Source organism: Neophocaena asiaeorientalis, unplaced genomic scaffold (genome assembly GCF_003031525.2).
Source record: "Neophocaena asiaeorientalis asiaeorientalis breed wild unplaced genomic scaffold, Neophocaena_asiaeorientalis_V1.1 scaffold327, whole genome shotgun sequence".
NCBI classification, from domain to species: domain Eukaryota; kingdom Metazoa; phylum Chordata; class Mammalia; order Artiodactyla; family Phocoenidae; genus Neophocaena; species Neophocaena asiaeorientalis.
Genome location: NW_020174560.1, coordinates 5,252,893 through 5,324,981, shown reverse-complemented (window position 1 = coordinate 5,324,981; position 72,089 = coordinate 5,252,893). Strand labels below are relative to the sequence as shown.

Genomic DNA, 72,089 nt, shown 5'->3' with positions numbered 1-72,089 from the left:
GCTCAATATGCCTATGTAGCTAGTATAAATTTTCATCATGGAAGAAATTTCTATTGGATAGTAACTCTCAAAAAGCAAAAGCCACGCAGTAACAAAGACAGAAAAACATCCTGTTAAATATAATTCAAATATCATTAAGTTAAGGTTCCTGAAATCATGTATTTCACTGCACACCAAAATGAAAATGATTGTGATTCTACACACAGCTTCATGCCTTAAATTATTTCCTAAACAGAGTGAAAGTACATTCACTAGAATTAGCCACACCCCTTTGAGTAAATTGACCATTAGGAAAATTCTGAAAACCTTGATACATCTTAAACTCGGAAGCTATTCCTAAAGTAGACTGCAACATAATTCCAAGCAGTATGCCTCTTCCAGGAAGTACGGTTAAGCATATAACATATCCCAGTAATAGCATTGCTTTCTCTTTGCAAATTAAAATAATCATAGCAAGAAACCCTACCATTGAATGCACAACACATTTATGGATCAAAGGGAAAAGAGCAGCGTTGGGAGATTTTTAATTTCAGACCCAAAGAACCCGGGAATACAGCAGAAGATGTCAATTGGCATAAAGATACTTAATAAGCCAAGAAATCAGAGTTGCAGGCAACACTATAGGTAGCCTAGGATTTTTTTCAGAACCTGCAATCCTAGCAAAATCTTGCTCAAATAGGCACTCATCTGTTCACTGCTATCAGCCTCAACATCCTAAAAAAGAAATAAAAACTCCTTTATAACTTAAAATATTAAGCTTCATTTGATGTAGTTCTGAGTCCTTGATGACAGACCCTTCAGTTGGCCAAAGTAGTTCCATGGTATAAAAATAAATTTATTTACAGTTCACGCTTTGAAGATTTCACAGGTTAACTCTACACGCAAGTTCCTCAATTCTTGTTCCCAATTTTTATCCTAAGTGTTTCAGAAAGTTTTCTGCTACTTAGCAAACTGGCAGGGGCTGAGAGGTCAAAGACCTAAGTTGCCAATTAAAATAATCCTTATTAATTTTTATACAGCAAGGGATAAAAATGAAAAGTCAGGAATTATATTATCCTGGAAGAGGCTGGTGACTGGGCTCTGCACAATAATTAATCATTATCAGCTTGAGTACACAGTCACCAAAGCAAGCTTAAATTAAACTTAGTCATGGCATATATACTACTCCAAAAACCGAATTCTTCCAAGTTTATTTGCAAAGCAACTTTATACGCAACTCTTCAAGCATTTGAGAAGGAAATGGCTTCACTCAAGTGTCTGCAAAAACTCTGAACCACTTAGAAATCAGACCCATATTAAATCTGTCTTCAATCAGTGACATGGTTGGAGTCCAGTCTTTGGGATTATTCAACAACCTTGTCTCCTCATTAATAGAAATGCAAAACTATTGCTCAAACCACCACCAGTCAAGAAACAAGATTTACTAGTGGGCTATATCTGTTTTGTAAAGTAAACAGCAACTATAACTGCTTTTCTTGTGTATGATTTTACACACTTTTATCTGCAGGAAGATTATATTCCAGAAGCACTTTAGTGTCAGGACAAGGTTGTGTTTTCCCCTCACACTCAAAAACATTATTTTCCTAACACTCCACATTCAACAGAAGTAACCACAGCAATACAAATTTGGATGGAGCGTAAACAAAAACTTCTGTGTCCATTCTGTCACAATGTTTTTTAACCTTTTGTAAAATAGTGTTCTATTACATCAGATATCTGAAAACCAAAAATGACTGAATAAAGTACATTACTTAACTCATTTTTTGAGTAAAGATTTATAATTCATTACATTTCAAGACAAAGAAGCCTTGCTGATGCAAGCAAAGGTGATACCTGTAAAAAAAATGAAATCATGTTGATAACCAGAATATTAAACCTTTTAATTAACATTTACTTATTGTTATAACAATGGCAGAAAGTAAACAGCCTTCAATGGTAAAGTGTCCAAGAGGCCACTAGTATTAGTGTCATGTCAAACCACTGGCATCTCTTATCATTACGAATTAGTCCTTCAAATGACTGAGCTGAGACAGACCTCTTTAAGGAGGTAATTAGAAAGAAAGCATACTTTATTAATAAATTATTTCAGCCAAAGTAACACCAGGATTGGTGAACCAGGAAAATCAGAAGCTTAGAAGAGACTTAATTCAGTCAAGTCCTCCAATGATCACCTGCCTGGGCCCGCTACGGGCAAGCTGCCAGATAAGACAGTCTGTTGCCTACAGGATAATGCACCATGGGGAAGAACTCTAGAACCTACTAAAGGAAACCAATTACAGACCAAATAACCTTGCATATCTCAGGGCAGGTGTGCTCTATCCCCAGGGGTCGTTCAATATCATGCAATCCTGAGGAAAGTGCTCACGCCAAGCCAACTAGCTGCTCCAAAGACAACCTCTGAACAACTCTTTCCTCCCTTCTAGAGCCGAAGAGGGGATAAAAGCCGCACCATTCCCAGAGACATCAAGAAAGTGAAAAAAGGCGAGTCCCCTTAGGAACCTTGACCCCACGCACTCTGAAATTGACACCGCCCTGAGAAATACGTTCCCCCATTCTATCCTCTTTTTTTTCCTTCAGTGAGCTTCCCAGTTCCTACTGCCTCGGGGAAGGCAAGAGAGGAGCCACTGCCGTTCTCCGCATGCCCGGGGAAGGTGCCTTTCCCGTTGAGAGCCGCAGAGGGAGGAAGAAAAAAGGTTGCCTCTCCCCAACCCACCCGCGCCACAACTCCCGGGTGCAGACACGATGGGGGAAAGGGAAGAGGGCAATGGGAGGTGACAGCCTGCGCTGTCCTAGGGGAAGAGAATTCTTGCTCCGGAAGAAACGGGGGAGAACCCCCCCCCCCCCCACGCCCCGCAACGTACCCAAATGAATGAACTGAATAAAACCGGGGTGGAAGGGTTATTATACGCAGTTCTTGCCATCCAGGAAGCGAAGATAGAGAGGCCTTCAAACCCAGGTATGGCCTCACTGCCCTATGCACCCCGACTCGCTTCCTTTCCACCCAAGCCCCACATCATTTAACCCTTCAAGCTTTCCAAGATAGTGCCCCATCCTCCATCTACCCCAGGAACCGATACCACCTCCACCACCATCCCCCCTCCCCCCCCGGTTCTCCTCTTTTTGCTTGGGCTCAGACTCCAGCTTCTTCCTTCCTACCTCCCTCTCTCCACAGCCCTCACTAGCTCGGACCCACCGCACCTGAAGATGCTCCTGAAAACGAATTGGCAGAATCTGGGCCATGGCGCTGTCGGGGGTGTATGGTCTCCTCCTGTCACTGGGGCTGTGGGGCAGTGGCTGCCCGGGCTCTCCAAGGGAGAGGAGGAGAAGGGGGAGGGGGAGGCTGGGCTCAGCAGGAGAGTCTCCGGGGACGCAGGAAACTGGCAGGCAGACGAAAGAGCTCAGGTCGGGGGCGGAGGCTCCAGGGTCCGCGAGAGCCGCAATGGCGGAACCGGGCGCAGCGCAGACTCCGGAAACGGTTTAGCCCTGCGGAAGGATCCTGGCGACAGAACTCCGCCCAGGTCACCTCACCCCCTCCGCCTTATGTACTCCTCCACGGAGCGCCGCGATGCACCGCAGCGCAGGAATTCGGAGCGTGGGGCGCAGGGCGCTGAGTACCTTGCTTACTGCTGCGACAAGGAGATAAATAGAGGAATCGGAGGGACTATTTTTTGTCTCATCACTTTCCCCAGCCGCCTGCTTTTCCCTCCCCCCCTTTTTTTTTTCGCATTTTGCCACATCATGCGACTAGGGGCGACCAACGTCATTTCCGTGGGCGCTTTGGGTCTCACCCACGTACTTCCGGGTGCACGTGATGCTGGTCAAGAAAGGTCTGCTGATTGCTGCCGGAATGCAGAGCGAGTTCTAGGGAAGCGCGGCGTCTCCTGGGAATGAAGTGGCTGTAGGGCCGCCTTGAGGAATGGCGGTGCTGCTCCCTTTCCCAGTGGGCCCTGCGTATTTAAATGTAGTCCCTTACGAAGGGGACGTGGCGTGGGCAGATGGGCCCAGCCTCCCGCCCTCTCCGTGACTCAGGGAAACGGCCCCCCTGCAGAGCGCTCTTGGCAGCCGGCTGCAGCGCTCCTCCCCCGCCTAGTCTCATGTGGTGGGTGGTTTGTTATATCCCGGGGAGGGGGGCACTGAAACACTGAAATGGGGTTTAAAAATCCTATCTGTCCTTACGCACGCCCTTCTGAGGGTTGGAGAAGCTGACGCTTAGGTTCTAACAGAACTAGTAGTCTCTTGGGACGTTAAACAATTGACTCAGGGCAGTGAAGGCCATTTATGAGGGATCTCAAACTGGCCTTGTGATAGCCTTTCTTAACGTTTCGGACATTTTGGCGGATGTATATATATATATATGGGTCTAGCTGAGTAATAAATTTGGTGAAGAATTTGAGTGTCACAAATACGCTGAAGAATTGGACTAAAATTATAGCAGGATTTTTTTCCCAGCCATATCAATTAATGAGCCTCAAAGATTTAGATAATTAGGTTAAAGGTGGTTTGTAAAACCTTAATGTTTTTCCTCGGTGTGGCAAGTACACTCTTGGAGAAAGGGATTAACTATTAGCGCTGTATTTCAGTGGGACCTCCTCAACAGTGTAAACTAGCAGTGTTTGGGAATGCAAACGCTTCAAAGCTGGGGGCATCGTGTCTTCTAACAGCATTAAGGTATCTACGGTATTCATTATCGATTAATAATCTTACCAGTACTTTATTGCTAAAGTATAAGCTGTAATAATATTTCATAATAGCACAAATACAATAAAGCATAAAAGAATTTCGTTCCGTGTTTTTCATCTTAAAGAGATGTGACTGCTGTTCCAGAAAGATCCTGAGGAAGAATTCAAGTACACATTATTTTTAGTAACCTTTTCAGTTAAACAGAAAACTATTAGGTATACAATAATTTTGTGTGTTAAGCAGTTTTGCTGAGAATTTGCTTAATCATTTAAATTGCTTTTAATGTTTTTCCCAAAGTATACCTCACATACTGAGGGTGAGAAAATCTTTGGCAGTTAAGAGAGCAGACAGAGACTGTTGGGCAAAGAAAAGCCTTGCCACCATGTCATCAGAGTGAATATTTATGCTTGGCAAAATTTCATTATGTTTTGTTAAGCCAAATACTTAAAGATGTTCTGTATTCTGCAGCATTCGAAATGACCTTTCTAATACCACTTTAATAGTATAGCTACTTTGAATTTTTTGGAAGTATACAAATTCTAAATTAAAAATATAAAGGAGTTACTGTTTTATTACAGTTAAAGCAGTAGCTTAATCAAGTTACATTTCAATCTCAGAATCTGGGTTACAAGAGCTATATTATGAACTGGCCACCAAAATTTTCTTTCTTAATAACTGTCTTGCATTTTCAGACAGACCTGTAATTTTAAAGACGTTGAGAATCCCCAAAGCAATTGATTTTAGCTTGGATATTTGGTGTGGAATATCTAACCAAAACTGCACTGAGAGTGACTGCTGTGTCATCACACAGAAATCTAATGAATGCGTTGTTTTCAGAATCATTTAGAGAGAAGAAAAATAGATTACAGTATACCAGCTCATTTTGAACACTTTCCTTCAAATCAATAAATCCAAAAATTTTCAAGAGAAAAAAATGTACTAGATGATAAACGTTAAAAAAAAAAACAACCAACCCCAAACCCAAACCGATGCCTTTTAAAGATTAATGATTTTGGCTGAGGTAATGAGAGAGCTTTTTATGGTAGCACACTGTTTTTGCTAAAGGTGTAGAGGCAGGACAAAAGGTTGTCAATACTTGGTTTAGAAGCCCAGAAGGCTGAATCAGTGTTAACGGTTACCTGAACAGTAACTGAATGCCTTTGTTTTCAGGCACTACCTTAAGTTAGAGAAGGTAGAAAAAAAAAAAAGTCTTCTGGTTTATTAGGTTATCCAACTATGACAGTCTTTTAATAAGGCGATAAATGTATTATCATCATGGCTTTTGGTTTCAGAAAATGTTTTAGTAAAGTAGCCATGTTAATAAAATAAATCGTCAAATTCTTTGAATTTGAAGGTATTTTTAGCAGAATATTCAATAGTAGGTCCTTGCTCTGAGTCACAGCAAGTGCCATTAGCAAAAACTGCATTGCTCATCTGCTATTTTGAGGAATGCCAGTTTCTCAAAACCTATACAAGAAAACTTTATTGTGTCCCTAATTTTATATTTTATGCCAGGACCTGTTTTACATATATGTACATATATATATATCCTCCAATGGGAATGACACATCAGAAAAACTTTTCATTGTAGGATTCCTCTGTAGTTTTTCATCTTCAAGCAACCCTGGATTTAAGGCCCCTCCCTTTTAACTTGACCTTCTAAAAACAGCGTGAACTAGCTGCATTGCAAAAGCCACAAAGTAAAGGCGTTTCTCAAACATTAAGAGATTAATTTTAAAGCGGAAGTTTAAACCCAACCCACTGTACCAAATATTTAAAGTTCAGATTTTAATGAAACCAAGAGGGATATACTTTAGCATTACCTAAATAAGATGAGTGGTTTTGCCATTTAAACGGCAGCTTTGAGAAACATCTCAGCCCCCTAGGGCCACTGATATGAATCCCAGCAGGATTAGATAAAGACCCTATCAAAGGCCAATAAGTGGCTCAGGTATCAGTCAACATAAATAACCACTTTATTTTGGTCCTGTACAAGGCACTGATTATAGGCAAAGCTCACCCAAAAAGAACATTTACAAAGCAAGAAGAAAATTTTCACGGTCTTATTATTAGTATGAAATGGACCTTAACTTAAACTCAATTATCACTCACTGCTCAGGCTTGTGCTAAACCTAATTTATATACACAAGTTTTATAATGTGTCATGGACAGCAATAAGATCTGTAGTGAATCTATTCTGTGTCAGGATCAAGCATGTTCCAAGTGAACAGTCAAGACTAGCCCTGTGGAAATACAATCTGGAATCTAGCATATTATATAGGCCCCTCCCATGTTTTCTAAAGGTTAAATCAGATCCCAGCAGAGGAATGAAATAGCTCATAACATTACCTTAAAAAGTCATTTCAGAAAAGTTGGTTCAAATATAGTGATACACAGAGCTTTGGGGAAAGAAAAACCAGAAGAGTTATAACACTACTGATCAACAGATGCTAGTCACAACATCCCTTTCAAATGGAAAAACAAAAGGTAAAAGAAGCTTGAAAGGATCGACAGAATGAAAGGGCCATGAGGGCCAGGATGTGGGAATGATTGTTTTGGGCTATTTCCCCCCTCCTTTCTAAATATGTAGAACTGTCTCTTTTTACCTCCTGGAGTTATTACTGTCTCCAAAGCAGGGTAGAACCCACAAACATGTTCTGTCAGCAATCTTAAAATTCTGTCACACTCCAAGGACAGACAGTTCTACAAGTAGCAGTGCACCTATGCAGCCTTGTAATGCAGAAGAGAATATTAAGGACCGAGATTTGGTAAACAAAGTTTTCGTTAACTCAATAATAGCAAAGTCAAGGAAATATAATTTACTCGGTCAACAAACACTTCAGTACATAACAATGAAAAGTTAAATACTTAAATGTTAAAATCTTTTGAAAGGCTTTAAAAAATATTTTTATATGGGGAAATAAATTCTGAATCTTAAAGGCCTCAGGTTGATCACTGTGAAGTTTTGGTATACTACTCTTGCTAGTGTATATTTAGCCTGATCTCAATATGTACCAAATATAGGACACACGAGAAATTACTGTTTTTTAAATGCCTTATACCTCAGTGTGTCATGGCTGATAAAAGTGCATTATGTAAAACAAACCCAAAGCCTGTTTACTTCCTTTTCCTTGTTGCTCATATTCCAAATAACTGTTTTTTTTTTTTTAATTAATTAATTAATTAATTTATGGCTGTGTTGGGTCTTCGTTTCCGTGCAAGGGCTTTCTCTAGTTGTGGCAAGCGGGGGGTCACTCTTCATCGCGGTGCGCGGGCCTCTCACTACCGCGGCCTCTCTTGTTGCGGAGCACACGCTCCAGACGCGCAGGCTCAGTAATTGTGGCTCACGGGCCCAGTTGCTCCGTGGCATGTGGGATCTTCCCAGACCAGGGCGCGAACCCGTGTCCCCTGCATTTGGCAGGCAGATTCTCAACCACTGTGCCACCAGGGAAGCCCCAACTGTGAGTTTAATGTTGTACAGTATACAACCATATAATTACTGTTCATTCCATGACACTCCAGTGATGAAAAATACACCGACCTTATTTTTTTCCTACATATTTACTGATTTAAATTTTATTTTTCTTTTCTAAGCCAGCCCTATTAGCACCAAAAGGCATGAAAAGGTCTCTAGGTTATGCCACTTTATAAAGTTGGTCACTCAAATATAAAGCTTTCCACAGGGTGAGAACTAACCTGATAAAGACAGTCCTTTATTGTCTCCATATTTTGGGTCTATCAAGCTAAGCCATCAGATCAGATATAGAGATAAGATTATACTCTTCATTACTGCAGAGGCCTTAAAAACACCATTTCTTGAATGGGAACTAGATGGAGTAGCAAACTAGCACACAATGGCAGTCTATAAGTGCTGCACACTGTAAAAAGAAACCCCCAGTCCAAGCTGACTTTCAAATTTTTCTATCTGCAAGAATGAGTGGCACTCAAATTATGCTTCATATGACCTATTTAGTGTTAACCCTAGTTACAGAATTGGAAACCTCAAAACCCTTCATTTTTTAAAAGCCCTTCTCAAGGTGACACTGATCATCTTTCCACTGTTTATCTCTTATTCCTCTCTCCAACCACACAAATTCTGTCTCCTTTTTCATTCTAGTCCAAGTCCTACCCTTACTTAAAAACTCACCTTAAAATCTATTTACCCTACTTCTTAAGCTATTATAGCATTTATCAACTATACTACCTATTTAATTTGAAGCCCAGGCCAACTTATGTTGTTAGTAATCACACCTGGAGTTAGCACAACAATCATTTATAAATACCAACCATATACAAAAAGCACCAAATTGTGCTAGGCTGTATTTTGGGTTATCCCATCTTATTTCTTATGATTTAGCTGAGAACCAAGTAATATTACGTTGAGAAACACATGTTAGATTTTATCTGGACAAATAATATGATTCTTCTCTTTGAAAAATCTTCAATAGCTTCACAAGTTATTTTTTTATATAAATTTATTTATTTATTTTTTGGCTGAGTTGGGTCTTCGTTGCTGTGCACGGGCTTTCTCTAGTTGCGGCGAGCAGGGGCCACTCTTTGTTGAGGTGCGCGGGCTTTTCATTGCGGTGGCTTCTCTTTGTTGAGGAGCATAGGCTCTAGGCACACGGGCTGCAGTAGTTGTGGCACACGGGCTTAGTTGATCCGCGGCGTGTGGGATCTTCCCGGACCAGGGCTCAAACCCATGTCCCCTGCATTGGCAGGCAGATTCTTAACCACTGTGCCACCAGGGAAGTCCCCACAAGAGTTTTATATTATTCATATTTTCAGGTTAAAGGAGCAGCGAACAAGTAATACAGGTTACTTTGAAAATCTTTGCGAGAATACAGATTACAAATTAAACTTTTTGATTCCTGACATGTTCAATCCTGTCAGCTCTGCTATAAAGAAAAGAAAAAGTTGGGAATTCCCTGGCGGTCCAGTGGTTAGGACTCGGTGCTTTCGCTCCTGTGCCCCGGGTTCGATCCCTGGTCAGGAAACTAAGATCCCACAAGCTTCGTGGCGTGGCATGCATAAATAAATAAATAAATAAATAAAAATAAATAAATGAAAAAGTAAAAACCAAAAAAATTCAGTATTTCATGAAGTTAAGATCTTTTCTTTCAATTGAAATAATTTGAATTAGAATGGGTTCGTGAAAAGTAGCTTTTCTGGAATAAAGTGCAAGTGGTGAAAAATAAAATCAAAAAAATATTTCCTGGGGCTCCCCTGGTGGCGCAGTGGTTGAGAGTCCGCCTGCCGATGCAGGGGACACGGGTTCGTGCCCCGGTCCGGGAAGATCCCACATGCCGCGGAGTGGCTGGGCCCGTGAGCCATGGCCGCTGAGCCTGCGCGTCTGGAGCCTGTGCTCCGCAATGGTAGAGGCCACAGCAGTGAGAGAGGCCCGCGTACCACACAAAAAAGAAAAAAGAATATTTCCTGACATGTGAAAATTATATGAAATTCAAATTTCATTGTCCATAAAGTTTTATTGGAACACAGCCATATCCATTTGTTTATGTACTGTCTATGGCTACTTTTATACTACAACAGCACAGTAGCAGCAACAGAGACTGTATGCCTCGAAAGTCTAAAATACTTACTATCTGGACCTATCAAATTCAAATCAGTTAATTTCATTAATTTCATTTCTTGTAGACAATTTAAGGAAAAAGAGCTGAATATCTAAATATATAAATTAACATAATAATGAGGCACTTTTTTGTCTATAATTACGAAAACATTTTTGAGGGACCACAAGACAGGTAAGACAGTACAGTACAGTAAGACAGGTACTTTACAACATTGCTGTTAGGAATGTAAAGTAGTTCATCTGTTCTGCAGAGTAGGCAACAGGAGTCTCAAAAATCGCTTTCACTGATGTAAAGAATTCGACCATAAGAACATATCACAGTTTCATTTCCCTATTGATAGCTACGTATATAATTTTCAATTTTTTACTGCTAGAAACAATGAAGTATATAACATTTTAATAAATGCTGTATGTAACATAAATCGTCAAACTGATTCTAAATCTATAGGAGTCAAATTTTACTAGAAACAGAGTATTTTATATACTCTCAGAGTTCCTAGGATATAAATTTAAAGTTGGGCTTGGGCTTCCCTGGTGGCACAGTGGTTGAGAGTCCGCCTGCCGATGCAGGGGACACGGGTTCGTGTCCCGGTCCGGGAAGATCCCCCATGCGGTGGAGCGGCTGGGCCCGTGAGCCATGGCCGCTAGGCCTGCGTGTCCGGAGCCTGTGCTCCTCAACGGGAGAGGTCACATCAGTGAGAGGCTCACGTACCGCAAAAAAAAAAAAATAAAGTTGGGCTTGCTGGGTCACAGGTTGTGCACATCTTCACTTTTACTAGATATTGCCAAAATGTTCTCTAAAATAAAAGCAATTTATCCTATGACAACACGTTTTAGGCATATATTAATTGTTGCTAATCTGATGGAAAAGAATGGCATCTCACTTATTTTCAACTGCATTACCCGAATTACTAGTAAGATTCAGTATTTTATTTATTGACCATTCAATGTTTCCTTTTATAAAATGACTGACCATGTCTTTTGACCATTTTTCTGTGATAACATTCATCTTCATTTGTTTCTTTTTGTTTCATTTAGTAATTTAAAGGTGAATCATTCTTTTAAGAACAGACTTTTCCATAATCACTACCTTTTCCTCCAAGACTCCTTCTCCTTCTTAACTGGATCCAGTATTCCTCCCATACTACTTTTCTCACAGCCCTCTCAGTAGAAATCAATTCTTCTTATCAACACCATTGTCACAGGGCTTCCCTGGTAGCGCAGTGGTTGAGAATCCACCTGCCAATGCAGGGGACACAGGTTCGACCCCTGGTCCGGGAAGATCCCACATGCCGTGGAGCAACTAAGCTCATGCGCCACAACTACTGAGCCTGTGCTCTAGAGCCCATGAGCCACAACTACTGAGCTCGCATGCTGCAACTACTGAAGCCCGTGTGCCTAGAGCCCGTGCTCCGCAATGAGAAGCCACCGCAATGAGAAGCCCGCACACTGCAACGAAGAGTAGCCCCCGCTCGCCGCAACTAGAGAAAGCCCGCGCACAGCAGCGAAGACCCACCACAGCCAAAAATAAGTAAATAAAATAAATTTATTAAAAAAACAAAAAAATACCATTGTCACAATTACCTTAAAGATGTAATGATGGCATTCCCCTCCAACAAATTCATATATAGTACAAAGTAAGTCCAAATTCCATAGTTTGGCTTTCAAAGCCTTCCATAATCTGTCCTCAACCAATATTTTCAACCTATTATTCTATTTATGCTCAATGCACCAAATAAACTAGACTGTTTGCCACCCCTCTCAAATACCCCCTGGGCTTTCTAATTCTCTGTCTTGATTTACGCTGTTCCTAGCAACCAAGTGTTTATTGGAAATTCTTCTTCGAGGAAAGCTCTTCCTTACAATATGATGTCAACAAATAAATACAGTTGACCCTTCAACAACTCGGTGTTTAGGGGTGCTCACCCTCCCAGTATTCGAAAATCCTCATATAACTTTACAGTCAGACCTCCATATCAATGGTTTTGCATCCTCAGATTCAATCAACCACAGATCATGTAGTACAATACTATACTACATATTCATTGAAAAAAAAAAAACGTATAACTGGACCCACGCAGTTCAAACCCATGTTGTTCAAGGATCACCTGTATAGGAAAAAAAAAAAAAGCACCATTTTGCAACCATAAGAATAAACTCATTCAGACAAGAATCATCAGTTGATGATAAAAACAGAGGGTAATAATTTATAAGGAACAGGCTATTTCACATAATCTCAAAGTATCCCTCCCACAAATTACTTATTAATTATAAGAGTAACTAGACTTGGGACTTCCCTGGTGGCACAGTGGTTAAGAATCCGCTCGCCAATGCAGGGGACACAGGTTCGAGGCCTGGTCCAGGAAGATCCCACATGCCATGGAGCAACTAAGCCTGTGTGCCACAACTACTGAAGCCCATGCACCTAGAGCCCGTGCTCCACAACAAGAGAAGCCACCACAATGAGAGGCCTGTGCACTGCAACGACGAGTGCCCCCCCCCCACTCACCATAACTAGAGAGGGCCTGAGTGCAGCAACAAAGACCCAACGCAGCCAAAAATAAATAAATTAATAATAATAAAAAAGAGAGTAACTAGACTAAAGAAATCAAAAACATCCTAACCAATTAATCAAAATTAATATCAGCAATAAGGGGCAAATACCATGTACCTCCAGATTTGATGCCTTGGGAAAGACACTGTATCACTTAACGCAGTATTCCAGTCACAAATGCAAAACCATGAGGAAACATTAGAGAAATCCAAATTGAGGATATACTATAAAATAACTAACCTGTATTATTAAAAAATGTCAAAACTGTTATTCAAATGTTAAATGTGAAAGACAAAAAATACATGTAGGCAAGGACATGGAGAAAAGGGAACCCTTGTACACTGCTGGTGGGAATGTAAGTTGGTACAGCCACTATGGAAAACAGTATGGAGGTTCCTCAATAAATTAAAAATAGAACAGCCATACACCTAGCAATTCCACTTCTGGGTATTTTTCTGAAGAAAACACTAATTTGAAAAACTATATGCAACCCTATGTTCATTGCAGCATTGTTTATAATAGCCAAGATATGGAAGCAACCTAAGTATCTATTGATGGATGAATGGATTAAGAAGATGTGGTATATATATTTACAATGGAGTATTAGCCATAAAAAAAAAAAAGAAAGAAACCTTTCCACTTGCAACGACATGAATGGACCTAGAGGGTATTATGCTAAGTGAAATAAGTCAGAGAACGACAAATACCGTATGATTTTACTTATATGTGGAATCTGAAAAATAAAACAAATGAACAAACATAAAACAGAAAGAGTCATAGATACAGAGAACAAACAGGTGGCTGCCAGAGGAGAAGGAGGAGTAGGGGGATGAGTGAAATAGGTGAGGGAGACCAAGAGGTACACTCTTCAGGTCTGTACCTTCAGAGGTACAAAATAAATGAGTCATCGGGATGAAATGTACACCATGGGGAATACAGTCAATAATATTGTAATATCTATGTATGGTGACAGATGGTAACTAGACTTATTGTGATGATCATTTGGCAATGTATAGAAATATCAAATCACTGTGTTGTGCACCTGGAAATAACACAGCGTTGTAGGTCAATTTACTCCAGTTTACTTTTTAAATTATTTTTTAATTGAAGTATAGTTGATTTACAATGTTTCAGGTGTACAGCAAAGTAATTCAACTATATATACATACATATATATTCTTTTTCACATTCTTTTCCATTATAGGTTATTATAAGATACTGAATATAGTTCCCTGTGCTATACAGCAGGTCCTTATTGTTTACCTACTTTATATATAGTAGTGTGTGTCTGTTAATCCCAAATTCCCTACACTTCAATTTTAAAAAATGTTAAATGTGAAAGACAAAGACAGAAGACCTTTTCTAGATTAAAGGAGATTAAATACAATACACAATTCTTGACTGGATCCTGAACTGGGGGAAAATGCTATAAAGGACATGATTGGGAAAACTGATGAAATTATAGATATAGACTATAGATTTAGAATGTGTGCTTAATAAAAACTTACTGAAATAAAAGAGCTGTAATTCCAAGAATCCACATACACCCCTACCACGTCTAAGGAAATGCACTGATACATACCTGGGAAGAGAAACTGATAGGACTAATGTGCTGAAACAGTGTCTTGAGCACTGAAGGTTAGAAGAACAAATTAACAATGCTAGGAATGTTCCAAGAAACCATCACCATTCACCTTACTTCAAGAACAAACATGGATTTGGGTCCTCATGTGATTTTTCAATAAAGACTTCAAGTTTCTAACATTGAACAGAAAATTGTTTAGACGCCAAAGGAAGTAACTGCGAAAGAGTGAGTTATTAAAATTTTAAATTCTTAAATTTTACAGAAAATATCTAAAAACACACATTATACTGCCTTTTGAATTTGAACGACACTAATAGCTTTATTTAACAAACATTGACTACTATGTGCAAAGCACTGTGCTAGGTGCCATGAAAGATACAAAGATGAAAAAGACATAGTCCCTGCCCACAAGGAGCGTATAATCTAGTGGGGGAGACAGACAAATACACAAATAACTAGAATACAAGGCAGTAAACAACAGAGTGGACAAGTGCTGAGTGTGGCCTGAGTGTGATACTAACTAGCCTCAAGGTTCCAATTTGAAACACTGGTGATGCAGTGTTGGCTGCTTTGAAAATCCCATTTCAAGATCGGCGTAATAGATGTTTAAATGGTCCTACCCAAGCTGCTGGAGGCAAGAGAGTAGGCCAGGTGGAAGGGCTGTTTGAAACACTGTCACACCTACATACATGGTGCTGATACAAGTATGTAGGGACAGCTAAAAAAAAGAACATATATATATCATCTGTCCTTTGGTTAATGGCTATAGCTACTGTTTTAAACAATATACTTTTATATAAAAAGGAATTTGTATAATCCCAGAAAAATCAACTTAAGGATTAATATTAATTCAACAAAGAATCTTGCCATAGGCAATTTTCTTATTTACTAATTGATTAAGTCTTTTCTCTAAGTATCTATAAAGCTCTGTAGCAATTAAACGGTTAGACATCTAAGTATTGCTCAGTAAAAACCTCTTTTATGTTCAGCCTTCAGAAGGAAATGGTCACATACCTGATAACCTGATATAATACTATTCTAATAGCAACAAGAAGGCCTTAAAGAGATTTAAGGAAAATAATTTTTAATGCTTCAATGCAAATGGAATACACGCTGATTAAATACAATTCAATGTTCTTTGAAAATATCTCACTGACTGCATTTGATACCAGTTAAGGCCAGCAAAATTGAAGTGAGGAAAATATCACATATATTGTCTTTCATTGGTTTCATATATTATTTCCTATGACTATGGCAGCTCAATCTTTTCTTTGAAAATTCCATTTATTGGTACTGATGAGCTTTGATTTGCTTTTAACTCGTATGCTAAAAACAGCTGCTGACCAATTCCTCTTGGTAGTGCTGTCTGACATAAATGGCAAAGCAGAAGCACATTTTCTGGCTGCTTTTCCTACTTCCTGAATTGGAGGGTTCACTGCTTAGCCTGTTTCCTTCAGGGTGTCACTGTGATCCTGGGACCTCTGCTGCTTTCTCTCAAGGAAACGAGCACGTGCGTCTGATATGGATTTATCATCATTTCTTCTTTGCATTTTCTTTAGGACTTCTTTTGGTATTCCATCTGAAAACATTACAAATTAATCCAATAAAATTTTAGTTTTGAGTTTCAGTATTAGAAATGTTAAGAGAAAGAGATGCTCTGATTTTTTAATGTTAAGGGGAAAAGAAGGAAATTAAATTTTGCCCTTTCAAAAGAAATGATATAATTGATGGATAAAAATAAGAGCATAAAAGGACTTCCCAAGTGGTCCAGTGGCTAAAACTCTGCACACCCAGTGCAGGCGGCCAGGGTTCGATCCCTGGTCAGGGAACTAGATCCCACATGCTGCAACTAAAAAGATCCTGCGTGCCACAACTAAGACCTGGCGCAGCCAAATGAATGAATGAATGAATAAATAAATAAATAAATAAAATAAGAGCATAGAGGTCTGAGGAGTCAGAAAAATTGACCCTAAGTCAAACATGTAGTGTGGTTATACACTACAAAAAAACAGAGTAGTTAACATTTCCAATGACCTTGGGCAAAATTCCCCACCATTCTATTTCTCGGTGATGTTAAATAAGGATAATACAATTTGCTCCATCAATCAGCCTCAAAAAGCTTTACTGAAAAGCTCTTTTTATATGTGAGCTGAGAATTAAGCTTTCTGTCCTAGTTCAGTACCACAACAGTTTATGCCTCACTAGGGACCTAACATTTCAAGGAAAAATCTCCTGGAAAAAAAAAAGGATGTTCTGCAGTAATAATTCACAAAATTTTATAAACAAAATAAAAATAGTAAAGCACCACTGGGAAGCAATATGGCATAATAGTTAAGAGTAGAGGCCACAGAGTCAAATTCCTTGGACTCAAAATCCAGATTCACCAAATATTAGCTTTGGGATTGTCAGCAAATTATTGTATACTGCTAAGTATTTCCTCATCTATAAAGTAGGGATATGCAGTTACTTCACAGAGTTATTTTAACTATTTAATAGGGTAATGCAAGTTGTTAGCATGTGGCAAAAAAGTTCAATAGATATTGTTATTAATAATGTTGTTGGGGCTTCCCTGATGGCGCAGTGGTTGAGAGTCCACCTGCCAATGCAGGGGACACGGGTTTGTGCCCCGGTCCAGGAAGATCCCACATGCCGTGGAGCGGCTAGGCTCGTGAGCCATGGCTGCTGGGCCTGCGCGCCCGGAGCCTGTGCTCTGCAACGGGAGAGGCCACAAGAAGTGAGAGGCCCGAGAAATGCAAAAAAAAATAATAATAATAATTAAAATAATAATAATAATAATGTTGTTGAACAGAGGGGTTAAGGAAAACATGATTAACTGGAAGGAAAGAAGGAAGTCAAAGTAAGTCTGAGACTCATGACAACTCTTTGCTTTTCTGAGGAGACAGAGCCAGAATCTAAGCTCTGTAACAGTTTTTCTGTAATTATATGAGAATTTGGACACTTATGCTCTAGAACAAGCGATTCACTCACCCTTTAGATGCTTTACATTTTCCTTATTGGTCCACCTCCTTCTTGCATCTTCTCTCATTTCACGTCGGGCCACACTGCTCAAATCATGTGCATTAAATTCATGCAACTTGGGTAACAAGTCTCTCACCCATTCATAACGGATTGGACACACAATTCTTGCGTAGACTTTGGTGGTAACTAATACCTCGTGGAAAATGATCCATTCAAGTTTGGTTTCCTGTTCATGAAGCTACACAAAAGAATTCATTTAAGGATGATAATTCAATAACCTGCCTTATTGCACATTAGACCAACCAAATACCAACAGCCCAAACTCTTCTGAATTAATTTCTATATTCTTCAATCAAACAGGAGGCATAGGCCAACCAATACCTTTATGTAATATAGATATATGCTAAACTTATCCTCCAAAGAGAAAAGTAGAAGACGTCTGTATATTATTTATTCCTATACCTTTACAAAAGGAAGAAATTCCTACACCTTCCTTTACAAAAGGAAATTTCTTCCTTTTATTAAAAACAAGGTACTTACTGCTGAGGAAGGATGAATGTGAACTGGGCTTCCACGCCCATCCATTGTGCAAAACGTTCTCCCAACAGACCTAAGAACCAAAACACCAAAGGATAAAGACAAGAACAGTAAAAGCAATGAAATAAGTTTAGAGCACTAAATAAGTTTCACTGTAGAGCACTAATGATGAAAAATTATATGTTCTACTACAAAGATTGCTATAAGCAGAGGTTTATATTTATTCAACTGTCACTATAACTTCTCTACCAATTGATCTCTTTTTCTTAATCAATTAATTAATTAATTTTTGGCTGCATTGGGTTTTCATTGCTCCGCGCAGGTTTTCTCAAGTTGCAGCGAGTGGGGGCTACTCTTTGCTGTGTGCACGTGCTTCTCATCGCAGTGGCTTTTCTTGTTGTGGAGCACAGGCTCTAGGTGTGTGGGCTTTAGTAGTTGTGGCACATGGGCTCAGTAGTTGTGGCTCGCGGACTCTAGAGCGCAGGCTCAGTAGTTGTGGCACACGGGCTTAGTTGCTCCGCGACATGTGGGATCTTCCCAGACCAGGGCTCAAACCCGTGTCTCCTGCATTGGCAGGCAGATTCTTAACCACTGCGCCACCAAGGAAGTCCCCTCTACCAATTCATCTTAAAACTAATGATACAGGGAATTCCCTGGCAGTCCAGTGGTTAGGACTCTGTGCTCTCACTGCCAAGGACCTGGGTTTGATCCCTGGTTGGGGAACTAAAACTCCACAAGCTGCGCAGTGCAGCCAAAAAAAAAAAAGAACTAATGATACAACTTAAATAGTCATTTTAATTAAGTATAAACATTTCTGGTCAATAAATAGCAATATTAACAATAATATTGTATTTGTGCTTGAGAATTTCCAAAATGCTTTCATAATAAAACCTCAAATAAGCCTATGAGTTTTGAGAGCCAGGTACTTTATTAAAAGCTCAAAACTGAGATTCAAATAAATTAGATAGCTTTCTCAAGTCAAAGAGCTAATGTATGATGAGGCAAGTCCTAAACATAGGTCTTCTGACTTAAATACAGTATTCTTCACATTATATTATGCTACATCTCCTTTCAAGGGTATAGGTAATTTTCACTATTCTAAAATGCGATAATTAGAGCAGAAGCAAGAAGAACTACAGTCCTGCAGCCTGTGGAACAACAACCACATTCACGGAAAGATGGACAAGATGAAAAGGCAGAGGGCTATGTACCAGATGAAGGAACAAGATAAAACCCCAGAAAAACAACTAAATGAAGTGGAGATAGGCAACCTTCCAGGAAAAGAATTCAGAATAATGATAGTGAAGATGATCCAGGACCTCAGAAAAAGAATGGAGGCAAAGATCAAGAAGATGCAAGAAATGTTTAACAAAGACCTAGAAGAATTAAAGAACAAACAAACAGATATGAACAATACAATAACTGAAATGAAAAATAAGCTAGAAGGAATCAATAGCAGAATAACTGAGGCAGAAGAACGGATAAGTGAACTGGAAGACAGAATGATGGAATTCACTGCCATGGAACAGAAAAAGAAACAAGAATGAAAAGAAATGAAGACAGCCTAAGAGACCTCTGGGACAACATTAAACACAAAAACATTCGCATTATAGGGGTCCCAGAAGGAGAGAGAGAGAGAAAGGACCCGAGAAAATATTTGAAGAGATAATAGTCGAAAACTTCCCTAACGTGGGAAAGGAAATAGCCACCCAAGTCCAGGAAGCTCAGAGTCCCATACAGGACAAACCCAAGGAGAAACACACCAAGACACACAGCAATCAAACTGGTTTCACAAATCAAGCCTCAGTAAATTTAAGAAAACTGAAATCATATCAAACATCTTTTCTGACAATGCTATGAGATTAGAAATCAATTACAGGGAAAAAAAACGTAAAAAACACAAACACATGGAGGCTAAATAACATGTTACTAAATAACCAAGAGATCACTGAAGAAATCAGAGAGGAAATCAAAAAATACCTAGAGACAAATGACAGTGAAAACACGATGATCCAAAACCTATGGGATGCGGCAAAAGCAGTTCTAAGACGGAAGTTTATACCAATACAAGCCTATCTCAAGAAACAGGAAAAATCTCAAACAATCTAACCATACTAAAGGAATTAGAGAAAGAAGAACAAACAAAACCGAAAGTTAGCAGAAGGAAAGAAATCAATGAAATAGAAACAAAGAAATCAATAGCAAAGATCAATAAAACTAAAACCTGGTTCTTTGAGAAGAAAAACAAAATTGATAAACCATTACCCAGATTCATCATGAAAAAGAGGGAGAGGGCTCAAATCAATAAAATTAGAAACGGAAAAGGAGAACAGACACCACAGAAATACAAAGCATCCTAAGAGACTACTACAAGCAACTCCATGCCAATAAAATGGACAACCTGGAAAAAATGGACAAATTCTTAGAAAGGTATAACCTTCCAAGAATGAACCTGGAAGAAATAGAAAATATGAACAGATCAATCACAAGTAATGAAATTGAAACTGTGATTAAAAATCTTCCAACAAACAAAAGTCGAGGACCAGATGCCGTCACAGATGAATTCTATCAAACATTTAGAGTAGAGCTAACACCCAACCTCTTCAAACTCTTCCAAAAAATTGCAGAGGAAGGAACACTCCCAAACTCATTCTATGAGGCCACCATCACCCTGATACCAAAACCAGACAAAGATGTCACAAAGAATGAAAACTACAGGCCAATATCACTGATGAACACAGATGCAACAATCCTCAACAAAATACCAGCAAGCAGAATCCAACAACACATTAAAAGGATCATACACCATGATCAAGCGGGATTTATCCCAGGGATGCAAGGATTCTTCAATATAGGCAAAACAATCAGTGTGATACACCATACTAACAAACTGAAAAGTAAAAACCATATGATCACCCCAAAAGATGCAGAAAAAGCTTCTGACAAAATTCAACACCCATTTATGATAAAAACTCTCCAGAAAGTGGGCACAGAGGGAGCCTACCTCAACACAATAAAGGCCATATACGACAAACCCACAGCAAACATCATTCTCAGTGGTGAAAAACTGAAAGCCATTTCCTCTAAGATCAGGAACAAGACAAGGATGTCCACTCTCACCACTATTATTCAACATAGTTTTGGAAGTCCTAGCCATGGCAATCAGAGAAGAAAAAGAAATAAAAGGAATACAAATTGGAAAAGAAGAAGTAAAACTGTCACTGTTTGCAGATGACATGATACTATACATAGAGAATCCTAAGAAAACTACTAGAAAACTAGTAGAGCTAATCAATGAATTTGGTAAAGTTGCAGGATACAAAATTAATGCACAGAAATCTCTTGCATTCCTATACACTAATGGTGAAAAATCTGAAAGAGAAATTAAGGAAACACTACCATTTACCACTGCAACACGAAGAATAAAATACCTAGGAATAAACCTACCTAGGGAGACAAAAGACCTGTATGCAGAAAACTATAAGACACTGATGAAAGAAATTAAATATGATACAAACAAATGGAGAGATATCCCATGTTCTTGGATTGGAAGAATCAATATTGTGAAAATGACTATACTACCCAGAGCAATCTACAGATTCAATGCAATCCCTATCAAATTACCAATGGCATTGTTTTCAGAACTAGAACAAAAAATAAGGGAACCCTCTTGCACTGTTGGTGGGAATGTAAATTGATACAGCCACTACGGAGAACAGTATGGAGGTTCCTTAAAAAACTAAAAATAGAATTACCGTATAACCCAGCAATCCCACTACTGGGCATATACCCAGAGAAAACCATAATTCAAAAAGACACATGCACCCCACTGTTCACTGCAGCACTATTTACAATAGACAGGTCATGGACGCACCCTAAATGCCCATCGACAGACGAATGGATAAAGAAGATGTGGTACATATATACAATGGAGTATTACTCAGCCATAAAAAGGAACGAAACTGGGTCATTTGTAGAGACGTGGATGAATCTAGAGACTGTCATACAGAGTGAAGTAAGTCATAAAAAGAAAACCAAATATCATATATTAATATACATATGTGGAACCTAGAAAAATGGTACAGATGAACTGGTTTACAGGGCAGAAATTGAAACAGAGATGTAGAGAACAAATGTATGGACACCAAGCGGGGGATAGTGGCGGTGGAGTGGGCGGTGGTGGTGGTGGGATGAACTGGGGGACTGGGATTGACATGTATACACTAATACGTATTAAATGGATAACTCATAAGAACCTGCTGTATAAAAAAATAAATAAAATTCAAAAATTCAAAAAAATATATGATAATTAGAACATTTCATCTGCATTTTTTCTAATTCGTGTTAACTTTAAATTCTTATCCTCTTCTATACTTCCCTATATATATGTTATTCCAAAAACTTGTCAAAATTATACCTTAGAGCTCAATCATCACAACTGATTTCCTACAGAACTTCACATATATTCCTATTATAACCCAGATCAGACTGCATTATAATTATTTGTATATATATCTACACAGTACATATTTGGACAGTACAAAAATCTTTTTTCTTGAACCATTTGAAAGTTAGTAGCCAAACTTATGACCCATCATCCCCAAATACCTGAGTGTGCATTTCCTATAATCAAGAATATTCTCCTATATAACCATAATACAACCATCAAAACCAGGGAATTAACACTGACACATTACTAGCATCTAATCCTCAGAACCCAATGAAGTTTACCAAATGTCCTAATAATATCCTTTATAGTAAAAGGATCCAGTTCAGAATCATTTACTGCCTTTACATTTTATGGCCCCTTAGTCTCCTTCATTCTGCAATACTCCCCAGTCTTCCTTTGACCTTCATGATCTTGACACCTTTAAATTATGAGCTAGTTATTTTGTAGTATGTGCCTCAATTTGATTTTGTCTGTTTTAGGATGATTAGATTCAGGTTACAGATCTTTGGCAGGAATATCACAGAAGTGATGCTGTGTTTTCATTATCTCCTATCAGGAGGAACATGATTTTGATTTGTTGCTTGATTTAGGTAACATCTGCCAGGCTTCTTCAGTGAGAAGTTACTTTTTCCCTTTGTAATTAACGAGAGTTTTGTGGAGAGGTGCTCAACTATGTAAATAATTCTATTTGTCATTAAACTTTTAATTTACTCATTTATTAATTTATATGATTATAGACCCATGATTTCACATTTTATTCAATGGGTTATATAATCCATTACTATCATTATTTATTTCAATGCTCAAAATATCCCATCTTTGATCACCTGGGACCTATTCAAGCTGGCTCCTTTGTACTCCTGACATGGCCTCAACCTTCACTGATCACTACTTTGCTTGCTGGCAAAATAAGATATTTCGGGCTCATCATGTACTTTCCCAGCCCTATTTCTTCAAAGAGCCCTGGGTCTTTTATGTGGCAGATGGTTGTTCCAAGTCAAGATCTGGGCACAAAGTATATTCATTGCTATTATAGTGTCATTGCTTCCAGTCCATCTCATAGTTAGGTTACATATTTACATACATACAAATACATATTATACACACATACACACACACACACACAGAGTACCATCTATTTTTATTACCATATCTATCTATCCATCCATCTAACTATAGTAAACACTGTATACCAGACTTTCCTGATGGTGCAGTGGTTAAGAATCTGCCTGCCAATGCAGGGGACACAGGTTTGAGCCCTGGTCCGGGAAGATCTCACATGCTGCGGAGCAACTAAGCCCGTGCGCCACAACTACCGAACCTGTGCTGTAGAGCCCATGAGCCACAACTACTGAGCCTGTGTGCCACAACTACTGAAGCCCACGCACCCACAGCCTGCGCTCCGCAACAAGAGAAGCCACCGCATGAGAAGCTCGCGCACCACGACGAAGAGTAGCTCCCACTCGCCACAACTAGAAAAAGTCCGTGTGCAGCAACGAAGACCCAATGCAGCCATAAATAAATAAATAAATTAATTAATTAAAAAACCCATAATACCTGAAATTCCAATCAACTCCACAGGGCTCATTATTGTTTTCTCCCTTTCAGCATTTCTAACTCCCTTCACCATTTGCCTTAATATATTCAATTATGTGATCAATTCCCCTGTATATAACGAATTCCCATCACCACCACTCTTACCCCTTCCCCTACAAAGATGGCCTCCCTCCCTACACTCAGACTCTGACACTCAATACCAAGTAACTCCCATGTGAGTACCTTCCCCAATCCTGCTCAAGACCTGACATTCCACACCAAACTACCCTTCCTCAGGGATGCCATCTTCAACCTATTTGGCTTTCACACTCCACAAAGAGCCACCCCTCTGCAAGAAAACCAGTGTCACTCAACTTAGGCACTAATACCCCATGCTGGACAGCTGTCCTACAGACTCCCCTCCTGCCCCACATGAGCTTCAATATCTTGCTCTCAGCCACTGCAGCTCCCCTTGCACAAGTGACAATTATGAAAAGGGTCACTGTAGTTGATGTCATCATAATTTGATTTAAACAGAGTTTAAATCAAACTGTCTTTAATATTAAATATTTAATATTATCATCAAATATGGTTGTATTTCTCTATCCATCTCTCAAGCTCTTACTGCTTACCTGCGAGCTACATTTTTGAAATAACCTGCACAAAGACATCTTCGCAGTACTTCATGTTTAGGGCCTTCAAAGGTCTCTCTTGGGAAGTCACTTTGCTATAGAAAGAATACATGTACAGTGGTAAATCTCACAGAACAATTTGAAATAATCTTTTAGTTTGAAAAATCCACATTTCTAAAGACTTCTGTTTCTGGCCAATATGGAGTAAGACGGACCAGATTTACCCTTCTGCTTGAACCAACCAAAAAATGGACAAAGCATATGAAATAATCACCTCCAAAACACTATATATCAAGCAATAAAGGACAGTGACCTCTGAGAAATAAATGAAGTAGGGAAAATAAATGAAGTAAGTCCAACAACTGCCCCAGCTTACAGTCAACCTTGAGAAAGATTCTGGACGAAGGTGCAGGAAAGGAAAAACCCAAGTGGAACATGGAGAACTCCCAGACTTAAAGAGACTGAGCTGAGAATCCAGGAAGACCAGGATGGCTAAAGTTCCCAGGCCAGAGTTCAGGAGAGAAGAGATCTGCATAGAGAACTCCAGAGATATGCAGAAGGGCCTCAAGAGTTCAACTGAGTAATGGTAAGCATATGAATGTGAGGAAATTACCCGAGGCCAGGAAAAGAGCCTCCCAAAAGGATAAGGGATAACAGAGCTGTGTGCTCGCACAGGGTCAGGAACGGTGCCTGTTCCTACAAACCATTCTTCAACACCTTATGATATACATGGTTTGGGGTAGAGTACTCAGAAGGCCTTGCCAAAATGCTACTCAAGGAAAAAAACATCATAGCAATCACCTGTTTAAGCTTCCTGATCAGTTCTCTAAGTTGAGCTTCAACACGAAATGCAGAAAATAAGCACCTCCAATGAATCCAATGTTTCTGGCACCACGAAGCTGGAGCTCCACTGCAAAACAAAAATATTGGTGTCTCAAAAATATCTTCTATGAGTGAAAGACAGTCTAACGTTCTCATTTCTATTACACAACTAGAAACCCATAGGCAACTGTCAGCTCTTTTATGAGACCTGTCCAATTAATTAAAAAGCACTTTAAGGAATTTGAAAAAACAAATTAATGCAGGTGCCTCTAAGTGAATTAAAACATGATTCGTAAAATGGGTTTCTTTTTATTCATATATGCTTTAACAAGTTAATGCAGGTGCCTCTAAGTGAATTAAAACATGATTTGGAAAAAAAAAAAAAAAAAAAAAAACATGATTTGGAAATGGGTTCCTTTTTATTCATATACGCTTTAACAAATATCCAATCATTTTCTCAACTAAGCTACTTATACAGAGCCAAAATTCTATAAGGTCAGTTTTCAGGAAAGGTTTAGGGGGAGAAGAAAGAAGAGAACTAATGTTATGCAATAAATGACTACTAAGTCATAGTCACCTGACAGAGAAATCCCACTAATGTTCACAAAAATACCTTGAGGTCAGTATCATTCCCACTGAACCTTACTATCTAAAGTAATATACTATATTGAAGATATATTTCAAACTAACACTTTCCAGTACGAAGAACTATCTCACATACCTTGATTTGCACTGTTCAAAGATGACAGCTAAAGTCGCAAAGTCATTAAATCCTCCAGCTTTAGCTGCCAATTCTCGATGTCTCTGTTCTGCTTCCTTCTGGTACTCTGGATCAACTAAAATGACAATTGGAAAGGCAGTTTAGTTCTACTTTACATCAAGTGCCTATATTCACTTTGTTTATTCAAGCTCATTAAAATCTGCCTTGCCCTCTGAGGTGGAATAAGGGAGAAGTACATTAACTCTTCTGGGGGGTCTCTACTCCCACAATTCCTCTTCTTCTTTAATCACACTTTGGAGATTTTACCAGAATAGCAACATTATTCCTCCCAAAAAGTATTTAGAATTTAGTATTGGTTTTACCATAAGAGTAACCCATGCTCACAGTAAAAAATACTCACGTAAAAGTTCAATGTTCCCCACTTTGTTACATTACCCATAAACCAATCCTCAAGGCTAACCACTGTTAATTATTTAGTGTGTGTCCTTCAAGATATTTTCTATATATATACAAGCATTGTGTATAATGGTTTATTTTTACATAAGTGGGATATACCTTCTGAAATTTCCTTTATTAGTAACAGCTTAATGTAAGTACATATAGAATTATTCATTCTCAAACATACCTACATTGTATTTCTCAGGGGTATAAGGAACACAACACAATTTAACCAGACCCTATTTATCCAATTCCTAATTATGGACAATTAGGACCATCATATATGCAGAAATGAACTACGACAAACTTTTCTTTTTTAACTTTATATTGAAGTATATCATGCATACAGAAAACTACACAGGTCATAAGTGTACAGGTCAATGAGTGGTCACAAATATAACATACCAATGTACCCAACACCCAGATCAACAAGCAGAATATTACCAGCATCCCAGAGCCCTTTTTTTGCTCTCCTTCCAATAACTACCCATTCCCGTCCACAAGGATAACCCATATCCTGACTTCTAACCCCAAAGAAGTGTTTTGCCTGTTTCTAAACTTAACCGCCCCCTCTTTTTGTCAAAAGGTCCTAGGGCTTCTTCCCTCATTGTAGGGCATCAAACCCCCACCCTACTCGTTCAGTATGCCCATCACAGCTAGATTTGGCAGAGGCACCATGCTGCCCAATTCCAGGCAGCAGCACTTAGACAGACTACAACATGAATGTGCAAAGCATCAGTTCCTGGTATTAGGAAGAAAGCAATCTGATTAAATGAAACACTCACGAAGATATAAAGTCTTCTATCCCAGGCTTTAAGTGGCTTCCACCTATGTGACCTGGGTAACAACTGAAGGAAGCAGCTAGAGACAAAAGGAGAGCAAATATGGCCATACAAATGGCCCTGCCAAGGTGAAGATATAATGACTATCTCTTGAACCAGTCATGGGTATTGATTTTTAAGCCAAAACATCTAATTTCATGCACCCAAACACCACTGCCCAGAAGGTACTATGCACTAGACTCAAGCATCAACTCTGTCTTGGCTCCAACACTAAGAGACAAGCCTACCTATCAGCCAGGGGCTGCTGCATCCTTGAACTGTGGTATCCCTGCTATACAAATGTAAAGTCCCAGCCTCCTCTGACCTCTGGGCTATGAAGCCTCAGAGAAGCTTCCTATTATGGTTCAGTTCTTCTCTTCTCTGCCTCCAGCTGACCCTAGAAATGTTCAATTTAGCTGTAATACCTACTACAACAATTTACACAAATGGCTTACCATCTCTTAATAAAATGTCATAATAACTACAATAAATTTTAGTGGATTACAATTCTAAACTCAGTTTATATTTTGTAAAGATTAACTCTGCATGGTTAGTGTTGGATCTCTGTTGTTTAAAGAGTGGCTACCTGTTCACACTTTAAAAAATGTAGAGAGCACACTGCTTTTCTGGCTGTCCTTCCCACATTGCTCCTACCTTCTCTCTGTCTCTCTCTCTCCCCCTGTTATTCTCAAAGTCAAGAGAAAATACAGAACATATTTTTGTTCCTTTTCCCTATCTCTTCTCTCAAAAATAACCTAATTAATTAAAATTAAAACTGGCAGAAGTCCCATAGTCAATTCAGGATTTCTATAGGAAAGTAAAAAACCATATCACACACAGTTCCTACAATCTCAGCAAGTTTATACTCTGACTAAACAGTAGTTTGACTATCCATCTTTAATTACTTTCCCAGCAGACTTGTCATTTTCTTTAGTTTATTATCTTTCCCCAGATTGAAATTCTATTATCAGTTTTAACTCATGCAAATAATGCTACTGAGGCAAAAACTAAATAAGAAGCTGAAGTAGCAACACAAGGCTCCATCAGCTGAACTTCTCTCTTTGGGAAGATAAGTTAATACTTTTCTATATAACAACCAATCCGAAAATAAAACTATTACACAGAAAGGGTTTTAATAACAACAATCCTCAGAGCTGAAGCAGGGGAGTAAGGCTGTAAGTGACACATACACATAAAGTATGATTTATTTCTAAAAATGTCACAGTTAAAATAATTAAAAACTTAAAAACCAACACAATGTTATTTTAAATTTGTTCCATTTTAAGGCGATGCTGTTTACCACCTTAAAAACATTTAAGAGCCCTCACTCCATTGTCTGACTTCTAAAGCAATATCTATACTAGCAGACACTGTGTATACAGTTTACTAGAGCAAAATCATCATTTTGATGTTTAAAACCTTTATTCAATGTTAGATCTGAAAATACTAGCCAGTTTTACCAATAAGTATATAATAAACTAAATTAGGTGATCTACAATGACTAAGACGCAAGCCAGAAAGAAATGCTTAACCTATAAAGACTATAAATGCACTTAAAAGCAGTTGGACAATGAATACATATTTTAGGGTGTAGCAAGATCTCAGCAAGTCACATGCTCAAAAACTGAAGCTGCATTTTGTAACAGTTGAAGCCTGCTTCATCAATCCAGGTTTAAAAATTAAGCCTAGGGGTTTCCCTGGTGGCGCAGTGGTTAAGAATCTGCCTGCCAACGCAGGGGACACGGGTTCAAGCCCTGGTCCGGGAAGATCTCACATGCCGCGGAGCAACTAAGCCCGTGCGCCACAACTACTGAGCCTGTGCTCTAGAGCCCGTGTGCCACAACTACTGAAGTCCGCACGCCTAGAGCCTGTGCTCTGCAACAAGAGAAGCCACCGCAATGAGAAGCCTGCACACTGCAACAAAGAGTAGCCCCCACTCGCCGCAACTAGAGAAAGCTGTGCACAGGAACAAAGAACCAAAGCAGCCAAAAATAAATTAAAAAAAAAAAATTAAGCCTAGGTCATATATGTACATATAGCAAGAGTGTCTCTTTAAGTATGAATAAGAAACAGGTAGCAATTGTTGCCTCAAGGAATCAGACCTGAATGATGCCAAGGAATGCTCTTGCCAAGGTGCCTAACTTTATTTGGATCAGACTATGGAGCAATTTATGCCCCAGGGCACTGTCAAAAACAGATCAATCAGCTACCAATCCATGGAGAATGACAGCTTGGTGTAATATCAATAGAGGCAGACCAGCAAAAATTGAAGTAGAGCAGCCAAACTATTTTTATTGAAGCACGGTTGACTTACAATATTATAATAGTTGCAGGTGTACAACAGAATGATTCAATATTTTTATAGATTATACTCCATTTAAAGTTATTACAGGGACTTCCCTGGTGGCTCAGTGGTTGGGAATCCACCTGACAGTGCAGGGGACGCAGGTTCGAGCCCTGGTCCTGGAGGATCCCACATGCCATGGAGTAACTGGGCCCGTGTGCCACAGCTGCTGAGCCTGCGCTCTGGAGCCTGCAAGCCACAACTACTGAAGCATGTGTGCCTGGAGGCCGTGCTCTGCAACAGGAGAGGCCGCCGCAGTGAGAGGCCCGTGCACCGAATGAAGAGTAGCCCCCACTTGCTGCAGCTGGGGAGGGCCTGCGTGCGGCAGCGAAGACCCAACACAGCCAAAAATAAATAAATAAATTTATTTTAAAAAAATAAGTTATTACAAAATAATGGCTATATTTCCCTGTGCTGTAAAATATATCCTTGTTGCTCATTTATTTTATACATAGTAGTTTGCATCTGTTAATCCCACAACACGATCTTATCCATCCCCCCTTCTCTCTTCCCACTGGTAACCACTAGTTTGTTTTCTATATCTGTGAGTCTGTTTCTGTTTTGTTATGTAAATTCATTTACATTTTAGAGTCTACATAAAAGTGATAACAGAGTATTTGTCTTTCTCTGTCTGACTTATTTCATCCACATTGTTGCAAATGGCAGAATTTCATTCTTTTTTACAGCTAAGATATATCCCATTGTGTGTGTGTGTGTGTGTGTGTGTGTGTGTGTATGTATATATATATATATATATATATACACCATATCTTCTTTAACCATTCATCTGTTGATGAACACTTAGGTTGCTTCCATATCTTGGCTATTGTAAATAATGCTGCTACAATGCTATAACTGGGATACATGTTACCTTTTCAAATTAGTGTTTTCATTTTCTTCAAATGTATACCCAGAAGTGGAATTGTTGGATGATAAGGTAGTTCTATTTTTAGTTTTTTTGAGGAAACTCCATTCTGTTTTCCATACTGCATGCACCAATTTACATTCCCACCAACAGTATACTAGGGTTCCCTTTCCTCCACATCCTTGCCACATTTATTATTTTTTTTTTTTTATAAATTTATTTATTTATTTTTGGCTGTGTTGGGTCTTCGTTTCTGTGCGAGGGCTTTCTCCAATTGCGGCGAGTGGGGGCCACTCCTCATCGCGGTGCGCGGGCCTCTCACTGTCGCGGCCTCTCCTGTTGAGGAGCACAGGCTCCAGATGCGCAGGCTCAGTAGTTATGGCTCACGGGCCCAGCCGCTCCGCGGCATGTGGGATCTTCCCAGACCAGGGCTCGAACCCGTGTCCCCTGCATCAGCAGGCAGATTCTCAACCACTGCGCCACCAGGGAAGCCCCACATTTATTATTTGTAGACTTTTTGATGATAGTCATTCTGACAGGTGTCAAGGTGATATCTCATTGTGGTTCTGATTTGTATTTCTCTGATAATTAGCAATGTTGAGCATTTTTTCACGTACCTGTTGGGCCATCTGTATATCTTCTTTGGAATAATGTCTATTCAGGTCTTCTGCACCCCCTTTTTTTGCTGCAGGGCTTGTGGGATATTGTAGTTCCCCGACCAGGGACTGAACCCAAGCCCTCGACAGTAAAAGCGTGGAGTCTTAACCATTGGACCATCAAGGAATTCCCCGCCCATTTTTCAATCAGGCTGTTTGTTTTTTTGATATTTAGTTGCAAGCACTATTTATATATTTTGGATATTAACCCCTTCTCAGTCATATCACTTGCAAATATTTTCTCCCATTCAGTAGGTTGTCTTTTCGTTTTGTCAATCATTTCCTTTGCTGCGTAAAAGCTTTTAAGTTGAATTAGGTCCCACTTGTTTATTTTTGCTTTTGTTTCTTTTGCCTTAGAAGACAGATCCAAAAAAATATTGCTATGATTTATGTCAAAGAATGTTCTGCCTATGTTCTATTCTATGAGTTTTATGGCTTCAGGTCTTTAATCCATTTGGGGTTTATTTTTATACATGGAGTGAGAAAACGTTCTAATTTCATTCTTTTATACATTCTTTTTCATACATTCTACATGTATATAGCTGTCTAGTTTTCCCAACACCATTTATTGAAGAGACTGTCTTTTCTCCATTGTATATTCTTGACTCCTCTGTCGTAGATTAATGGACCATAAGTGCATGGGTTTATTTTTGGGCACTCTATTCTGTTCTGTTGATCTATATGTCTGTTTCTGAGCCAGTATCATGCTATTTTGATTACTGTAGCTTTGTAGTACAGTCTGAAGTCAAGGAGTATGACACCTCCAGCTTTGTTCTTTTTTCTCAAGATTGCTTTGGCAATTCAGGGTCTTTTGTGGTTCCATACGAATTTTAGGATTATTTGTCCTAGTTCTGTGAAAAATGTCACAGGTATTTTGAAAGGGATTGCATTAAATCCACAGATTGCTTTGAGTAGTGTGGACATTTTAACAATATTAAGTCTTCCAACCCAGGAACATGAGATAACATTCTATTTCTTTGTACCATCTTCAATTTCCTTCATCAATGATTTATAATCTTCACAGTATAGGTCTTTCACTTCTTTGGTTAAGTTTATTCCTAGGTATTTTATTCTTTTTGATGTAATTTAAAATAAATTAGTTTCTTGCTTTCTATTTCTGATAGTTCACTATTAGTGTATAGAAAATCAACAGATTTCTGAATACTAATTTTGTATCCTGCAATTTTACTGAATTCATCTATTAATTCAAATAATTTTTTGATGCAGACTTTACGGTTTTCTATGTACAGTATCATGTCATCTGCAAACAGTGACAGTTTTACTTCTTCCCTTCCAATTTGGATGCCTTTTATTTCTTTTTCTTGTCTGACTGCTGTGGCTCAGACTTCCAATACTATGTTGAACAGATGTGGCTAGAGTGCACATCCTTGTTTTGTTCCTGCTTTAGAGAAAAGGTTTTAGCTTTTCACCACTGAGTATGATGTTACCTATGGGTTTGTAATAAATGAAACCAGTCAAACATTTAACAGAAATATCAGAGAAAACTGCAAAAACCATAGTTTGTCCTGATGCTCTGGAAGACTGTGCAGATGCCCAAGAAGCAAAAGGAGAGGGAACATCTGAGCCTCTGGTCTTTGGCTGAACACAGGACAAACTCATAAACTCCCTGAACTGTGAAAATAGCCTTCAAGCCACACAACATAAATCCAACAGTAAAGGGTGCAAACACCAGTGGCTTAAGGGAGTTAGGAACAACCTCCAACTAATCAGTGGCTGACTGCTGAAATGGAAATGTACAATAAACAAAATGAAAACTTCACTAAGTGGAGCTCGACAGTAGATTTGGACTCACAGGAGAAAGAATCAGCAAAATATAGATCAAGAGAGATCAGGCAATCCAAAGAGTCTCAGAGAAATACAGGACATCATTAAGCACACCAACATATGCATAATGGGAGTGCCAGAAGAAGAGGAGAGAGAAAGGGGCAGAAAAATTTTTGAGAAAATAATGGCTGAGAAATTCCAAAATTTGATGGAAAACATTTATCTACACATTCAAGAAGCTTAATGAACTCCAAGTAGGATAAAAGCAAAGTGATCCACAGACATATAATAGCCAAAATACTGAAGGGAGCAAGAGAAAATTTACTTGTTGTGAACAAAAGAACTTCAATAAAATTAAAAGTCGAATTTCTATAGAAATGATGGAGGCCAAAAGACTGTGGGATGATATAATGCTGAAAGAAAACCACCATTAACTAAGAATCCTATATCCAGCAAAACTATCTTTCAAAATGAAGGCAAAATAAAGGCATTCCTGGAAAACAAAACCTGAAAGAATTCATTGCTAGCATACCTGCGTTACAATTAATAATAAAAGAAGTTATTCAGGCTGAAGGAAGTGACACAAGATGGTAATCTGAATGACACTAAAAAAGAGCACTGGTAAAAGTTAAAATGTAGGTAAATTTTTTTAAAGAGTATGATTATATTATTATTGATTATTTCTTCTATTCTCTTATGTATTTAAAAGAAATTGCATGAAACATTATCTATAAAATTGTATTGTTGGGCCTATAACATAGAAATGTAATATATTTGACAATAGCAACACATGTATTACCTACTTTTTAAAAAGAGGGCCTAGGTCAGTATCTAAGGAAAATAAACTTAATCTTACATCTGACAAGACAATAGACAAGGCCATTGCTTTACAGTTATGTTTTCATTGCATGGAATTTAGAAACACTGATAAATCTATGTGTTACCTGAGGGCTTTCAGGGTAATTCATGCTTCATATCCATTAACATCACTGACATCACGTGCTTCGTAAGGGCAAGACTTACTCAAAAATTTCCCATCAAATCAAAGCACAGAATACAAGACATATTCCTACTGGCTATTATCTCAATATTCTAAAGAATCAGACTGACCTATGTCCATAGATATCTAAGGCCAAGTATTAGGCTAGCAAAGGAAAGTCTCCCTTTTCCTGGAATTGCTAAAGTGTAGATCCCAAATAAAGGCCTTCAAGATACCAAAAACCACCTCAAGGACTTAATAAAAAAAAAAAAAAAAAAAGAACACATAATCAAAACTTAAGACCTGAACAACCTGAAAGGCTAAAAAACTGAGTCAACAGTCCACCCACAGATAGAGGGTTCTAAATAAGTGTTTAAAAACTAACACCTGGACTTTTACTTCTAGCTATGGAAAAGACTTAATTTTTCTCTTAACTTCTTTCAAAGACATATGAAGCTTTAACGGAAAAATTACAATACTGTATTGTGGGGTTTATAATGTATGTAAATATAATATATATGACAACAATAGAACAAGGATATGTTAAGAAATGGCAAAAAGCCAGCAAAGTTTTCAATACAATCTCTATCTAAATTCTTAGCAGGCTTATTTTTTTTTTTTTTTTTTTGCGGTACGCGGGCCTCTCACGGTTGTGTGCTCTCCTGCTGCGGAGCACAGGCTCCAGACGCGCAGGCTCAGCGGCCATGGCTTACGGGCCCTGCCGCTCCACGGCATGTGGGATCTTCCCAGACCAGGGCACGAACCGGTGTCCCCTGCATCGGCAGTCGAACCCTCAACCACTGCGCCACCAGGGAAGCCCAGCAGGCTTATTTTTAAGAAACTAATATGCTGATTTTAAAATTTATATGGAAATACAAAGAATATAGAATAATCAAAACAATACTGAAAATATAAATATTCTGCTTCTTTTTCTAGCTGATTTCAAAATTTATCATAAGCTATGTAATCAATACAAAGTTGGCACTGACATAAGGATAGACAAATAGATCTATAGAATAAAATAAAGTCCAGAAATAGACTATTACACATATACTTTCTGCAGACTTTTTTTTAATAAGGTTTTATTTTTTTAACTTCTTTTTTTGGCCACGCCACACTGCACAGCATGTGGGATCTTAGTTCCCCGGCCAGGGATAGAACCCGTGCCCCCTGCAGTGGAAATATGGAGTCTTAACCACTGGACCACCAGGGAAGTCCCCCTACTTTTCACAGATTTTTAACAAAGGTGCCAAAGCAACTCAATGCGGGAAAGTAAATCTTTTCAACAAATGTCCTGGAACGAGTGGATATTCACAGGGAAAAAAGTAAGCTAGACCCCTACCTCACACCATATACAAAGCTTAATTTCAGATGGATTACTGTCCTAAACTTAATGGCTAGAAACTGTAAAGCTTCTAGATCGAAGTATCAATAGAGATACAAGAGAGAAGCATATTTTTACTATCTTGGGGCAGGAAAACATTTCTTACCATGCAGAAAGCAATAACCACACACACACAAAAATTGATATCCTAAGACTTCTTCAAAATTCAAAACCTCTCTCATCAAAAGACACTGTGAAAAAAGCAAACAGAAAAGCCACAGGCTGGGAAGAAAATATGCACAACTCATACCTAACAAATAACTTGTACCTAGAATAAAGAACTACCAGATTCAATATATATATTTTTTTTAAATTTAAAACATGGGCAAAAGACTATAATAGATACTTCACAAAGACAGATAAATGATCAATAATCACACAAAAAAGTGCTCAAAATTATTAGTCATCAGGAAAATGCAAATTAAAACCACAAAGAGGTATCACTTCTTTGATATATAACAGAATATATAAAATGAAAGTGATTGGCAACACCAAATGTTGAGGAGGACACGTAGTGCAAGCTGCACTCTCAAACACTGCTGATGTGATTTTTAAATGGTAGAGACACTGTGGGAAAAGATTTGGCAATTTCTTAGAGTTAAACTCAGTAATGTAGCTATTTTTCTCCTAGGTATTTATCTCAGAAAAATAAAAATATATATCTACAAAAGACTTGCACAAGAATTTTCAAAATAGCTGTATTTATAAATGGCGTCAAACAAGAAACAATTCAAATGTCCATCAATAGGATAATGGATAAACTAATCGTAGTTTACAACAGGATACTACTCAACAATAAAAAGAACAAAGCACTGATACATACAAGAACATGGATGAATCTCACATACAACATGTTGACCAAAAGAAGCCAAACACAAAAAAGCACGTACTGTATAATTCTATTTATGTGAAGTTTCAGAAGGGGCAAAACTAACCTGAAAAAAGTCAGAAAAGTGGCTTGCTGGGGGGAGGTAGGATGGAATCTGAGAACGGGCACTGAGAGAATTTTCTGGAGTGATAAAACTGTTCTATATCTTGACAGGAGTGTAGGGTACATTGGTAAATTTATTTCACAAAATTCACTGAATTATACACTTAGGATTTATACTCTTCACTACATGTAAATTTTGCCTCAAAAGAAAACAAAACACAACTATAAGCAAATACTGAACTCTACTTATACAGGACTGCCTTTCACAGTGGTATAGCTTAGCAATTCTGAAACTACTTTTGTATACTCTAGGGACAATGGACAATTTGAATATGGACTCTGGACTAGATAACAGCATTGTATCAGTTAACTTTCCTCATTTTGATAAATGTACTATGGTTAAGTAAGAGATTGCCCATGTTCTTGGTAAACGTACATGTAAATGTTTTGTGGTAAGGGAGCACAATGTTTCCAATTTACTCTCAAATGATTCAGAAAAAGAAATAAAGTGCATATTTATAAATACATATATGTAGGGACTTCCCTGGTGGTGCAGTGGTTAAGAGTCTGCCTGCCAGTGAGGGCGACGTGGGTTCAATCCCTGGTCCAGGAAGATCCCACATGCCTCGAAGCAGCTAGGCCCATGAGCCACAACTACTGAGCCTGCACTCTAGAGCCCGCGGGCCACACTACTGAAGCCCGTGCGCTCTAGGGTGCATGTGCCACAACTACTGAGCCTGCATGCTGCCACTACTGTAGCCCACACGCCAAAGCCCGTGCTCCACAACAAGAGGAGCCACAGCAATGAGAAGCCCGCGCACCTCAAAAAAGAGTAGCCCCCGCTCACCACAACTAGAGAAAGCCCACACACAGCAACGCAGCCAAAAAAATTAAAATACATAAATACGTATATGTATACATGCACAGAGAGAATTATAAAGCAAATGCAGGAGAATGTTAAAAACTGCTGAAACTAGATAAAAGTTAAAAAAAAATTCTTTTACTACTCTTTCAACATTTCTGTAAGTTTGAAATTGTATTACAATAAAATGTTATACCCCACCTCCACACACACAAAAAAATGTAACACCAGACTAGTTTCATCTATTTCAATATTCCAACAAGGAAAAACATTTCCTTTTTTCTGGCATTACAAGACTGTTAGAGTTGGATCACCTTAATCCAGCTCCCTGGTTTTACAAATGAAGTCCAGAAAAACTAGGCCAACAGTCAGATAATTAGGTAGCAGTGAGTCAGGTTAGAATCCTGATCTCTTGACCCCCATTTCAATACTCTGTAATAGTTTTTTTAAATAGTATTTTTAGCTTTGATACTACCTAATGAAAGCCAGCCAACCTTATTTACTGCATATAGTATTATACTAGAAAAAAAAAAAAACCCCTGCAATTAGGGTACTACTAGAATCAAAATTCTGACACTTAAAAACTACACTGCAATCTATTTGGGATAGGTAGCACACTAATTAAACTACAGAGTATTTTTATAGAGAAACGTATCCTCCATTATAACCATCACAATAATAAACCAATCTGGACCCAACACTCACAGTCATAAAGGGATTTGGCCAGTGAGATAGCATACTATTGTTAGTCTTGGTTGCAGGTAAGATACACTATCTACTCAGAAGCTCTTTGGAAAAAAACAATTGTGAACCACCCCCCCCAACCCTCCCCCCCACGCACTAGAAGAAAGCAAAGCTCACATGTGATGAACCAAGTTGTATCCTGTACTGACACACTAAGAAAGGAAAGCAGCAGAAGGCTAAAGACATGGAAACTTCAGAACAATTCTCTACGTGTACAAGGGCTGACCTACCTTTTTTTTTGATTGTAGAAAAAAAAAAAGGTTAATATATTACTAATGTATTATAACAGGGCAAAGGTTCACCATACTATCTTCCTTTACCAGTGAAAGGAAATTAACTTTCAGCCAGGAACGTTATATACTCCCTATTTCAAAAAACTAAGTTAAAGAATAACAAAATGAAAAAAATTGTTTATCTTCAGTTTCATGTTTCGTAGGGCTAGTTATATGGTAATCAAAAAAATGTTCAGTGAATTACTGGGGATCTAAATAAACAGATATTCCTTGTACATGGATAGGAAGACAATACTGTCAAGATGTCACTTCTTTCCCATTTGATCTACAGATTCAATATAATCTCAATTAGGGGCTTCCCTGGTGGCGCAGTGGTTAAGAATCTGCCTGCCAATGCAGGGGACACGGGTTCGAGCCCTGGTCCAGGAAGACACCACATGCCGCAGAACAACTAAGCCTGTGTGCCACAACTCTGAGCCTGCGCTCTAGAGCCTGTGAGCCACAACTACTGAGCCCTCGTGCCAAAACTACTGAAGCCCGCGTGCCTAGAGCCCGTGCTCCACAACAAGAGAAGCCACCGCAATGAGAAGCCCACGCACCACAACAAGGAGTAGCCCCCGCTCGCCACAACTAGAGAAAGCCCGTGCATAGCAACGAAGACCCAACGCAGCCAAAAATAAATAATAAATAAAATAAATATTTTTAAAATCTTATTAAAAAACATATAATCTCAATTAAAGTCTCAGAAAGTTATTTTGTGGATATCAACAAACTGGTTTTAAAGTTTATATAGAAAGGGAAAAGACCCAGAATAGTCAAAACAATACTGAAGGGAAAGAGAAAAGCTGGATAAATGATTCTATCCAGGTTCAAGAGTTATTATAAAGCTTCAATAATCAAGAAAGTGTGGTATAGACAGAAGAATAGGAAAACAGACCAATGGAACAGAATACAAGGCCCAGAAACAGACCCACACAAATTCAACCAAATTAACTCTGACAAAGGAGCAAAGGAATTACAATGGAGAAAGGAGTCTTGAATAAATGGGGCTGGTACAAAAAGACATCAACTCCTACAAGATGACACTGGAGAAAATCTAGACGAACTTGGGTATGGTGATGACTTTTCAGATATAACACAAAGGCATGACCCATCAAAGAAATAATTGATAAGCTGGACTTCATTAAAATTAAAAACTTTTGCTCTGTGAAAGACAATGAGAAAACAAGTCACAGACTGGGAAAAAATATTTGCAAAAGACATTTCTGATAAAGAACTGTTATCTAAAACATACAATGAATTCTTAAAACTCAACAATAAGAAAACAAATAACCTGATTAAAAAAGGCTGGAACAGACACCTCACCAAAGGAGATACACAAATGGCAAATGAGCATATGAAAAGACAATTAACATCATATGTTATCAGGGAACTGCAAATTAAAACAACAATGAAATACCACTACACACCTATGAGAATAGCCAAAACCCAAAACACTGCCAACACCAAAAGCTGTTGAGGAGGTGGAGCAACAGGAATCTCAGGCTCACTGCTGGTGGGAATGCAAAATGGTGCAGACACTTCGGAAGATAGTTGGGCAGTTTCTCACAAATCTAAACATATTCTTATCATACAGTTTGGCAATGAGTTGACAATCGATGTTCACACAAAAACATGTACACTAATGTTTAGAGCAGCTTTATCCATAACTGCCAAGACTGGAAAGCAACCAAGATGTTCTTCAATATGTGAATGGATAAACAAATTGCACACAATGGAATTTTATTCAGCAATAAAAAGAAATGAGCTATCATGCCACAGAAAGACATGGAGCATGGTACATATATACAATGGAATATTACTCAGCCATAAAAGGGAATGAAACTGGGTCATTTGTAGAGATGTGGATGGACCTAGAGAGTGTCATACAGAGTGAAGTAAGTCAGAAAGAGAAAAGCAAATATCATATAACAACACATATATGTGGAATCTAGAAAAATGGTATAGATGATCTTATTTGCAAAGCAGAAATAGAGACAGACGTAGAGAACAAATGTATGGATACCAAAGGGGAAAGGGGTGGGGTGGGAGGAACTGTGAGACTGGGATTGACACATATACGTTTTCAATACTATGTATAAAATAGACAACTGATGGGAACATACTATATAGCACAGGGAACTCTACCTAATGCACTGTGGTAACCTAAATGGGAGGGAAGTCTAAAATGGAGGGGATATCTGTATGTGTATGGCTGATTCATTTTGTTGTGCAGTGGATGCTAACACAACGTTGTAAAGCAACCATACTCCAAAAAAAAAAAAAGACATAGAGGAACCGTAAAAGCACATGGCTAAGTTAAGGAAGTCAATCTGAAAAGGCTACATATTGTATGATTCCAATTATATGGCATTCTGGAAAAGGCACAACTATGAAGACAGTAAAAAGATCAGTGGTTGCTAAGGGTTTGGGGGAAGGGATGTAGGAATGACTAAGTGGAACATGGGAAATGTTTAGGGCAGTGAAACTATTCTGCACAATATTCTGATGGTGAGTATGTGTCATTACAGATTTGTCAAAACCCACAGAATTCACAATACAAACAGTGATCCCTTAGTTAATAATAATGTATCAATATTGGCTCATTAATTGTAATGAAGGTACCACACGAATGAAAGATGTTAATAATAGGGAAAACTCTGTGTTTGTACTTTCCCTCAATTTTTCTAGAAAGCTAAAACCGCTCTAAAAAATAAAATCGATTAATTAGAAAAGAAAACTCATCAATAAACTTCTTACCAGGTCTAATGAAGACATTTTCCACAGACAGCATTGCTGCTATTGGAAGTAATAGGTCTTCACAGTCCAGAGAAGCGGCCTTTATTACTGCACATGTCAGATGTGGAGGGAGAGGAAATTCTACCATAGACAAACCCAATCTGGTCACATGGCCACTCCTTAATGGAAAGAAAAAGTTTTTAAGTCTTTCTACCTTGGGAGAGTACAAAGGAAATGTTTATCATTCAGAATAAGTCAGATATAATTTAGATTACCTTAAATTACCTCCAGAAATTCAATTCAAGATAAGAAATATGATACACTGTGTTCATTGATAAGAGAAATATAAAGATGATAAATTCCTTGCTCTCAAGGGCCTATATATCCAAAAAACTAAACAATGAGGCAGAATAAAGTAGTATAATAAAAGACACACAATGCTACAGAAGCACGGAAAATGTCCTTAAAGAAATGAGACAATGATAATTACCACATCTTTTCCTATCACACAATCATGAGAACAAGGACTCTGGGTCTCATCATTTTGATGTACCCAGCATAATGCCTGGCACTGAAGTGGTACTCAGAAATTACTTGTTAGGGAAAAACATAGTGTTGTAGGTCAATTATACTTCAAAAGCAAACAAACATACAAACTTATAGAAAAAGAGATCATAAAAAAAAAAAAAAAAAAAAAAAAAAAAGAAAGAAAGAAATTACTTGTTAAATAATACCAACACTAAACAAAACAGTTTTATGGTACAATTTCAGAACTGTGGTGAAGAAAGATTGAGGACAACTTTTTTTTTTTTTTGCGGTACGCGGGCCTCTCACTGTTGTGGCCTCTCCCGTTGCGGAGCACAGGCTCCGGATGCGCAGGCTCAACAGCCATGGCTCACGGGCCCAGCCGCTCCGCGGCGTGTGGGATCTTCCCGGACCGGGGCACGAACCCATGTCCCCTGCATCGGCAGGCGGACTCTCTACCACTGCGCCACCAGGGAAGCCCGAGGACAACTTTTAATTTCAGGGAAAACAATCCATTCAATTCAAACAAATCACTTACTAATGATAAAGGAAAGTATTAAGAATCCTATTTTAGGGCTTCCCTGGTGGCACAGTGGTTGGGAATCCGCCTGCCAGTGCAGGGGACACAGGTTCGAGCCCTGGTCTGGGAGGATCCCATGTGCCGCGGAACAGCTGAGCCTGTGTGCCACAACTACTGAGCCTTCACTCTAGAGCCCACGAGCCACAACTACTGAGCCCGCGTGCCACAACTAATGAAGCCCACGTGCCTAGAGCCCGTGCTCTGCAACAGGAGAAGCCACCGCAATGAGGGGCCCATGCACCACAATAGCCCCACCTCGCCACAACTAGAGAAAGCCTGTGCGCAGCAACAAAGACCCAATGCAGCCAAACATAAATAAATAAAAAATAAATAATTTTAAAAAAAGAACCCAGGGCTTCCCTGGTAGCACAGCGGTTGAGAGTCCGCCTGCCGATGCAGGGGATACGGGTTCGTGTCCTGTAAGAAAAAAAAAAAAAAAAAAAAAAGAACCCTACTTTAAAAAGAGATTAATATCTACTGTGGTTGGTTTTGTTTTCGTTTTTTGTTTGTTTTTTACCTGTCAATAGCATCACACTGGTAGAGTTGTTTAAGAGCTTCCAAAATAAGTCTCTCATTAGGTGGATCCAAATAGGGAAACCTGTGTGTTTAAATAAGACATAAAATGAAATTCCATTCCTTGAACATGGCAAGATTTTATACAGATTTGAAAATTCCTTTAAAAGGTTTTACTTCTGTTTTTCAAGTCTTTCTTTTCTCTGTCTTTTTTTTTTTTTTCAAAGCATTCTATGATTGTGATCAGCATTCAGCAAAGGAGGAAATTTTTTTTCTGAATCACACTCTTCTATTTAATTCAAGAAGCCCTTCTCGGGCTTCCTTGGTGGCGCAGTGGTTGAGAGTCTGCCTGCCGATGCAGGGGACGCGGGTTCGTGCCCCGGTCCGGGAAGATCCCACATGCCGCGGAGCGGCTGGGCCCGTGAGCCATGGCCGCTGAGCCTGCATGTCCGGAGCCAGTGCTCCACAACGGGAGAGGCCACAACAGTGAGAGGCCCGCGTACCGCAGAAAAAAACAAAGCCCTTCTTTTTGATTCCCCCTTAGCTGGAACACTCTCACCATTCCTCTCTGCTTATCTTAACCCTTCCCCATTCTTCATAGCCAATATCAAGTCTACTCTGTTCTGTAATCTGTAATTTTTATTACAATTTTATAAAACAGTGAAGGAAAATTAACTGAAAGTGGCTAAAAATTACAAATTATTTAATAGTACCTAAAAATGGTTTTTAATGAAATGATAAATATCTTAAATTAATTTAACCAATTTACTTTATTGTATGTATGGATGTGTATGTACTTATTTTCTCCTGAACTACCTACAAACAGGTTGCAAATGTAATGCCAATTTACCCCCAAAATATTTCAGAGTGCATCCCCTGAAAATAAGGACATTCTCTTACATACCATAATATCATTTATAAACATAAGACAATTAACAATATTCACAAAGTACAGTAAGACTATTCAGATGCCTCTAGAACATGGATCTATTTCACACTTGAAAATAAATATTTCTTTAAATATGGAAAAAAATAATATTCACAAAGGACAGCAGAGTGGCATATAACCAAGTGTGAATATATATCCCCCACCCCAGGAACAATAATCACTTGATATTACTCTGCACTGGATTTTTTTTTTCCACCGTTAGTTTTGAGATGCTAAATCATCTACTCCAATTTCCCACCTTGAAAAAGGTCCAACAGAGGACAAAAGGTCTAATACCTTACACAAAAGTCCATTCGAGGATTGACAACTCTATTTATATACAAAAATCTGGTAGACTGTTCTACCGTCAGCTTTCCTACAACTTGTACCAACAAGTCCTGGTATCTGCTAGAGCAAGAGTTGGCAAGCACTTTCTAAAGAAGGCCAGATAGTAAATATTTTAGGTTTTACAGGCCATATGGTCGCTGTCACAATTACTCAACTCTGCTGCTGAAGCAAAAGCAGCCATACATTAATGAATGGGCGTGGCTGTGTTCCAATAAAATTTTATTTACAAAAATAGTCAGTGAGCCTAGACCATATTTTACGACCCCTATCCTAGAGCAATACCAGACTAGTCAGCTTCCTCTTCTAGATAAGAGCCATTTTAGATTTGTAAAAACTACAATTATTTCTCTCCCTTGATTATACCAATTAACAATTCTGTCAAACTCTCTTTGTATTATTTGGTTTCTAAGAGACCCACCAACCATATTTAGCATTTTTTAGAAACAATCTAGTTCGTCAAACTCCTGATAAAACTCGATGACATGCAAAATTGAACTCCAAATGTACAGTGACCAACACAGAACAGGAATGCTATAATTCCCAATCACCTGGACACTGTGGTTTATTAATATAACCAAAGTTTATGCCAGTGGAATTTTTTAAATTGTTCTTTAAACATAATAATAATTGCAAGCTCGTATTAAGTTTGTGGTGATCTGATAATTTCAGATCTTTTCCGCACTGAATTTCTTTAATGTGCAACCAAAACGTAAGATTTAAGGTGTACCCCTTCAGACTTTTACCTTGTTGATTTTTGCCCAAGGTTCTGGCCTATTGAGACCATTCTAAATCTTGGTTTTAATCATCTACCCATTAGAAATGAAGATATTTTCCAAAAATCTGGTAATCATGACTTCAATATCTTTATTTAATATTTTCATTAAAACTGCTTATCAGGAAAGAGTGAAATTCAGCATACTACCAGTAAAACCTTCATCAAGGCTTGGTGAGCAATTAATCAGTACTTTCTGGATTCGGCTACTCGGCAAATATACCCTAATTCAGCAGTACTGTCACATCTTATTCACAAATACGTCAATGTAATCTTGTTAAATATTGTGTTGAAAACAAGAGACATTAGGTTATCAATCAATAAATCCTTGTGGTGCATCCATTAAGTGGATGGTCCTGCCTTCAAACTGAAAAGAAAATGGTTTATGATAACATATTCTTTGTGAACCATTTTGATTCACACTGATGATTACAAATCAACATTGTATTCTCTTAGGGACTTCCCTGGTGGTCCAGTGGTAGAGAATCCGCCTTCCAATGCAAGGGACACGGTTCGATCCCTGCTCGGGGAACTAAGATCCCACATGCCGCGGGGCAACTAAGCCTGTGCACCACAACTACTGAGCTCGCGCACCTCAACTAGAGCCCGCGTGCTGCAAACTACAGAGCTCACACTAGAGCCCGCTCCACGACTAGAGAGAAGCCCACACACTGAAAGGAAAGATCCCACTTGCTGCAACAAAGACCCAACACAGCCAAATAAATAAATAAATATTTTAAAAAATATATTATATTCTCTTAAACCATTTTTCAATAATCTATGCTAGAATTTGCTAAGAATCATGTCAAGCTTACTGGGCAGTCGTTTCTATAACCTGCCCTTTTCTTAAATGGAAAATTGATTTTTGAGTTTCTCACAATTTTCTGGTAACCTGTTCTGCATAATTTCTCAGAGACGCCCCACGATATCTCTGACATTATATCTGCAAGTTCTTCTGGTACCATGGAAATAATGTCTAAAGCCACAATACAAACTCATTTATGGTCATTAGGTTTTCTCTCATTATTTCCTAATCGATATTGGTCATTAATTCCTTCTTATCTAGACTTGTTCTTATCTTTTCAGTTTTAAAATCATTCCTAACGGAGGAGAAAGGGGGAGGCAAAATAATAACTGAAAAGTTCCATTTTCTTTCTGTCATCTATGAATACTATACCACCTATTCCAAATTCTGGTTGTACCTGCCCATATTCTGCACACATCTTAAAAAGAGCAGGGAGACACAACATGATAAATATAATTATCACTGCTGTATGTTATATACGAAAGCTGTTACGAGAGTAAATCCTACGAATTCTCATCATGAGGTAAAAAATTTTTTCCTATTTCTTTAATATTTTATCTGTATGAGATGATGTTCACTACACTTATTGTGGTAATCATTTCATGATGTATGTAAGTCATTATGCTGTACTCCTTAAACTTATACAGTGCTGTATATCAATTGTATCTCAATAAAACTGGGAGAAAAAAAGGGGGGGTGGGGGAGAGAAGTTTTTTTTTTTCTGGTCTCTAGCATTTTAAGAAGTTTCATTACATTCTAAGTCTTAAAACTTAAGATGAAAAAATAACTCATGCAGGGCTTCCCTGGTGGCGCAGTGGTTGAGAATCCGCCTGCCGATGCAGGGGACATGGGTTCGTGCCCCGGTCCGGGAAGATCCCACATGCCATGGAGCGGCTAGGCCCGTGAGCCATGGCCGCTAAGCCTGCGCGTCTGGAGCCTGTGCTCCGCAACGGGAGAGGCCACAACAGTGAGAGGCCCGCGTACCGCAAAAAAAAACAAACAAAAAACCTCAGTGCAGATGATATTGAGTAATTATTGTTCCTATTTTTCTAATATATATTTATTCTTGATTATATGCTGCTGTTAGCCTTTATAAATAATATTTTTAAATATGGGTTCATCTGTTTGGCCATTTAGATTTCTTTAAATGGCTTTTCTTTCTCATTAGTATCATTTATGATATCAGTTAGAATTTTACATATTTGCTTTCCTCTTTCTAGGATTTATATTCTCATCTAGAAAATCTCTAGTCTCGGGACTTCCCTGGTGGTCCAGTAGGTAAGATGCCACACTCCCAATGCAGGGGCCCAGGTTCAATCCCTGGCTGGGGAACTAGTTCCTGCATGCATGCCGCAACTAAGAGTCCACATGCTGCAACTAAGAATCCCACATGCTGCAACTAAAAAAATATCCTGCGTGCCGCAACTAAACATGCTGCAACAAAGACCCGGCGCAGCCAAAATAAATAAATTTTAAAAAAAGAAGAAAACCTCTAGTCTTATGATAATAACTACAAAAAAAATCTTAGATGTCTTTCTAAGAGTATACAATACATATTTGGATGCATCTAGTAATCACTTCCTTTCTTATTATGCATTTAAAGAACGCATGGTCACCTTCTTTCAACGTTCCTCACACTTTAACATTTCCAATTAAGACCAAAATTAAAACCAAGATAATACTTTCTTTCATTATTTCTTCTACCATAAATTTCATAATATGAAATTTCAAGCCCCTACAATATTCTGTCCTATACTAATTATATTCTTTAACATTTAACTAATTTAACAGTTGTTCTATATTATTCTGTCTCTCATCGTACTTGGTACCATGCTGGCCATACAAAAGATACTACCAAAAAAAAACAACTCAACAACACTTTCTGAGTGGCATTAGGGTCACTGTACACCTTTCATTACAGATAAACAGTGGTCATTAAATTATCCAAATAAACATCAGCATGAAAACTCCATTAGGCCAAGGTTAGAATACGAGCAAGGGATCAAATCCCAGTAAAGCAATGCAAAGAAGCCCTGTATTTGGGTTTAGCTGAACCTTGAAATGTAGGGACATACGAGTCAAATACTTCAAAAAAATTTCTGAGGAATAACCTCAGACAACTTTTTTTCAAGTTGTCTACATACCTTATTACGTCGTGTATGGCAAGGCACTTTAAGGTCAGAACTACAGATGTCAAACTAGTTCTCTTAATCTCAGGGATCACATGGTCAGGCATACACTGGTTCCAAAAATCTTTACTATAGATGCGAAAGCATTTTCCTGAGGAAGTCCTGCCAGCTCGGCCACTTCGCTGTAAGGCCTCACTCCTTTAGAAGAAAAAACAAACAAAAAAAAAACAAAGTCTCCAAAATGTTCTGTGATTTTTCTAAGTAATTCACTTCCTTCCCCAAACCAATCAGAAATTATCTAATCAACTGTTCTTTGAACAAAAAGGCTTAACACAGAGACTTACTTTGAAATCGGAACCACCTCTAGGATGTCCAATCCTAGTCTGGGATTGTGATTTAACTGCTTCACAAAGCCACCGTCTACCACATATCTAAGTATAATGAAAAAAAGGTAAGTTTCTATAAAATAAGGAGAGACTTGTTAATTTTTAACCACTTTGGGTACTCCTTTTCTACCAAACGAACAACTACGTAACAACTTTTAAGTTAAGTGTAAAACTTGAAAGTCAAGAAATTGGAAACCCCATACACTGCTACTGGAAACGTAAAATGGTTCAGCCAATGTGGAAAATGGTTTGGAGGGTCCTCAAAACATTAAACATAGAATTACCATATGACCCAGAAGTTCCATTCCTAGGCTGAAATTTTCAAAAGAACTGAAAACAAGTACTCAACAAATACTTGTAGCCATATGTTCATAGTAGCACTGTAGGAGGACTATAAGAGCCAAAAGGTAGAAACAGCCTAAATGTCCATTAACCATTAAGGGACGAAAGGATGAACAAATTATGGTATACACATACAACAGAATATTATTCAGCCACAGAAAGGAATGAAGTACTGATACATGCTACAACATGGATGAACCTCAAAAAACATGCTGAGTGGAAGAAACCAGGCACAAAAGGTAACATATTGTATGATTCCATTTATATGAGATATCTAGAATAGGATATCCATAGAAACAGAAAGGGGTGGTCGCCAGGGGCTGGGGTGGAGGCGCAAATGGGGAGCAACCCCTTAAAGTGTACAGGTGTTTATTTGGGGGTGATGAAATGTTTTAGAACTAGATAAAGGTGGTGGTTGCACAACATTATGTATGTAATAAATACTACTTAATTATTCACTTTTCAATGTTAATTTTATGTTCTCCCATTAAAAAAATAAACTTGAAAATCAGCTCTAAACCATTCTAACAGGTTCAGAATCTAATTCCAGTTAGCCTTTAACTATGCCACTTTAAGCCAACTAAACGGAGAATAAGTCAGGTAAAAAACTAAGTTAGGAACAGTATTAAGTCTATCATTCACTTAGGGAACATTCTGAAACACGCTATTTAATGACTTTTGCCTTTGCTGGAAACAGAAAATGGCAGAGCTTAATTTACTCAAGACAGCTGCTTACCTAAGCCCTTAATGAAACCATGATTTTTAAAGCAAAGAGAAAAGCAGAGGAAATTAAACTTCCTCTTAGATCTGGATGATCATTTTATCCAAAAGAAACACATAGGATCTCTGGGTCAGGTCCAGCCTTCCTGTGGCAGAGGCAGACTTAGTTAAGGACATAAAATATATTGGGTAAAAGATAAATATCCAGAAGGAATGTGGTTCAACAGTATGAAAGAACTTCACATTAGCTATCAGTCTAGACTTAGACTGATAAGTGTTTCACTACAAAATTTACTCCAAAATTTGATGGCATCACTGATTACATTGAAAAATAAAAGTCCATTTCACAAAAGGGTGAAAAGCAAGCAACATTACCTCCAGATAAACACTTGGATATACAAAGCTTACTATGTGAAGTGGAGCTGACAGGTAAGAAGGGAATATCAGATCATCTTAGGTACCTGCTGGTAATGTAATATAGAAAAAACAAGTTTGGCTTCCCATTTAAAGAAACCCATGAAACATCACACATAATCTTAAATTTGGGAAGAGAAAGCTACATGTTACCAAGTACCAGTATTTTAAAAGTGTGAACAGGCTTCCCTGGTGGTGCAGTAGTTGAGAGTCCGCCTGCTGATGCAGGGGACACAGGTTTGTGCCCCGGTCGGGGAAGATCCCACATGCCGTGGAGCGGCTGGGCCCGTGAGCCATGGCCGCTGAGCCTGCGCGTCCGGAGCCTGTGCTCCGCAACGGGAGAGGCCACAACAGTGAGAGGCCCGCGTACCGCAAAAAAAAAAAAAAAAAAAAAAAGTGTGAACAGAAATACTATGTGCACCTCCTACTCCATTTCCTATTCAGAGCAATCAATAATTACAAAATATGATAGGTGATTACAAGTTAAAAAAGTGAGAAGGGAATTAGTGGAGGGCACAGAGACACAAACTTAATGCTTTATGATTAGCTAAGTGGCTTCCTCGGCTTTAAAAGGAATTTTAAAGTTATACCTGATTCCATCTATTGTCAAAGATGTTGCAGAAATATTGGTGGATATGACGCATTTTCTAATTCCAGGTGGAGGTGGCAAAAATATTCTTCTCTGTTGATCTAAAATATATGTAAAGAGAAAATACTAATTTACAACATGTATTTGTCAAACTCAAGTTTTGAAAAACTCATTTCTTTTCATTAAAAGTTATTTTCTTCACTCTTTAATTATCTTGAATTCAAAATATAATAGCAAAAACTATTTCTCCTCATCTTTCACTATTAAGATCTCTAGATCCATGGCATCACAGATGATCATTGCTAAAATAAACCCTACAGCAGAGTCCTTTATACAGGTCATAGCTCCCTTAGAGACTATTTAAAAACTGTGGGCCTTGTCTCCATTAAAAGTCACATATGTACATACAAAAAAAAATTTTCAAATAACAGGGTGTTTAGGACTCTGAAGTCTATCCACGGACAACAGATTAAGAACCTCTCTATGCTTTAAAGACTGATTAGCTAAGGCAGTTTTTACTTTTTCAGGTGTCTGCCCAATTCATCACTCCAACTCTAAACAAGTAACACCACCCTTATTTCCACTATCCACACATTCTGAAGGGTGGGCCTCAGCAGCGATGCTTATAGTATGGTACCTTGCTCCTCTGGCCATAGTTTGTGGCACCAAAGATAAACATCTCCCTTCAACTGGGCCAGCCTCATTCTCCTGTGAATTTGGAATAAGGTCCAAGAGATGCTCAATTTGATTAAGCCAGTTTCTTGCAAAGAGAAAGAATTAACTTGTGAACCACAGGGAAGTGACTAGTGTATATGGAGGAAAGCTAGTCTAAAGAGAATAAAAAATGAATCATCCATGAGAGTTCACAAGAGAGTATTTCTGGGTTGCTGGCAATTCTCAGGCCTGAGTGTAAAATAAGCAGAAAGGTGGATTTGACCAGACTTGCCCTCCTGCCAGGTTAAGCAGAGAACAGGACAAGAGAGTTAATGTTTGCAAGGAAATGATTACGGCATAGGCAAAAGGAGATAAGTGATAAGACAAATCTCAATGCAATCTGAAAATTGTTGAATTAGGAACAGAAGAGTGAACTGGCAGAGACAGGAAGTAATCATCAGAAAGAGGTTTAAAACTGAGATCAGAAATGAAGATAACGACAAAGTCTACAACGTTAAATTTTTGAAGGGGTGGCCATGGTGGGATGAAGGAAAAGATCACTTAAGCTAGAGAGGTCAAGCAAGGGATTTGGGTAGATCATCTATTTCAATGACATCCAAAAATTAGGAGTAATAATTCCAGGGAGTATACAAGTCAATCGATTGGGGTATGAAAAGAAATCATTAGCATGTCTATTTATATTTCTCAAAACATCCTTTTAAACTTTTTATTTTATATGTGTTTACTATTTTATGTTATACATTAGAACAGTAAGTACATATATATTCTTTAAAAATTTTTAAATGCCTGCCTGCAATTTCCACGAGATATTTGGAAATTTGTTCAGAAAATTCACTCTTTCTACCTGAACAACCTCAAGTTGTTTTCTTTTCAGCAGCCAAGAAAATCTTAACCAAACCTGTTTTTAAATAAAGTACAAAACCTGTTTCCAAAGAAAATTTTAAAAAGATCCATGTATCCGCAATATATAAAACAGACCAGTTGAACTATTATGAAGGGGAAAAGGAGTGGCACAGACAATCACAGTTTTAAAATTATGTTACTAGGCCAACTATCTCATTTTATAGATGAGAACACTAAAGCCCAGAGAGGTCAAGCAGCTTGCCCAGGATTTACATATAGACAGGCAAGTTTAAAACCAAGTCAAGTATTGATGCTATTTTTCTAAAAATCATTCTGAAATTAATTTCACAAGTAAAAAAGTGCTAGAGGGCTTCCCTGGTGGCGCAGTGGTTGAGAGTCCGCCTGCCGATGCAGGGGACACGGGTTCATGCCCCGGTCCGGGAAGATCCCACATGCCGTGGAGTGGCTGAGCCCGTGAGCCATGGCCGCTGAGCCTGCGCGTCCGGAGCCTGTGCTCCACAATGGGAGAGGCCACAACAGTGAGAGGCCTGTGTACCGCCAAAAAAAATAAATAAATAAAGTGCTAGAAAGGCAGCTTACACATAAGTGATAAAAATTATTTTTTAGGTGTTTCTTAGATTTAGGTAGCTCAGACGGTTCAAAGGCATCATATGCTACTTTGCAGTTTAAGTTATATGTTTATACATTTATTATTTATTGTCTATCTATTCTACTACAATGTAACTCTGTAAGAATAAGGACTTTCTTTTATTGTTTGTGGTGGTAGTTACAGAGGTATGTACATTGTCATTGTAGGTACATATGCCCAGTACCTACAATGGCTGGACCATAGGGAGTGCTCAGTAAAGTTCAATGAATTGATCAATTTAAAAATGCATGATATAAATAATAAATTGAGATCCTTCTACCTTTGAAATTCCACATTACCCTAAAATTTTACATAAATTTGAAATGTCCAGTCTGAGCATATTTATGAGTAACTCTGTTTTTCAATTAACCCATGTTTAAAAGTACCTAATTTTAGTCTTCAGTTCAAGCAAAATTTCAGTTTATCATTTTGTTCACTACAGTCAATTAAAAAGTCCTGGGGCTTCCCTGGTGGTGCAGTGGTTGAGAGTCCGCCTGCTAATGCAGGGGATACGGGTTTGTGCCCTGGTCCAGGAAGATCCCACATGCCGCGGAGCGGCTGGGCCCGTGAGCCGTGGCCGCTGAGCCTGTGCGTCCGGAGCCTGTGCTCCGCAACGGGAGAGGCCACAACAGTGAGAGGCCCGCGTACCGCGGAAAAAAAAAAAAAAAAAAAGGCCTGAAACTGCTGTTTTGACAAGACTCACGTTTGTTTCACATTTACATTTTATCCACATACTTTCACCATATTCCACAAGTATAAACACATGCCAATTTTATGTTTGTTTATAAAGGTTTGGGAAAAAGTTAAATACATATATCCTAAAGCACATTCTCACTTTCCACAAAGAAAAAGGGAAACTGAATATTTTCATTAAGATGTAGCAATTCTCCTGATTACCTCCATGCACCTAATAAGGTACTAGAGTATAAATTAACGGTGGTGGGGGGGGGATTGGCAAAGAGGCAGAAAGGTTTTCCAAAATCTACCAAGAAATAAGGATACTGAGGAGAGACCACTGAACGCTCTTAACGGAGTAATGCTACTAAGATACATGTATGTGACATATTATATGTTAAGGCCAACTGAAACGTACTCAAAGAATTTGTTCCAAATTGATCCCAAAGCAGAAACGTGTTTGAGAGAGAGAGAAAGTGTGTGTGTGCGTGTGTGTGTGTGTGTGAGAGAGAGAGAAAGTATGTGTGTGTGTGTGTTTGTGAGAGAGAGAGAGAGAGAGGATATGTGTATAAAAGGAACATAAAGCTATGAACAGAAATTGTCAATCAAAGGGGGAAAAAAGATGATTCTGGAACAGAATAAAAGAGGTACAACACTGCTCAGCTCAAACTCTACCCGCCCCCGAAGTCATTTTTGGGTAAGTCAAAAATATCTTGAGAATTCTCACTAATACAGCTGAAATCAAACTTCTGACATAGAGAAAAGGCTTGAGATAATCAGTAAGTGCAGTTGAAAAGATAAAGTAACTAGAAGGAAGCTAAAAAATATGGAAGACATGCAATCCAACATAAGAATAATTGGTAACTCTGAAGTAGGAAACCAATAAATAGTCAAGAGTTATATACAAAGATATAACCCAAGAGAATTTCCTTGAAATAAAGAATTGAATTTGCAGATCAAAAGAGCAACTAAGAATAATTTATCTTGTTTGTGGTGGTAGTTACACAGGTATATACATTGTCAAAACTCACTGAACTATATACTTAAAGCGGGCACAGTTTATTGTATGTAAATTATACCTCAATAAAGTTGATTTTTAAAAAGAGCACATAAAATTCCAGGAAAATTTTACTATAAAACACTCAACACCAAAAAATATTCTAATTAAAAACTATTGAACTTTAAGGATAAAAATAGAAATTTTCAGGAAATCAGACAGAAAAAGCAAATCACTTACAAGGAGGGGAAAAAAAATCAGGTTGGCCTCAGACTTCTCCGCAGCAACATTCAATGCCAGAAGACAACTGGACAACGTCTACCAAGTTCTAAGGAAAAGAAAGTGTGACCCAAGAACATAAAACCCAGCCAAGATGTAGCTCAAGTATAAAGGCAAAAGCCAGACATTCTTAAACAAAAGAACTACAAAAAAAAATAACACCCAAGAGCTCTCCTATTAAAAAAAAAAAAAAAAAAAGGTTAAAATCTAGCCAATCTATAATTAACTGAAAGTAACTTAGGAATGGAAAAACCATGGTAAAAGGATTGATAGTAAATACTGAATACAACTGAACAATGTAAAAATAACTAACAAAAATCAGAAGGGGAGGATATAGAAGAATATCAGTACTTAAGTGCTCATCTTTCAAATCAGGCAACAGATAAGATCTCCAATCAAATATAGTCTAAAAAGAAGACATTAACTTCAGCTTAATATTTTTCATCCTTTTAAACTTTAAAGCACTCTTTTATAAAATATTATCTCATGTGGTAAAGAAAGATATTCTTGAAGTTAACAATTCCTTCAAGTAAATTCAAGTAAAATTAAATACTTTTTTAAAAAGCAGCTGATAGTATAATCTCTCTCTTAAAAAAAGTATTTGTCAACCTATCTAACTACTTACTTATCCTTCTATATGTACACACACACACACACACACACACACACACACACACAGATCTGAATACTGTTTTTTCTAATGTTAAAGACGGTTATTTCTGGATGGAGTTTGAGGTGATTTCTTTACTTTTACCTTTGTAAAACTGTGCACTGCTTGAATTCTTTATAATGAAACTGTATTATTTTCCCTCAATTGAGTAATTTTTCTTAAAAGAGAGACACCAACTATTAGTTCTGCATAGTGGAAAATGGATTTTTTTTGTACTTTTCTATACTTTTAAAACTTCTACAAAGGGCAAAAAAAGAAAAATGAAGGAGCATATGTAAAATAAATCCATTTTTGTTAAAAAAAACTAAACAATAAAATATATCTAAATGCATAAATAAAAAGGTCAGAACAATATGCCTCAAAATATTAATACTGATTATCACTTAATCATGTTGGTGGCATCTGAGTAAGTTTATTTTTCTTTGCTGATTTTATTGTTTTTAAAAAGTATATATTTCTTTTTAAGACAAAAGAAAATTTTTCCCATTTGGGGAGACTCCACATAGACTAAAAGTTTTTATGTGAAACTCATTAGCCTTATTCCCCCACATCTTTAATCTTAACATTTAAGGAAACTATCTTAGACACTTGGTACTTGCTATATTGAAGTAATAGCTTTGGTTTGCAAGCAGAAGAAAAAAAAACTATTTTTGGATTTATGCAATAATCTGAATGAGTAGGTTTTCCCCTTTTAAAATGTTGTACACTAATCCAAGGTAAAACTCCTCTCCTTTTCTTCATCTATTCTGGAAACACATGTACTGTTAGATTCTCCACTACTGAATAAATAACCAGTTATCAAATGTAGATTCACCATGTGACCTCAGGAACATCACTTAGCCTCTATCTGTAAAATAAAAAAATCTGATTATGCAAATATATATATGGGTATATGTGCATTTTTCTAGAAAAACAGCCAGGCTTTCATTACTTAAAAATAAAAATCTGAGATCCCCACCCTCCACAAAAGGCTAAGAAGCACTGAATTAGATAATTACGTCAGTGCTAAAAGTGTCTAATTCCATGCAAATAACTGTCACTTATGAAGTAACAGGTATATTTCAGTTCATAAATTTTTGTGAGGGTTCAGCTTTCCCTAAATGCATGACCAACCTGAAGGAGTGTAAGACCTAAACAAAAAGGGGGAAGTCAGAAGAGGGAAAAGGTTTGAGAGAAACAAGAAAAAGGTTCAGACATAGTGTTTGGTGTAAGACATTAATAGAATATCCAGCAGAAAGTAAAAAATCTGGAACTCTATTTAACAAATACTTAGTCAGGACTTTTTCAGTGTTTAGTACTTGTCCTCAGGAAGTTCACAATCTCATAGAGGGGATGAGACAATCGTAACACAAGATAAATGTGTTAAGTGCCACAAGAGATACAGTAAAGCACAATGAGGTTCAAATGAAGAAGAGAGAAAAACCAGCCATGAGGAGGGAAATCAGGAAAGGTTCTTATGGAGTTGGTTGCACTTGTGAAACAAAATAGCATATTTCAACCGGTGAAAGGGGAGAATAAAAGGGAAAGGAGGAGTACAAGTTCAGGAAAGAGCAAACACAGAGTCACAAAAATGTTGTGGGAAGAAAAGGAATCAAAAATCTCTCTTACATTTTGAGTTTGAGTGAACATTGCAAAGGCTGGGGCTTGGGGGAGTTCAGCCCAGGGAGCAGGGTCACATGACCCTGGTAGTACAAGGGGTACCACAGCACCTCTGCACATTTGGCAGATGAGAATTTTTTATGTCAAGTAGGGAGGTATTTTAAGATGTCCCTTTAAAACAGTCAGCCACCCTCATGGCTAGCCCAGAAATAAGAGCAAATATAAAATATCCACCTCATAATTTTTACTTATTCACTAAACCTAGGTCCATTTGTACCCCCTCACTCCAGGCTATAAGCAGGAAACTCTTCTTCCCTCTCCTCACTCCCAAGTGCAAGTTTTCTGTTCCTGAAGCTAACAGGAAATAAAGGAAATAACATGATAATGTTATGTGTCTCTCCCCACAGCCCAAAGTAGCAATAATAAAGAAAATAAGTGCTATATTATATTTACCAGGCTTAGAAAGAAAGCCTTAGATCCCAGGAACCTGCCACCCTCTCCCTACTTCATCCAACTCCACCTCACCCATTACTTAGTACCTCATCAGCTCCATCTGAATGCCTCTTTGCACTGTTATAAACTGCTACAATAAATATTGTTATGATCATAATGGATCACTAGTAGCTCACCCTTACAGTGTCCTTGGAACCAGAAGGGAAACTAAAATAAACAAACAAAACCCTTTAATAATGGCTCTACTCACACCCAATCCCACATCTTTACCATTTACACATATACACCAACAAAGAAAATCACATACACTGGGAATTAGGGCTGAAAGCTGGTAGAAGTCATACTGGAAGGATAATGAATACCAAGTTATTAAGTTCACATTATAATTCAGTTGGCAATAGGAAATGGCTGAAGGTACCCAACAGGAGACTGACACAATCAGAGCTGTGCTTTTGGAAGATTATGTTTATCATGGCAGGTAGGATGGTAGATTAAATCAGGGAAAACAAGTTAGCAGGATATGTTAACAGCTCAGGAAAGCAAACTGAGGATCCCAATTCTAATGATGACAATGAGAAAAAAAAAAAGAAAAATGAGTGATCTGGACAAGATAAAGGTAAAAGAAAACCTGTAGGAGTTGCCACTTGTTTGGATTGTATGATCTAGGATGCACAGACCAGAAAGCCCTGTGAGACCCACCAGGTCTAGAGTGCAGGAGACTGAACTAGAGACAGCGTTCAGGAGTCATCACAAAGTGACAGATGAATCCTAGGAGCCAACCTCTCCAAAACAGAGAATTCTAAGAAAACAGCAAGCTAAGGATGAAACCTTAGGGAACAGTCACATTCGGAAGGGAACAAAGGCCAGGGAGGGTGGGAAGACAGCAGCCTTATAGAAATAGTGGTCAGGAGAACCAAATAATTATCCTAAACAACAGCATTTAAGGAGACTTATATTAACACAAAAGCAAAATACAAATAGAAAACAGCCATGGTATTTGAGGAACAGGAGGTCACTAGCAACCTTTAATAGTACAAAAACTGAATTTCAGGAAGATAATCAAGAAGCAATGGCAGATAGAGAACATTATTTTCAATATGGCAGTAAAATGGAAAGAATGAAATTATTTACTTTATATAGAAAAAGAAAAAATATATATATTGTTAATAGTTAACAACAAAGCAACTGCAACAGGTTTTGAATTATCTTATCAGTTATAAAGTAAATTATAAAAGTTAGTAGATAAAATCTCAAAAAAAACAACGAGAACATTAAATATCTAATAATGACCCTACAAATTCCCTTTAAGATGTAAAAATCTAAAATAGATCTCAATGTTGAGAGCAAGGGCCCAATATCATCACAAAAAAGATTTCCAAAATAGCACATGGTCTATGGTTATTTACCAACACATATATTCCTGAACATTTTTCGTTAATATAAGGATAAGAACCACCTACTCAACAAAAACAAAACTACACGTAAAATATAAAAACATTTAAATGCTTTTTGCATTACATTAAATGCTAATCCCAATCAAACTTCAAATAGGAGGCTGCAGGTTAACTTCCCTTTGCTTTTACAAGTCAAATTCCATAATAAAATAGTTTTATAAAACAAATTCTAAACAACAATATTATGAACAAATAGAATGATAAGAGTTTGCATTTGCTCTTTGAACTTAAAAAAGAACATTGCACTTGAAAAGTAGACTAATGTGTGTAGCTACATAAAAAGAAAACAATCCACTGGTTTGTTTCAGATATATAAGGATATATAAAATTTCTAGAAATTCCGTGGCAGTGGCAAATCAGATTTGACTTATGGTACTACTATCAAGGAATTATAGCCTTAATTTCAAAAAATTACCAACAATATTTTTGTTCTTCTGGGATAAAACATAGGCCACTCTTAACAATAGTAAGGGGGATAGATGTCCAAGGTCTTGAAAAAGGGGTATAGATGTCCAAGGTCTTGAAAAAGTGAATGTGAAAAGATTTCAAGAAAAAAAAAAATCGCTTCTCTCAAAGGGATGCTGATTGGTTCTCCTAATGCTCTGTTTCTTGATCTGGGTGTTGGTTACAAAGGTGAATTCACTTTGTGAAATTCACTGACCTAAACACCTAAGATCTGAACACTGTTCTGTATACATGTTATTATTCAATGAAAAGTTTTAAAAATCAAATTTTCTGTTCTGGTGAGGAATTACCTGTTGTCATAGATCCATAACACGGCAGTATTAGCAAGCCATCTAGAGTGGTATCTTGGACATCATAATCATAATCAACAGACTCTGCCATCTGAAAAAGTAACTCACAACTTTTTTCGATTTCAAACTGACCTGAAATGAGGGGAGAAAATAATGTCAGCAACTGAACAGCAAAATTAATTTAAGAATAAAAAAAAAAACCCTTCTAGATTAATATTGGTTTTACATAATAGTTATTTTAAATCTCTCATTTGATCTAAGGTAGATGAACACATAAATTGTACTCAATCTCAACAATAATAAAATTAAAAATAGAAGAAAGTTTCCAAGGAATTTAAATCTCTAAAGGAATAAAAATGTTTATAATCATAAAGCCTTTCATCTTGCTAATATGGTATATTTGAGGAAGACTCAATAAAGTTAATCATTACCATAGGGGAGGCTAGTCCAGGAGATACTACATTTAGGTGTATTTCAAAATGCTTAATTAAGTACCTCAAAAAGGCTAAGAGATTGTTACAATGTCTCACTTCTGACAGGGGTACAAGGCAGTGCAGGAGGTGAGCCATGAAATTACTCATATCTGTTAGTAGGATGCTGCTACTTGAAAAATCACACTAGTCTGAGATTTAACTATTCTATTTTTGACCTCCAAAAAAGGCTTGTCTATGAGACATGGATTCTACACCTTATGTACTGCTACCACACAGTACCATCCCACCACTCAAAGAAAGGAGCTAGTAGTATGTCTTTTGAAATAATGAAATTAATCATTCAGATCCAGGACTGTTTAGTGTGGTTAACAGCTCTATATAAGATAGAGTAATAAAAATATTAATATTTTACCATTTAATATCTTTCTACTAAAAGTCAGTGTATTTTACCTATGTTTACTAATGAGACTCATGGTTTTTAGGGCAGTGTAGAATTACCTTATATATCTTGTAATAGATATAATATCTAAAACTACTCAGAAAATCATAAAAGGCTAGGATAACATGAGTAGAGCCTAGATTTTCCAACAAAGGTAACACTGTATCATGGTGCCCCACTCCCTCGTACAAATAGTAAAATTTTTAAACCTGGTACTGAATGCTCACCAGTCAGAAAAACCAAGATGTCTCCAGCCATTTCATTCAAATGGATATCCATGGTCACTTTCACAATCTAAAGCAAGAAACACAAGCATAATATGCTAGTGGAAATACAGTCCCCCCCCCACCACCACCTCCCCTAGTTCCACAGAAGAATTAAACTTGATTCTCGAAAGTCCTAGGACCTGGGACTTCCCTGGTGGTCCAGTGGTAAAGAATCCACCTTCCAATGCAGGGGATGCGGGTTCAATCCCTGGTCAGGCAACTAAGATCCCACATGCCGCGGAGCAACTAAGCCTGCGTGCCACAACTACTGAGCTTGCATGCCTCCACTAGAGCCTGCGTGCTGCAAACTACAGAGCCCACGTGCCCTGGAGCCTGCGTGCAAACCACAACTAGAGAGAAGCCCGTGCACCACAAAGAAGAGCCCACACGCCACAACAAAAGATCCTGCGTGCCTCAATGAAGATCTCACGTGCTGCAACTAAGACCCGACACAGCCAAAAATAAGTAAATAAATAAATAATAAATCTTTTTTAAAAAAAGTCCTAGGACCTATGAGGGCTGCCATTAAAATAACAGAGACAAATAAATTATCAAACTATTCAATCAACTAGAATCATAGATACAGAAAAGACATAAAAAGGATGTCAAGTAATACCGCTTGAATATATGCAGTATTTTCTCTATCTCGTGGACCAATCAAATTGCAGAATTTTTCTCTGACCGGATAAAGCCTTCCAGGTATATCAAATATTGGACAATTTCCAAAGAATGCAGAGAGCTTGGCTAATTCCATAGTTGCTGACATCACTACGACCTTTAAATGCTCTTTCCTATTAGGAGACTTCTCCTGAAACAGCTTCTTCAATAAACCAAATAAGATGTCCTGAAAGAAAAGTAAATTTCTAATAAGTCACAAGTGTACATAACAACCAATTTATTTTAAATATTCTGCTCTCCTAACCAAAGGATTCCCATTTGAATAGATTAAAATGTAAGTAAGAGAAGGCAATTCACTATAGAGTACAAAGCTACCGAAAAGAAGTAAACTGTCTAATAAATAACCAATACAGTAAAATACTCACTGTAGTTAGAGTTCTCTCATGGGCTTCATCCAATATAATGACACTGAATTTGGTAAGATTTGGATCTCCCAGAATATGTTTCAGTAAACATCCATCAGTCATGTATTTGATTGCTGTTTCCTAATGTTCAAACAGCAGAGTACATTAACATATACATAAAAATAAAATCACAGAAATTCATCCCTGCTTTGCAAACTAAATTTTCCCCCTCAGATGTACAGATATTAAGTGACCAAACTAATCTGATGAAATAAGAGTACATAAAATAGTCTAATAACATGTCTAATAACATGGATGGTAAATTACGAAACTTGTGATCTATACAGAGACAGGGATAAGGAACTAAGGTGAATAGTCTGGAATAAAGCAAACAAAAGTGACCAATAAGGAAATACAATGAAGTCAGTGGAAAGTGGTTAAGATAGTGTAATGACTTCAGATGAGCAAGTTGTGGGAAAACAATAATGAAATGGAATTCATCTCCCTGTCTCAGCTGCTATTTTAGAGGGCTCAAGAGAAAAGGTAGGTGCACCATTTCTCTCACTCTCTTCTTCTTTGACCACTTTCCTGTTACAAAAATAGGGTCAGTCGACTAGAATTAAAACAAGGTGAGAGGGCTTCCCTGGTGGTGCAGTGGTTGAGAGTCCGCCTGCCGATGCAGGGGACACGGGTTTGTGCCCCAGTCTGGGAAGATCCCACATGCCACGGAGCGGCTGGGCCCGTGAGCCATGGCTGCTGAGCCTGTGCATCCGGAGCCTGTGCTCCGCAACGGGAGAGGCCACAACAGTGAGAGGCCTGCGTACCGCCAAAAAAAAACAAAAACAAAAAAAACAAGCTGAGAGTAAGGTCCAGAGGAGGAGTTAACGGCAATGATATCCATAAAACAAAGGAAGAAATAAAGAAAGAAAAATCCCCAGCAGTGACCACTTGGAAGGCAAGGACAGTATTTTGGGGAGTCATTCTTTGCCACTGTTGATGGCCATTCCTATCAGGGACCATAGGCAAATCAGAGATTCTTTTGTATCTGGTACAGGATTAAGAAATCCTGAAGGAATATAAATTGTAACTATGAACTATTGCCATGAATACAGAAGATGCTCAATAAATACTTGATCAATGACTTTGTTCATTAAGCTGTCAGTTTTCTACTTACCTCAAGAAAATAACCGTACAATATGGATGAACCTCGAAAACTTCAGCTAAATGAAATAAGCCAGACACAAAGGACAAAATATTGTACGATTCCACTTGTACAGGGTACTTAGAATATGGAAATGTATAGAGACATAAAGCAGAATAGAAGTTACCAGGGACTAGGGGCGGGGAGATGTGAATGTGGAGCTACTGTTTAGTAGATACAGAGTTTTTGGTTGGGATGGTGAAAACATTCTGAAAATAGATAGCAGTAGTGGTTACACAACACTATGAATGAACTTAATGCCACTGAATTGTTCACCTAAAAATGGTTTAAAAGTAATACAAATGGTAACTTTTATTTTATGTGCATTTTACTGCAATAAAAAATATTTTTAAAGAATACAAATGTAAGTTACATGCCAAGGATCCTTACAGCGAAAACACATGACAGTCCTGTGAAAAATCAACATAACTGTCACATAAACTAATTGAGAAGGGAGAAAATGGGATGAATTAGACACCCCAGGACTAGAGCATTAACAATGGGCAACACAAATTAATTCTAATCTGAGGCTTTGTTTCTTTAAAATATAAATGGAATTTTGAAGTCAAAATCTTTCATCACTTTCTCACTCTTTCTATAAATTTATAGTACTTAATTAAATACAAGCAAAACTTTTGTACCTTAGAGCTGCAATCATCAAAACGAACTTGGTATCCTACTTTGGATCCCAAAGTGCATTTCATTTCTTCAGCAACCCTCTGAGCAACAGATATGGCAGCTACTTTTCGTGGCTGAGTCACACCAATCATACCATGTTGTGAAAACCCTATCAAAACCAGAAGTAAAAAAACACAAAAATGTTAACAATTGCTTCCCATTAGAGCTAAATTGTTTCTGGTCAATCAATACAAACTGTTCAAGTGTTTCTAAAAGAAAACTCTGCCAATTAACAACACACTGTATTACATTTGCACCATGGAAATTTAAGTATTAATTAAAAATAAGACTACATATTAATAGCTGTTCTAAATGTATATATTTTAATTAATTTTTTTCAATTTCAGTCTAAAGATTTACTCTAAAGAGTAAGCCAAGAATTTCTAACCCCTAGGAATCCATAAAATTCCACACACTTCCTAAAATGGATTTAACTTTGCCACAGAAGTTTAAATATACCACTTTTCATAGATTCTACAAGCATATTTTACTATTTTAATATCTTTGAAAGGGAGATGCATCTTATAACTGATGGCATTTTTTTTATTAATAGTATGTAAAATAGTGGTATGTCTTAATAGACGGCATCTTAGATTTGATGCATTAGAGTAAGTTAATATACACTACGAAATTTTTATAATATCCAACATAATTTTGCTCTATACCAACCTTATGATAGAAAGTTTTACCGTATTGAAGGGAAAGACACCGTAAGGATAATTTGTTAGCTGGCTTGGTGTTAGGAGAGTCAAGGAATAAACAGTTACCTGATAACACTCTGGAGATAGAACCAAGAAATACTAATGTCAGCAGCAGATATCAATATATCCCTTCCCTCGGAAAATTATTTCAGTACCAGTGGTCAACAGTCTACTGCAAGACAACCTTATTCTATAGCACAGAATCAACATCTACCTATAATTCTATTTGGAATTATTATGGTAACTGAAAATGCCATTTCAACTAATCTGAAATAAGACCGTAAAAAAGCAAGGAAGATGTAGGTACAGTGTGCCAAGACAAGAACTGGGACTGTAAAACAAATGATGGGCATTTGTGTAATACAGAAGTCCTATTAGCTTTTAAGAGGATATTTTTAAAGTACTCCCAATATTTTCCCAGAATAAAATTACCTGCTTCATATAGATATTTTGGGAGTTGAGTTGTTTTACCACTTCCTGTATTTCCAGTAACAATAAGGAATGAATTGTCCCTCACAGCTTGAATAAGCTTTTTTCTTTGTTTTTGAATAGGAAAAGTTGGAGTAGTTCCTCCCTCCTGTGATGTGCATCCTTTCTCTTCTGTAATGACAGGGGGAAAAATTGTGCAATTCAAAGGCCTGTAAAGATATCTCTCATTCAATCTCCCAAAACTGCAAAGGGAATGACAATAGAATTTCAGGGCTGGAAACAATCAACCCATGACTCTTCAGTTAAATCACCTACATCCAATTTGCAAGCGAGGGTTTATAAACCCAGAGCAACTTTTTAGTGAAATCAACTTGAGCATTTGCTAATGCATGACTCAAAGTAGCTGACAAAGTTAAGCCTAGCACAAGGCAATGTATTTGCAAGCATACCTATACAGAAGCACAAAACCCAATTTTATTAAACAATAGACCAAAACCTGGAACACAGCAGAAAAACTCTCAGCTGAATTAAAAGCCACCTGTGTTTGCTTCTGATTCACGGTTCAAGTTAGGTCCCTGTTCAGAGTGACTGATATCCCAGAAGGCCAAGTGGTGGGTAACCATGGAAACTGGCTCCTGGAAACTGGCTCCCTCATACCGTACCCAAAGGCAGGCTGGCGGCCCGACGAAGGGGCGGAGGGGGGGAGGCGGGAATGGATGGGTAGAGAACAAAGGCTTTATGAGCCCATTTAAGAGCAGAACGCATTTCGGCGTTGGGGTTCACTTTTTTGTCCCCCAGCAGGGTTTTCACCCAACTTGGGTCTGGGACCGCCCCCCTCTAGACCAAAGTCCTCACTGGATGCAAAGTTCCCCTCCGGCTTGGAGAGCGACAAGAACGCTGCGGCCTCCCCCCCTACTCTTCTCTGCCTGCCTAAGGCGGACTTTTATCCCCCCCCAGAACCCCCATGCCATAACTCCCGCTGGCCTCCGTACTGTCCCGCGGACCGCACCTCTATCAGCGATGGGAACTGCCGAAGGCCGCTCTTCTCGGAGGTCTCTTGATCGCTCACCTTCCTCCTGCCGCCTTGGCGCCCTGCCCGCGACGGCGGGAAACCGGGACATAGACCTGGCCCAGAGCGGAGGTGAGCACGTCCACCGTTCTGGGAAGATGGGAGGGGAAAGGCGAAGACGCGCCCTGATGACGTCAAGGTGTTTACTTCCGCGCGTGCGACTCGAGCGAGGGGAGGAGGAGCTGTTCGATGACGTGGCGCGAGGCAGCCGGAGAGCTGCCCAACCGTTGCGACCCGGCCGCGAGCAGAGGGCCCACGCTCGAGTGTTTCCCGCGAAACGCCGACGTGCGCTGGGGCTTCGCCGGCGAAGCCAGCCCAGAAGTCCCGAAGGGACCCCTCCTGTTTCTCCTCTTGTGCGCAAAAGGGCCAGGCGACACCTTTTTTTTCTCAGTGGTCACTGCAAGCCTATCCTACCTTCACACAACTACCGTGATGTGACTCTTTGCCAGGAGCTGGAACCATCCTAGAGTTCGGCGTTCCACGACATTCTCACCTTGCTCATCCTGAAATGACCTGTTCAAGGCGCACAGCTCATAAGTTGCAGAGCTGAACTTCTATTTCCTTAGTGTCCAAAACTTAGGTCCCCCACGCTGTCCAGTTCCTTCATAGGACCCTGCATTTTAATTTATTTCCATGTTTATTTTCTTCCCCTTTCCCCCAACTAGACGCAAGGGCAACAACTTTAGAAAATCATGGTACATGGAGCACAGCAAAGTGATTCAAACTGGACCGTCAATATTTTTTGAATTCGCTGATGGATGAATGAATGATTGACCTCCAGAGGAGTTAAGCTCACTTTGAATGGTTGTGGATTCCTTGGAAACCACAAGAACTGAAAAATTAAACAGATATACAACAATCGGGGTGGGGTGAATTTTCAGAAAAGGTACTTTGGGAGGCAGGTCTTTCTGTTATAGAACCTTACAATTTTGTAAGTAGTGTCAATTGTAACAAAATCCATGCAGGAAGATTGTTTCTTGGACTTTTCAATCATTCCTGCTGTTAGAATTAACCAACACTTACTGCCAAAAAAGACAGCTCAAGTTGTCACTTTAAATAAAGTTCACTATTCTCCTATCCAACCAGGCTTCAAAAGATGTCATTGGACCCCAAGATTTTTCTGTGCTTATTTAAAATATATGTATACCAACTCCTTTTAAATGGGACTGATTAACGTCTCCTAAAATGCAAGTGAGTGAGAGCAACTTTCTAATAACTTTATATCTCCAAACCTGGGAGCTACAGGAATAAATGAGATAATAGGAGAACATCCCAGATTTCTCTCATCCATTAAAGGAATTCCCCAACATCCTGCATTCTGTTAGAATTCAAAATATCACAACTCAGAAAAACCACAAAAAAAGCAAAAATACATTTGCAGTATAGGCAAGGTATTGGTGAGTACAGGGCATGGTAGTCACTTTTAAGAAAATGAGCAGAATAATTTCAGACAAATGACAGTTACCATTTATTAAGCACTTAGCAGTCAAGCATGTAATATAAATTTTTTCACTTATTCTTCACAAAAACCCATACAAGTAGGTTATTATCACTAATTTTCGTATATGGGAATCAAAGCTCACATATTTACCTCAAAACAGAGGTAATACGACTAGATTTCAAAGTCACACTAATACCACTGTACTGTAATGGGAGATGGAATTATCTAAATCTCGGTGGCTAATATATTTTCTTCCAATGTTTGTAAATCAGCTATTATAGAATGACTCCATTCTCGTATGAGAACCACATAGTGAGAGTATCCAGAATAAAACCTGCAAGCCAAGAATAAAGAAAAGTAAAAGTGAAAAACTCAAATGATGTTTAACATTGTTGATTTTAAAACCAAGGACGTTTAAAACATGTCACCATTAATAACCATGTGCTTAGGGCTATTCCAAATTGAAAGAACAACAACTATTTCCTGCTCAGTAAGTTTACAAATTGCAATGGCAAACAAGATACAAATATAGAATGAAACTAGAAAATACATGGGTTTAATCTGAGAAGAAAAGTCAGTGTTCTCAACAACATTGAATCTATTTCCTTTTACCTTTGGGTAGAAAAAGAAAAAGCTGAAGGAGGACTTCCCTGGTGGTGCAGCGGTTAAGAATCTGACTGCCAATGCAGGGAACACCGGTTCGAACCCTGGTCCGGGAAGATCCCACATGCCGCGGAGAAACTGAGCCCGTGTGCCCAGGGCCCATGCTCCGCAACAAGAGAAGCCACCACAATGAGAAACTGGCTCACTGCAACAGAATGTAGCCCCCGCTCACTGCAACTAGAGAAAGCCCGCGTGCAGCAACGAAGAGCCAACACAGCCAAAAATTAATTAATTAATTAAAAAAAAAAACCTGAAGGAAATGATATTCAAAGAAGTGTGAAAAGTATGGCTTGCACCCTGCTGCTATTGCTTCATAAGCAGTCTTTCAAAATGTTCTTGAATCTAAGCAATCTACTTCAGAGCATCCAGAAGACAGGAAAGAGGCTCAGTATTAGATTTTTAAAAATGGAATAGAATTTTAAATCCTCCTCAAGAAAGAAAGGAGAGTATAGAACCACTGTTATAGTTTAACTGGGGTAGAAAGGAAAATTATCAAAGATATTCATACAATGAAATACAGAAAGTCAAAAACACCAGACAAATGGCAGCATGTAGAAAGCTAATCATAACTGGAAGTCAAGAGAGTGAGCAATAGTGTCAAAGTTCATGGATTTTTTTTTAATCCATGAACTTGACCAAAACGATAGTTGTCTGGTAAAGAGAAGTAGATAGGAGCCAGACTGTAAGTGGGTGGGAAGAGAAATAGAGGGCAAACTGAAAAGGTACTTAAGGTATTTAATGCATTTGGAGATGTATGGTTAGAATCAACTAAGGTAAATGAAAGGAGAGAAGAGAATAGCCAGAAAAAGGTGCTGCTGCTACAGCGTACGTGTGATGATTCATGGTCAATGGTATCATTGGGGTATAATTAGAAGGTGTGTTTAGGAGACTTGAAACACAGAGGTACTGATGAGGGAGAAAAAGCAAGTTCACATTTTGAGAATGAATGCAGGTCTGGAAGAGAGAGAACAAACTTTTAGTCAAAGTAGTTATAATGAACCTTCATTTGTGACAGATTTGTATCCCAAAATATGAATCTGATTGTTCCTCCCTATTTCCCTCCTTTATTTCTGTCTTACTTGTAAACTAAAGACTTTTCTTCTGCCCCAGCCCTCACCAGACCAGAAACAAAGATCCAATGACGCTGCTAACCTAAATGCCAAGATCAGAGCCACCTGGGCATGCTTGAAGACCTGGTTATTGCCTCTCTCAGACAGATAAGACTGAGCCTAGAGAGGGCAGAGAGAAGGGAGAATGTAATGAGAAAGGAAGAACTGATCGAAGGAATAAGGAGCCCTCAAAGTAGGCAAGAGAAAGAGAATCTTTCGTTAGAAAGTTCTAGTGGCAGGCATTCAAGAAGATAAGCCATCTGAAGTGTGGACCATTCCTCCTTTTAAAAATAAATAAAAAACCAAAACTGTGACTAGTTAGGCACTTAGCAGTCCTGGATACATGTAAACCTGGAAAGAGAGAGGGGAGCTTATATGTTCTGGAAGGAATGGAAGCATGAAGAATCTCACTCCCTAACCAGAGTTAGACAGAAACAATAGGGAATTTTCCTATGAGTGAGGTAGTGGACCCCATGCTAGTTACATATTCTATTAACATGCATGTAGGATGTTAGCAATTTAGGCATTTGGAGGAAAATATTTAGATGGCCATACCATAGAACTTAGGGAAGTACCCACCTTTCAGTTCAAAAGTAAAAAACAATATCATCCTATTTTCTTCTCTTTTTTTTTTTTTTGGTGTCCAGATATTAAGATTTGAGTAAGTATCACAAGGCCACTTACCAAGCAGTCATTAATCATTCATCAATAATATTATTTAATTGAGAGGTTAATAAAAATTGAGACACTTTTAGTCATTATCAATGAAAATTGATGCTTTACACATATGCATATAATCGTGCATGAATGTGTGGCATTCCCATTATTCTATCAGTAAAATAGGAACTCTTTCAAATAAAAGCTCAATGGGTACTCTAACTTCCTATTCATTCATTCATGTGTTCATTCAGTAAATATTAGAATGCACAACTATATTATTTACCCTTCTTAATAGCCATAAAGAGGCATAAAAATATGCATAAGAGATTATCACTACCTGCAAGCAGTCAAGGAGCTAAATATTTAAAGGAGGAAAAACTAGCTAGAGTGATGAGGAAAGACTTTTTGGAGTTAATGTCATTTGAACTGAGCTTTGAAAGTTGGAAAGATTTCAGTTAATGCCAGGGAAAGATTCTGGATAGAGGAAATCTCACAAAGACACTAATAGGGTGATCAAAACATTATTAATTATGGATGATTGAGAAATCTGCAAAATTGATGTTCTATCACTGGTGATGGTCTCTGTAAATCTTTCATTTGCCTGAAGGTGGCAAGCTGGGTTTATTTGAGAAATGTCAGCATCAACATTATTTGAAGGAAAAATGAAACAGTACTATTTCTCTAGAAAGAAAAAAAAAACTTTCATTGACATTTAACTTGTAAAATCGAAAAGTGAAAAAGATTGAAATTACCAGCAAGTAAATACTGTACATATTTAATATTACTTATTTCAAAGCACATAGATTTTGTACTTCAAGTATTTTACATTTAAATTTTTTAGTTTTTGTTGTCCTTATTGATTTCTTATGATACAATTTGCTCGTAGGAGAAAGAAAGGAGCTTATACTTTCAAGTATGGCCATTAAAATCTATGATAGAGCCTGTGTATAAGTCTTTGGGGGTGTGGTAAGGTTTATTGAGGCATAATTTCCAAGTAGTAAAAAGCATCATTTTTAGTGTATAGTTGTATACATTGTATGAATTTTGACAAGTGTATATGATATGTAACCACCACTATAATAAAGATATAAAACAGTTACATTATTCTAACAAATTACCTTGTGCTCCTCTGTAGTCAATCACTTCTTTCACCTCTAGGCCCTGGCAACCACTAATTGGTTTTCTGTCTCTTTAGTTTTGCCTCTTCGAAAATGAATGGAATCGTACAGTATGTACTCTTTTCTCATCTAGCTTCTTTCATTCAGCATAATTACTTTGGGATTCAGCTGTAGTCGAATACAGTTGTAGTGTGTATTAAAAATGTAACCCTTTTTATTGCTGAGTAGTATTCTGCTGTATGGATGTATCACAATTTATCAATTCATTAATTCGGGGACATTTATGTTGTTTCTAGTTCTTGGTGATTATGTACAAAGTCACTATAAACATTCACATACAGGTTTTTGAGTGACCATGTGTTTTCATTTCTCTTGAGTAAATACCTAGGAGTGGAATTGCTGGGTCGAATGATAAATGTATGTTTACAAGAAACTGCCAAACCCTTTTTCCAAAGTGGCTGGTCTCTTGTGCTTCTACCAGCCATGTGTGAGAATTCCAGCTGCTCTGCATTCTTGCTAGGACTTGATATTTTCAGTTTGTTTGTCTGTTTGTTTGTTTTACCCATTCTAATAATAGGTAGTAGTGGTAGGTCATTGTGGTTTTACTTTGCATATCCCTATGACAATGATTTTGAACATATTTTCTGTATTTATTTGTAGTCTGCATATCTTTGGTGAAATGTCTGTTCAAATCTTTTGCCCACTTGTATGTGGGAGGGAGAGGTTACTTATTTTTTTATTAAGTTTTGAGAATTCCTTATGGATTCTGGATTCAAGTCCTTTATCAGATATGTGCTTTGCAAACATTTTGACCTAGTCTGTGGCTTGCCTTTTAGTTTTCTTAATTGTGTCTCTCAAAGAGAAGTTTTTAATTTTGATGAAGTCCAATTTATCAGTGTTTTTTCTTTTGACTGTGTTTTTGGTGTGATACCTAAGAAATCTTTGCCTAATCCAAGGTCAGAAAGATTTTCTCATGTGTTTTCTCTAAAGTTTTTTTTTTGGGGGGGTGGGTGGTGTACACGGGCCTCTCACTGCTGTGGCCTCTCCCGCTGTGGAGCACAGGCTCCGGACGCGCAGGCTCAGCGGCCATGGCTCACGGGTCCAGCCGCTCCGCGGATCCTCCCGGGCTGGAGCACGAACCCGCGTCCCCTGCATTGGCAGGCGGACTCTCAACCACTGCGCCACCAGGGAAGCTCAATTGCACCCTATTTTAAAAAAGCAGTTTGGATAAACAACAAGATCCTACTGTATAGCACAGGGAACTATATTCAATATCCTGTGATAAACCGTAATGAAAAAGAATATGAAAAAGAATGTATATATATTATAACTGAGTCACTTTGCTGTACACCAGTAATTAAGACAACATTGTAAATCAGCTATACTTGAATTTAAAAAGTGGTTGAAAGCATGGATGGACCTTGAGACATTAGGCTGAATGAGATAAGTCAGACAGAGAATGACAAATACTGTATGCTATCCCTTATATGTGAAATCTAAATAAATGAAAAAAGGAAAAAACTGAATCAATCAATCAATCAATAAAAAGAGCAGTTTGTGTCTCGGTTTTTCTGTCTCTCATTTCATTTCATTTAGTAGTGTCAGAATTTTGAGGTATTTTCCTATGACACTATCTATCTCTGCACTACCTAGAATTATGGACTTTTAAACTGTAAAGAGCGCTAGCCTCCCTTTTAGAGATGAGGAAACGGGGAACTTAATATCTCCAGTGACTTGCCCATGGTCATACAGCTAGACAGAGGCAGTGCAAAGTCCAAGGTACAGCTTTCCAAATCTCAGGCCATTGCTCTTTCTGCCAACTGTTTGTGGCTTCCTTATTGAATGTGTCACTA

At 38.2% G+C, this 72,089-nt stretch overlaps 2 protein-coding genes across 2 annotated transcripts in view; both read right to left on the bottom strand.

Moving 5' to 3' along the window:
• Positions 1-3,491, bottom strand: part of CLTC (clathrin heavy chain) — a 62,165-nt gene extending 58,674 nt beyond the window's left edge. The window contains exon 1 of the mRNA XM_024757538.1: positions 3,199-3,491. Coding sequence (XP_024613306.1) covers positions 3,199-3,240 — 42 coding nt within the window. The 5' untranslated portion in view covers positions 3,241-3,491. The remainder of the gene's footprint in view (positions 1-3,198) is intronic.
• An 11,206-nt stretch (positions 3,492-14,697) lies between these two features.
• On the bottom strand, positions 14,698-65,344 carry DHX40 (DEAH-box helicase 40). The gene is made up of 18 exons (XM_024757660.1): positions 65,186-65,344; positions 64,180-64,347; positions 63,010-63,155; positions 61,189-61,308; positions 60,762-60,989; positions 60,107-60,173; positions 59,007-59,138; positions 49,959-50,058; positions 47,851-47,937; positions 47,522-47,704; positions 42,529-42,609; positions 40,928-41,085; positions 26,087-26,201; positions 25,345-25,453; positions 24,544-24,638; positions 17,929-17,998; positions 17,398-17,626; positions 14,698-15,988 (listed from the first exon to the last, which is right to left on the bottom strand). Exons 1-18 carry the CDS (start codon positions 65,295-65,297, stop codon positions 15,849-15,851), a joined length of 2,340 nt encoding a protein of 779 aa, XP_024613428.1. The 5' UTR covers positions 65,298-65,344; the 3' UTR covers positions 14,698-15,848.
• Between the last annotated feature and the right edge of the window lie 6,745 nt (positions 65,345-72,089).

What these genes read in the sequence shown, in the direction of transcription:
- DHX40 (XM_024757660.1), bottom strand. Translation starts at nt 65,297, where the DNA reads ATGTCCCGGTTTCCCGCCGTCGCGGGCAGGGCGCCAAGGCGGCAGGAG. An exon ending in ATACTGCATATATTCAAGCG is followed by an intron (nt 60,174 to 60,761) that starts GTATTACTTGAC and finishes TTCTTGCTTTAG; the next exon opens with ATTGTGAAAGTGACCATGGA. An exon ending in AAATGTCTTCATTAGACCTG is followed by an intron (nt 26,202 to 40,927) that starts GTAAGAAGTTTA and finishes TTGTCATTTTAG; the next exon opens with TTGATCCAGAGTACCAGAAG.